This window comes from Malus sylvestris, chromosome 10 (assembly GCF_916048215.2).
Source record: "Malus sylvestris chromosome 10, drMalSylv7.2, whole genome shotgun sequence".
NCBI classification, from domain to species: domain Eukaryota; kingdom Viridiplantae; phylum Streptophyta; class Magnoliopsida; order Rosales; family Rosaceae; genus Malus; species Malus sylvestris.
Genome location: NC_062269.1, coordinates 18,528,986 through 18,600,820, shown reverse-complemented (window position 1 = coordinate 18,600,820; position 71,835 = coordinate 18,528,986). Strand labels below are relative to the sequence as shown.

At 38.7% G+C, this 71,835-nt stretch overlaps 4 protein-coding genes and 4 long non-coding RNA genes across 13 annotated transcripts in view; 6 read left to right on the top strand and 2 right to left on the bottom strand.

The window, feature by feature from the left end:
* Positions 1-125, top strand: part of LOC126584824 (uncharacterized) — a 2,447-nt gene extending 2,322 nt beyond the window's left edge. Inside the window, exon 4 of the long non-coding RNA XR_007610128.1 lies at positions 1-125. This exon is cut by the window's left edge and continues 241 nt beyond it. This is a non-coding gene — a long non-coding RNA (uncharacterized LOC126584824).
* Positions 126-3,730: 3,605 nt separating this feature from the next.
* LOC126584283 (glycine-rich cell wall structural protein 2-like) lies at positions 3,731-4,201 on the top strand. The gene is made up of 2 exons (XM_050248721.1): positions 3,731-3,970; positions 4,097-4,201. Exons 1-2 carry the CDS (start codon positions 3,731-3,733, stop codon positions 4,199-4,201), a joined length of 345 nt encoding a protein of 114 aa, XP_050104678.1.
* A 26,667-nt stretch (positions 4,202-30,868) lies between these two features.
* Positions 30,869-31,902, top strand: LOC126585002 (uncharacterized). The gene is made up of 5 exons (XR_007610220.1): positions 30,869-31,070; positions 31,178-31,267; positions 31,413-31,544; positions 31,618-31,762; positions 31,892-31,902. It is a non-coding gene; the product is annotated as an uncharacterized LOC126585002 (long non-coding RNA).
* Positions 31,903-31,911: 9 nt separating this feature from the next.
* Positions 31,912-33,121, top strand: LOC126585003 (uncharacterized). Its single transcript, XR_007610221.1, has 3 exons — positions 31,912-32,014; positions 32,260-32,308; positions 32,871-33,121. It is a non-coding gene; the product is annotated as an uncharacterized LOC126585003 (long non-coding RNA).
* Positions 33,122-33,575: 454 nt separating this feature from the next.
* LOC126587419 (uncharacterized) lies at positions 33,576-46,091 on the top strand. Its single transcript, XR_007611067.1, has 4 exons — positions 33,576-33,921; positions 36,996-37,037; positions 45,553-45,600; positions 45,824-46,091. It is a non-coding gene; the product is annotated as an uncharacterized LOC126587419 (long non-coding RNA).
* On the bottom strand, positions 37,916-42,284 carry LOC126587418 (uncharacterized). 6 transcript variants are annotated; one of them, XM_050252481.1, is made up of 11 exons: positions 41,855-42,284; positions 41,490-41,584; positions 41,054-41,213; positions 40,927-40,968; positions 40,720-40,827; positions 39,808-40,081; positions 39,340-39,578; positions 38,990-39,208; positions 38,777-38,875; positions 38,609-38,689; positions 37,916-38,507 (listed from the first exon to the last, which is right to left on the bottom strand). In XM_050252481.1, exons 6-11 carry the CDS (start codon positions 40,079-40,081, stop codon positions 38,031-38,033), a joined length of 1,389 nt encoding a protein of 462 aa, XP_050108438.1. In that variant the 5' UTR covers positions 40,720-40,827; positions 40,927-40,968; positions 41,054-41,213; positions 41,490-41,584; positions 41,855-42,284; the 3' UTR covers positions 37,916-38,030. The 6 variants fall into 6 exon arrangements, with proteins under 6 accessions (XP_050108438.1, XP_050108435.1, XP_050108434.1 ...); XM_050252478.1 differs by lacking the exon at positions 41,054-41,213 and having other exon boundaries at positions 39,808-40,086; XM_050252477.1 differs by lacking the exon at positions 41,054-41,213.
* A 4,098-nt stretch (positions 46,092-50,189) lies between the features above and the next one.
* On the top strand, positions 50,190-59,748 carry LOC126584758 (classical arabinogalactan protein 9-like). Its single transcript, XM_050249097.1, has 2 exons — positions 50,190-50,883; positions 59,410-59,748. The coding sequence occupies exons 1-2, from the start codon at positions 50,362-50,364 to the stop codon at positions 59,491-59,493; spliced, it is 606 nt and encodes a 201-aa protein (XP_050105054.1). The 5' UTR covers positions 50,190-50,361; the 3' UTR covers positions 59,494-59,748.
* A 3,337-nt stretch (positions 59,749-63,085) lies between these two features.
* LOC126587000 (uncharacterized) lies at positions 63,086-63,787 on the bottom strand. The gene is made up of 2 exons (XM_050251968.1): positions 63,506-63,787; positions 63,086-63,407 (listed from the first exon to the last, which is right to left on the bottom strand). The coding sequence occupies exons 1-2, from the start codon at positions 63,596-63,598 to the stop codon at positions 63,102-63,104; spliced, it is 399 nt and encodes a 132-aa protein (XP_050107925.1). The 5' UTR covers positions 63,599-63,787; the 3' UTR covers positions 63,086-63,101.
* Between the last annotated feature and the right edge of the window lie 8,048 nt (positions 63,788-71,835).

The window sequence follows — 71,835 nt, the reverse complement described above, 5'->3', positions numbered from 1 at the left end:
CTCCGTCTCCAACCGAGGGCCAGAGGGCCAAAGGGCTCGTTTTAGCCCTGTCACAAAAAACCGTCTCCAACCGAGGGCTAAAGGGCCATAGGGCCAAACATAATTTATTATTTAAAAGCTACAGCTTAATTTTATTTAAAAATCATGTTGGTTAGTGTTGTATAATTTTTATGTTGGTTAATGTTATTTAATGTTGTTTCATATTGTTTAATGTTGTTTCATGTTACTTAATTTAATTTAATGTTGTATAATGGCTTAGGAAGTTATAGGAAAAAAATAGAATTTAAAAAAAATATGAAACAAATTTTGTGAAATAGAAGTTATAGGAAAAAAATGGAATTTAAAAAAAATATGAAACAAATTTTGTAAAATAGAAGTTATATGAAAAAAATATGAACCAAATTTTGTAAAATATAAGTTATAGGAAAAAAATAGAATTAAAAAAAATTGAAACAAATTTTGTAAAATAGAAGTTATAGGAAGTTACAGAAAAAAAAAAGGAAAAAAAAAGGTTTAAATTCATAAAAAAAAAAAGGGTTTACAACGGCTAGTGGTGCTAGCCATTGGAAGTTTAAATTCAAATTGTTATTTCTGTCGGTTATAACCGACAGAAATAATGTATATTATATTATTTCTGTCGGTTATAACCGACAGAAATGAGAAACATTAAAAAAAAAAATAGCCAGCCCGGGGCTGGCTGGCTGGCCGAAAGCAGCCAGCCCTCCAGCCCTCTCCGATCCCGTGGGGCCCTCCCAGATTCCCGAGCCCTCTGGCCTAGCCCTCGGTTGGAGACGGTTTTAGGGCTATTTTCGGCCCTCTGGCCCTCTGGACCCTTCGGTTGGAGATGGCCTCATGTGCATGCGAGAGGTCTTTTTGTACATCACGTCGCGATACGAGCGGCGTGTAGTTATTTATTTATTTATTTTTAACATTTGTTCATACATAAAGACATTCTTATAATTACAGCGCGCTATGTGCAATGTATAATGTTTAATTTTAATTTGTACATTTATACCAGTCAAAAGACATTCATTCATTTTAACTTTTTTAGTTAACAAATTGTAGAAAATTTTGCATTGCTAAAATTAAAATAAGATACTGTAAGCCTCTCAACCTAAGAGAAACACTCATAAACGAAATGAAGCTAAATATGATGTTCCTGATTGATCTCCTATATCACAAATGCCACAAAAAAGTGGAACTTTATGCCCAAATGATAGCAGACAAATTCATATGTGAATACACCATTTAAATTGTCATCAAACTCAATAAATAAACTGCACAAAAAGACAACCTCGATATACATAGAGAAAACTAACCCTCTATAAGAAGAAAGATCACAATGAGATTACAAACTTGAAGTCCGAATTGGTCACCCAACATACATCAACATATCAAATCAAACTAAGAAAATAAAATAAAATTATTTCTTGCATTCCTAAAAAAGTAAAGGAAAATCGTATCAGCAGTAAACTAAAAATAACAAGATAGAAATGTTAGCTAAAAATGAGAACCTTATTGTATGCCAAGACAACTTTTTCTCTGGATGTCCAGGTGTTATGCTTAATTTTGCCAAAGGAACCCAACTTGTTGCACAGAGAATGAATGTCAAAGGAAAATTAAACTTCAACAATTAAACCGATTAAAAAACATAAAAATGAAGTCAACCTTATGATGGAGATATAAAATAGAGAGGAAAAACAATCTTAATGAAACCATGAATACGAATGAGAAACACGAACTTGCCAAAAAGAAAACCTGTAATAGCATGTCAAGATACTTATAGCATCTTTTTTACGGTATTATCCTTTTCAATTCATTAAAAAAAAATTATTCGGAAAAGCTTTGCTATGATTCCCATATTATAACATGAATTCATAGTTCAACAAATTTGATTAATAAAAAAATTAAAATAGAGCTAAAATTTAGCAAGAAACGTACTAATCCAAATGAAAGCAAAACTTTGATAAACAAAGTAAGACAAACATAAAGAGCATACCCGGTTGAATCCTCTAGCTAAATTAGTAAAAAACAAAGACATCGTTTACCCATAATTCATCCATTCAAGGGACGGTAGCTCTCAAAGGTGGGGTTTCGGCTTTTTGCCTGCGCTTTCCCTCATGTGAGAGGACTTTCTTTTATCACAGTATGCTAAGCGCGATTTACTTTTGTGACTACAAACAACATATATCATTTTATTTATTCTATGACTTTATATCAGAAGTAATAGTCAGAATTAATTGGCTCTACTTACCTCTCTGAAAGCTTTGTACGATAAGTAAAACACATCCACCAATTGTAGTTGTTCTTTGAATCCCAAACTCATTTGCTCCCTCACATCTATTTTTCAAACACTCTGCGACTATCGTAATTTGCCTCCTCGTACAGTTGTGAAGCCATGAACTATGATGTCCCTACTTCAATCAAAATGTAGATAAATCTAAACATATATTAACTTCTTTAAGTAAACCATCATATTTCTCACAAACTAAACACCAACATTTGACAAGGAGGTAAAGATTTTAAAGAGAATTCTAATTGTTGAAGCAATAACGTGCTGATAAACAATTAATAATGTCCATAGTGCAAACGGAGAGAATAAAACTATAATTATTTCTCTCTTGAAGGTATCCATAATTATAACCAACGAATGGTTTTATCGATTGAACTTCATAAGTGGGAAGAAACAGCACTAAGGGAAAGAAACAAATCCCGCTGATAATTTTTAAAATTTACCCAAATCATTCGAAGTAGCAGGGACGAAGCTTCTTCCCACCTCTGGATTTGTGGAATACTCAATGTACACTTGTGAGTTCTTGGGAGTTATTTTTTATCTTCTCCATTGCAACAGTTTATTTGGAGTCCTTCGCGATCATGTTTCCTTTACGCTCGTTTAATTTCTTTTCTTATTTTCCTTCTGTTTAATCTCTTTTAATTATTACTTTTTCTTACAAAACTACCCTTGGTAAAAAATTTCTATATATCTTTTCAGTTAATGCATTCTTTTTTGTTTCAAGGGCATTGTTGTCCAATTATTTTTGGTGAAGCCTTGAGACACCAAAATTGACTTATGGCTTTCTAATAGTAGAGATACACACACAAAATCAAGAAAAGTCTATAAAATTGATCTCATTCCTTTTGCCGCTAGAGAAAAAAAATTCCTAACTGCCGACTTCTGCCTTTGATGTTGATCCTTCTTGATCTCTTTCTTTTTTTCTCTTTATTTTTAGTTTTATTCACTCTTTTGCTCTGTTGAGAAGAACCTTCAGTTTGTGGTTTTGGTTGATCTCTCGCTTTAACGGGGAAAGTTTTTGTGGTTGTGGTCATGGTCACGGTTTCGGACTAAGGATTCTCCATGATTGAAGAATCGTATTATGTTTCTTATGTGTTTGTAATTGTACGGTTGTGATGTTCTTATAACATATGTAGTCACTTGAGTTGTTCTAAGAGCCATGTTTATGTTTTTTGTTTAATTATTATTTGTAATGAAATTTCTTTCACTAAAAAAAATTGATTTCATTCCATTTTAATTTTTTTTAAGGTCTTGTAGTGGAACAATCAATTGTAAAATAAAGCAGTTGAGCATTTAATAAATTGAAATTTTAAAAGTGTAGTGAGTAAAAAAAACTGTGTAAAAGGGTTTGGTAAATTTTAATGTAAAAGTGATATAATTGTATCTATTGACAAGAATGGACATTGTAGTAGAAGTATTGGTGATGATAGCAGCGACATGGGCAATGGTGGTGATGGCAGCATCAATGGTGGGGTATGTTACAGTGCCAACAATAGGGTGTGGTGGTTGGCGTGTAGAGGTAACAATGGTGACAGCGGCAACGGTGATGGTAGTGGCATTGTTGGCGGTGGCAGTTGTGATGATAATAATGGTGGTGTAAGATTAATGGTTCTAGTTGCAAATGGTGTCAACATTGATGGTGGGAGCAGTAGTGGTAATGGAAGCGGTAGTGGTGGGGTATTGTGGTAATAATGGGTTGTGGTGGTTGGAGTGCAGATGGAACGATGGTGGTAGGGGCGGTGGTAGTGGTTGTGGTAGTGGTTGTGGTAGTGGTTCTGGTGAGTGTGGTTGTGGTGAGTGAAGTGTGGTTGTGGTAGTGGTTGTGGTAGTGGTTATGGTGAGTGTGGTTATGGTGGTGCTGATGGTGATGATTTTAATGGTGATAATGGCGGTGGTGGTATAAGGTAGTGGTTTTAATGGTAGGTGGTGGTGGTCATTTTGTTCCCAAAGGAAAAAAGTATGTATAGAAGGACAAACATAAAAACTAATAAAGGTATTAAGGAATTAAAAATATTAAAAGCATAACTTTGCTTTTAATGAAAGCGACCTGCTAGTTGCTTAATTTTATAAGTTGCTCTCTAGAGGCCATTACTTTTAAAATAAGGAAAACTAATGAAAGGGCTTGAAAACTTTGAGTTTTAACAATAAAGACAAAATAAAAGGTAAAGTGAATAGTACTAGGATTGACTTTTTAGTGTAAAAATATGGTTTTTCGTTAAAGTGAACAGTACCGCGGGCTTTTCGTTAAAACCCCTTTTAAAATAAGCAGGATCATTTATATTTACCAAACACTTTTTAGTGCTTAACTTTAAATTCAAGTGGCAGTTAATAGAAAAGGAAAAAAAAACAATACCAAACGAAATCTAAGACACGTGAACAAGATAATGATATTTGTAATGCATAGCCTTTTATTTCCAAACGGAAAATTCTATTCTAATCCTTGAAAATATTACTTTTGGAACAAAATCTTATCTAAGATAAAAAGAAATTAACTATAGCCCTTGCCATTTAATTGTATTTTTCGAATATTAATTAGGTTGTAATAAGTATTGAGTTTTTTGTGTGTAGGTTTGTTGGTCCTAAAAACTACCAAGCCTACGTGGCGCGCAGGCCTAGTAATCTATAAGCTAACTACGTCCTTCGGTAAATGCGGGGCGTGCCAACTCGTCGACCGAGCTCGGCCGAGGAGTAAATTTTGTTGATGTTGCGTTGGGTGCGCGGCTGACTTCTGCGTCTTGCGATTGCAGCCGATAAATGAACATGTCTTGGTCTCTTGGGCTCTCGAACCTGAAGACAAGGTTACTATTCTTACGAAGTTCAATATCAAATTCGGCTCTCAATGTGCCGAATGTAATAACTGTAACACCTCACTTTGTCGAGAAGGCTGATGAGATGACCTCGACCAATAAGGATTCAAAAATCCTTCTCGACCGAGACTTGGATAGGTAATCAACCGTCCTCGCCGTAGTGCTGTTGATGCCAACGGAAGATGCTGCGAGACCGGCTGATTCTACGATGACAGAGTTATCTATGCCGACTTAAGATATCACCGGTTGCTTTCACAGTGCTGTTGATGCCAACGGAAGATGTGTCAGCGAAAAAGAAAGAAAAAATCTCAAGTTGTTGAGTTTTCGCAGGGCAGTTTTGTATTGATTTGCAGGGGTTTGAATGATGTGCAGCCTCTTCTATTTATAGCAACGGCTCCCCCCAAGGTCGAGTTAAAAACCTACTCGGACTAGGTCTTCTTCTCCTGATCAGCACCAACTCGACCAGTCCTACTTTCACTAGGACTGTGAACCTAGTCCTTAACCGAGCCGGATTCGTTTCCGGGTCCTGCCGAGATTCCTCATTGCACTAGGACTCGACTTCTTGCGTTATGACCTAGCCGACCTAGGTTTGGAGACCCACGTACTGAACGATCCATGGTATTCTTGTCGTAAGGCCTTCCGGGCCGAGAATGATTCTATACTCGGCCCAAACTATTATTTGGGCCCAAACATTGCCCCCTCGCTTCTGAGGTCCTCGGCCTGAATTCGTTGGCCGAGGTTCGGCCTTGAAGAAGCGAATGTAATCCTCAGAACCCTAGTGCTCTATTTCCAAGGCGCATTTATTGAGCACGATTGTACGATCTTGATCCTGCTAACCAACTCGCCACGTGGCGTCTTCTAACACGACCAATCCCAATAATGACGTCTAAGGCGTGCGGCCACCTGAACCGTCGTGCCATCATGACCTTATGGCTGAACCTAGCCACTCTACCTCAATCCGCGAGCCGCTTGTCATCGTGTAGACGCCGAAACGTCTTTCGCCATTAATCTCGCCATCACACGCAATCGTGCGCCCCCAAAACCTGAGACCCTCGGTCTTCTCAACTGCATTTCCTAAATGTTCATCATGATTAGCGATTCCTTCGGTCGATTTTGCCCTTTATTTTGAAATTCGAACGATTGCCCTTCCTTCCAAAATCCTATAAATACTGAGAATCCCTCATTCATACTTTACGCTTTCAAAATCTCTCTGAAATTTCTTGCCCTTGTTCTCCAGCGCAGTTCTTTTTCCAGGTCTTCGTCTCCAAATCCCCCAACTCAAAAAAAAAAACCTTTTCCACCGTACATTTTAAACTTCCTACAATGGCCTCCTTCATCTCTAAGCTTTCAAGGGAATGTGATCAATGTCAAAAGATTCTTGATCGAAGCTCCATCAAAACCATACAGTTTGAAAGTGACATGAGCACTTCTCACCAAATCTTGGGTCCTCTTTTCAAAGCGGCAGTACCGTCAGCCATTACTGGACTTCTCCAGGAGCACTGCCTATCACCCTTGCTCCAAGGGTTTGAATGGTCGAGATGGGATGCGGCGAAACCTCAAGGCTCCTGGCCTTCGACTACTACAACCTGGGCAGCTTGGGTTGTTCGAATGGAAAAGCTCTTCGGCGAGCAATGGAAGGCCCTCGGCATCTACGATGCCATCCTCCTTTCATCTATGGATGTCATTCTCGACAATGAGCTTCTCCTAGCCGCCATGTGCTTCTGGTGTTCGGCCACCAACACCATGGTTCTCCCCCTTGGTCCCATCGGCCCCACCATTCTTGATGTCACCGCCATCTTGGGCACCTCGGCAACTGGACTCTCCATCGATGCAGCCCTCTCCGGGTACCCGTCGAATCTTGACTTGAAGACGCTTTTTGATCGACGGGCTTTTGAGACGTTGAGCCGTGAGGGTCAAATCCCGTCGAAAGAAGATGTTCAGAAACTCCACAAGAACTTCTTCAATTACAACACCCTCTATCTCCATTTCACCGGCCGAGGAGAAAAGGCCCTGCGAGAAGGGGAACATGAAGCTTTCCTCTTCTATTGGTACAACAAGTACATTTGTTGTACCAAGTCGAACAAATGCTTGGTCGAGAACATGCCGGTAGCCGAGGCCCTGGCTAGTGGTCATGTCTTGTCACTTAGCTCCAACATTCTTGCCCATCTCCTCCGCTGCCTGGCCGAAACGACCCTTCACAAGATCGACCCACACCAGAATGGTCCCCTCTGGGTCTTCCAACTCTGGTTGCAAGTTTACTTCGCCTCCCTTCGACCGGCCATCGCTGATTTCTCGCCAACGGAAGCGCTCGGACCTCAGCTGGCCTCCCGACCGACACCCCCTCACCAAGCCGAAGAGGTATTTAAGTACCTTTTCGCCCTTGATGACCTTTCTAACGACGAATTCCTGATATGTCGTCGTCGAGACTATCCTTCCTCCATCAGGCTACCCACATCCATGTGGGGCGCGGACGAAGATGCCGACCTTCGTCAGTCCTGGGGGTCGTTCGTGCTCACTCGCGACCTTCCTCTCGGCTGCGATGGGAAACGAGCGGGTTGGGAAGTGTACCATCCTAACTTCCTTGCTCGACAACTCGGCTACCTCCAAGGCTGCCCGGTCCCCCTTCTCTCCTCCCGAACCGTCCTAAGCCGTGGACGTGAACCTGGTTCCTCGGAGAAGGAATGCATTATCGCCACGAGGGAGTTCCAGGAGCAATGCCAAAATTTCCTCCTTCGACCGGCCACCCCAGAAACCCTTTGCACTGACACCTTCGGTGATTGGTGGGAGGAGTATACCCAGGAATTCTTTGGTGCTCCGGTCGAAGGTGTGTTGAACAAATGCTTCGGTGATCAACCTAAAAAAACCTCGGCCCCCCAAGCTCAAGGTAACTGTTAATTTCTCCCCTTTTCTTTCAACTTTGCACATTGATTTGCCTTGCTAATTTGCTTTTACTCTCTCAGGTAGTCGGCCGTTGAGGAAGGTGGAGGTAGTCTCTGCGGCTGCGGCCGAGAAAAAATCGGTCATTGCTAAGAAGGCTAAGACTGCTGGTCGAGCCATACTGAACAAACGGCCTCGCCAAGAGGCCGAGCCGGCTATTGAACCTCCGCCGCCTACCAAGTGGGTCAAAAAGCTGGCAAAGAAAGAAGCACGGGAGATCCACGTCATCTCTAGTCAAACCACGGGGGCGACGACTCCCAGTGTTTCCCCTTCTCCCGCCGTCAGCCAACCCTTGGTCAAGAAACAGCCAACTCTGCCCGCAGAAACAGTCCAAGCCCGGCCTGTTTCTGGGGTCGGGGCACCCGTTGTAGCTCCATCGGTTGAGACTGCGCCTGTCCTAGAAAAGGCAGTCTCTGCGACCGAGAGGACTTCTCCCGTACATCCAAAACCTTCGATTTTCGTCCTGGAAGAGAGCGAGGGGAGCGATGAAATTCCATTGGCGAGTCACCCTCATCTCCACCGTCGACCCCTACTTGCGTCCAAGGCGGCTGTTCCAGTCGGTCCTTCCACGGCCGATCGTGGCAAACGACCGGTCGGAGAGCCAACAACGGCAGCGGAAACGCCTGCTCCTCCGCAGGACCAAGACCTCAATCCCGTACTCGAAGCGGCTGTCTTGGTCGGCCCTTCCACGGCCGACCGTGGCAAGCGACCTGCCGAGGAGCCAGAGGCGACGGCGGAGACGCCCGTTCATCCTCAGGACCAGGACCTCAATATTCCTTCCCAGGAAGCCACTTCGGCCTTCGTAAGTACCTTCCACTGTTTTTCCTTGATAACTTTTCTGCTTTAGAATTCTAAACCAGGAAAATACTAAATGTCAGGTGCCTATACACTTTTTTCATCGAAAATTCTATGCGCCGAAGGGCGTTATCTATATTTCTTGGCCGCCTCCGTGGCCATCGAACGTAGATAACCTCCATCGGTCGCGTGAACTGAGAAGCAGTTTAAGACACTGGGCTCAGCCATTGAGTTCTTTAAGTTCGAGCAACGATCCTGGAGACATGGCCGAGGTCTCCTCTCGGTAGGTTAAAAAACGAAACCTTCTTGCTATCCTTTTCATGACTTCTTTTGAGCTTAACCTAATTTGTGTGTGCATGCCTCGTGGGAGGTCGAATTCAAAGCCCTCATCTCCAGCACAACGGCAGGGTCTGGTCCTTCGGCCGCCGCGACTGAAGCTGGCGATTCAACCGCTCTAACTCAGTTGCGAGAAGTCTTGTCGCTTTCGGCGTCCCAAGTACTCGAGCGCAACGGTCTTGACTTGCTTGGCGCATGTTTGAACGACCTCAAAGCTGACGGTCGTCTGAGTGGAGATGCTATCGTTCGGGCATCGTCTGCATTGGAGCGGGTTCGGGAGACATTTAGTATCTTCCAGACCGCTCTAAAGGCCGAACAAGACCTGCAAGCTGCCACGGCCGTCCAAGACGCTTTCCGTCCGAAAATCGACGCTTTAAAAGCAAAAGGTGAAGCATTGGTCGAGCTCGAACGTCAAATGGCCGAACTAGCGAAACATAGGTCGGCCATTGCCTCCGAGCTTGCTAAGGACTTCGAGTCGGGCGGAAAAGATTGCCTAACCGAGTATGCGGCGAACACAAAATGGGTTGAGCGGTTGAAGCTAGATAAGAGGAACCGACAAGCCGAGGTTATTATGGGCGAGGTGCGGTGGTTGGAGTTGAAGGCCCTGCTCGGCACTCTTCTACCCTCTTCACCTTGAATGTACATGAATGTAAACCGATTGACTTACTCATTTTGTACATGCTTATCAATCTTAATGAATTGGTTTTCTATTCCCACATTTCCCATGTGACCGGATAGTATTACTTTAAAAACTTCCCATTGATTGGTAATCTGTGCACTACACCGGTCCGGTCTTTAAGATGATACGCCCATTTTCCGTATACTTTATGTACAACGAACGGCCCCTCCCAATTTGGCGACCACTTGCCGAACCTAGGGTCTTTTAGTCCTACGGGTAACACCGTTTGCCAAACCAATTCACCTTCGCCAAATGTTTTCTGACGCACCTTTTGATTATAGGCTCGCTCGGCAATCCCTTTTTGTGCCACCAGTAAGTTATAAGCGTCAAGTCGTGCTTCTTCCAAATCTTCTAATTCCTGTCTCATGGACTGATTATATTCGGCGCTAAACAAACTACTTTGTTCAATTAATCGCAACGAATTTATGCTTAACTCGACTGGTAACATTGCATCGTGTCCGTAGGTTAATGCATATGGGGTTGTCGCAGTCGCCGATCGGGGCGATGTTCGATATGCCCATAATGCCTCGCTCAACTTCAAGTGCCACATGCCGGGTCTTTCTTTTATTATTTTTTCGAGGATGCCGATCAACACTTTATTACTTGCCTCGGCCTGCCCATTCGCTTGTGGATAATACGGTGTAGACTGTTCGAGCCGAATTTTTAAATTTGCCATATACTCTTTAAACCTTTCGGCTGTGAAGATTGTTCCATTGTCAGTTATGATCGTTTCTGGTACGCCAAATCTGGTCACAATGTGTTCCTCCATGAAGTCGCAAACTTCTTTAGACGTTAGCTCGACATATGATTTTGCTTCGACCCACTTAGTAAAGTAATCGGTTGCGACTATTATCCATGCGTGCTTGGCAGCTCCGGAGGATGGCGTGATTTTGCCGATTACGTCCATAGCCCATCCTCTAAACGGCCATGGTTTAATGACTGAATACAACGATTCAGCCGGGACCCTTTGTATAGGCCCGTGGATTTGGCACTGTACGCATTCTCGTGCAAACTCGATACAATCCTTTAGTATTCTTGGCAAAAAATAACCGTGTCGTCGAAGTAGCCATCGCATTTTTCGTCCGGATTGATGAGCTCCACAAACCCCTTCATGGACTTCTGTGATCGCCCGAGCACCCTCTTGGGGGCCGAGGCATAGCAGTAGCAATCCATCCTCCCATTTTCGGTATAACTCGTTTTGGTACGTGACATAGTTCGTGGCGTGGACTCGTGTCTTGCGACTATGTTTTCCATTGGGATTGTCAAGGTACTGCATAATGGGCTTTCTCCAATCATCTGGTGTTGCCTCGACGGTGCAAACCTCTATAGTATCTTGTCGGTCTAGCAACGAAGGTAAAGACATGACTCGAGTGCGTATTACATCGTCGCGCCGGAGGATTTGCTAGTTGACCAAGGCCGGGTATAATTGTCGTAACACCGGTATTTCTCAGCTTAGCTTGCCCCCAGGAGTTGTGCACCAGAGGCAATTTGAGCCAACTCATCTGCGTCAGTATTATGGATCTGGGAAATATGTTCGAACGTAATACCGTCGAAAGACTCGACCAAATAGCTGGCAACCATGTGGTAGGGTGCTAGGGTACAACTCATGCAGCGGAAAGACCCATTAAGTTGGTTAATCACAAGCTCAGAGTCGCCGAGGACGAAGGCACGGGTGGCCCGCAAGTCATGAAGGAGGCCAAGGCCGATGATTAGGGCTTCATATTCGGCCTGATTATTGGTGCAGTCAAAATCCAACTTAAGCGAAAAATACCAACGATCGTGATTAAGAGATTGAATGACAACTCCAACGCCGGCCGAGGATGAAGTACTGGACCCGTCAAAATACATCGTCCAATAATTGTCGCATGTTTCAACCATGCCGATTTCGACATAAGTGTCCCCAAAACCATAAGGGGAAGGGTGGTGAGCAAGGAAATCGGCCAATGCTTGGCCTTTGACAGCTTTTGGGGCACGTATTGTAGGCTAAACTCGGACAACGCCATCGTCCACTTCCCAATTCTCCCTTTTACGATTGGCCGAGTAAGCATGTACCGGATAACGTCGGTCTGGGCAATGACTTGTGTGACCGACGGAAGCATGTAATGCCGGAGTTTGGAGGCGGCGAAGAACACGGCAAGACAGAGCTTCTCCACGGCGGAATAATTGATCTCCGGTGGATTAAGATTTCGACTGAGGTAAAAAATAGCCTGCTCTCGCCCGGCATCATTGTCTTGGGCAAGGAGGCGGCCGATGGACTCTTCAGCCGCCGAGATATACAGTTTGAGGGGTTTACCGCGCCGAGGTAGAACAAGGACAGTTGGTGTTGTGAGGGAGACTTTGATTTGTGTAAACGCCGCCTGATGCTCGTTCATCCACGCAAATGTATCCGAGTCCTTAAGTTTCAAAAGTGTTGAAAACGCTTTCATTTTCCCTGCTGAGTTAGCTATAAATCGGCGGAGAAAATTTATCTTGCCGAGTAAGGACTGCAGCTGTTTCTTCGTAGTCGGTGGTGGAGCACTGATGATTGCACGTGCTTTATTTTCGTCCACTTCAATCCCACGGTGATGTACCAGGAAACCGAGAAAATTACCGGCCGACACACCGAATGCACATTTGGCAGGATTCATTTTGAGATTGTGTTGGCGCATACGAAGGAAAGCCTGTCGGAGATCATCCACATGAGTCTGCCGTTGTTTGGATTTAATTACAACATCGTCAATATAGACTTCGACGATGGTTCCAATTAAGTCATGAAATATGGTGTTCATTGCCCGTTGGTATGTGGCGTCGGCATTTTTGAGGCCGAATGGCATAACAACCCATTCGTAAGTGCCGAGTGCCCCTGGGCAGCGGAAAGCAGTTTTGTGCACATCGGCTTCAGCAATGAAAATTTGGTTGTACTCGGCATGTCCATCCATAAAGGATAAGATCGCACGATTCGCCGCGGCATCGATTAATAGATCTGAAATCGGCATTGTATACTCATCTTTGGGAGTTGCCAGATTCAGATTTCTGAAATCGATGCAGATGCGCAGTGCACCATTCTTCTTTAAGACAGGAACGATATTCGCCAACCATTCCACATATCGAGCTGTCCGAATGAACCCGGCTTTCAAAAGTCAAACCAGTTCGTCCTTGATGCTGAGTTACACTTCGGTCGAGAAACGACGAGGTGGTTGCCGGAAAGGTTTGCATCCGGGCTTAATACGTAATTCATGCTCGACAAGAGTGCGATTTAAGCCGGGCATTTCATGGTAGCTCCAAGCAAAACAATCTTTGAACTCTATAAGCAAGGCACGAAGTTCGTCCTTCATTTGTTGGGGAAGTAATGCACTAATAAACAAAGGCCGTGAGTCATCGGCCGTCCCAACATTAATCTCTTCCAGAGGGTCCTTAACTTGGGGCTGATGATCTTCGAGCTCGGCCGGGGCGGCTCGAACTTTGTCAAGGGATAAGACAGGACCATTATTTCCTTCGGCAAGGAACTCGACGAGGTTAACGCCCGAATTTGGTTGTTGAGATATAGTATACCAATGGGCCAGCAGTCGTTCCATAGTAGATGACACCGCGGCGCTTCGTTCCTCTCGATCGGTGTCAAACATCGGCTTCGGGGAGAAAGTTGGCTAATCCCAGTCTCGCCGAATCCTAGTGGACAGTCTCGGCGCCAACCTAGATAGCTTTCTGAATAGAAATCCGAGTCGGCCATCCTTCATCATTGAAGCCTTGCAAAGTAATATAGCCGACGTGGTCATCATAGTACCGTGCTTGGATCATGTTGGTTTCGAAGGGTTGGCTATCGGCCGGGTGAAAAGTGACCGATTTACCGTCCCAAAAAACTAGCACTTGATACAATGAGGAAGGAATATAGCTGGTTTGGTGAATCCAATCTCGACCGAGTAGTGCATTATACTCGGTTTTAGAATCGACCATGAAAAAGGCGGTCATGTGAATGCGACCGGCAATATTCACTGTTAACGGAATGACACCTTTGGTTTGGGATTTGTCGCAGTCGAAACTACTCATTGTGATCCCTAACGGAATAATTTCGTCATTAGAACGACGTAAGGCCTTCATGATGTTCATAGGCATGATATTGACGGTAGCTCCACAGTCGACAAAAACTTTAGAAACTGGATATCCCTCGATATGGGTCGTCACATACAATGGCTTTAAATGATGGAGGTTGGCCGATGGTGAACGAGGAAATAATTCGGCCAAAGCTGCTTTGATATTGTCATCTTTTGTTGTAGAGTCAACTTCAGCAATGGATACGAAATCAACATGGCCGGCTTCCTCGGCGACTACATCACCATCGAGGAAATTTGGCTGAGCTGTGCTGGATTGAAAAGCAGCGGGTAACACATGGACCATACTGATTTCCATGTTATCCAAGACGGATGGGCCCATCGAGTTAGGATCCTCCTCGTTAACCTCATCTTTCGTCTGGTTAGCGACTACAGCTTCCGTTGTTGTCAGAGTTGGACAAAGAGACTCTTCTGCTCCTTCTTCAAGGGTTTGATCCTGTGTTGTTGCTTCGGCAGCTTGTTGGTTCTGAGTGATTGCCTCAAGTGAGGTTGAAATCGACAGTGTGCTTGGGGTCAAGATCCGAGCCTGCTCTTGGTAGTGTATCCGGGCATCCCTAGTGTCGAGATAAGCATCCAATCGCGCAACACGTGCTATTTCATCGGTCGTAAGGCCAAAGAGAGAAACAGCCGAAAATACTTCGAAGTGATATTGTAAATACTGAAGGTCCTCCATTGAGAAAGAAAGGTTGGCTGCATCGATATCAGTGTATGGGTCGACTTCAAATCCAAGGACACGAGCTTCTCGTATGTGCTGGAATCTTGCTTTCAATCCTGGGTCTGAGGTCTTCTGAATGATTCGCTCGGCATCAGGACAAATCAGGACTAAATCAATTGTATCCTGACATGCCTTCGGCAAGCCATACAGATCATTGGCTGAATGTTTCTTATGGAATTCTCGCATGTACTCCAAAGCCTCCCCGAGGAGCGGTGGGTGCAAATTCCGTCGAATTTTAATCAAAGGTTCTTGTATGGCCGGCGGGGCTAATTTGTTTTCGGCTTCTTGCCTGAAATGCTCGAGGCGTGCCTTCATCTCCCCCGGCCGAAGAAGAAGTTTGATCTGTTTATCAGCCTCTTCGAAGGTGGTTTCGATATCTCGGTTGACCATCCGTTTCCCTTGAACCAACTCTGTCATAATAGCTGGAGGTGGTCGTTCATCATCAATAACAATTGTGTCCTTCGGCCGCCATTAAGGAGCCGAAGTTTCTTGGGCCGCTTGTCGGCGGGCCATGCAATCTATCATTTGGTGCCGGCGTTTCTGGGATTTGGACAGTGCGGTGTAAACGCCTTTTGAAGAATGATATGTATACCAACGTTGATCGCTAGGTTTGGGAGGTTTGAAAGTTTTTTGGCTCCGCGATGACTCCGAACTGCTAGAATTACGTTTATAGTAGTCCTCGTCGTAAAATGAAACATTAAAATCAAGACGCCGCCTGACTGAGAGTGCCTCTTCCATCCTCACTTTGGGACCGAGCCTATAAAAAACCCCTTGATGTCGGCCTACGTCGGTAACCTTCTGCTGGGTTGCGGCCGTAGGTCGTTCCGTTATAAGCGAAGAGGGCTTCTCCTCTGGCTCACTGTCGACCTTTGCTCTACATTTATTGCATAAAACTGCTGTCCCATTGTCTTCATCGGTGGTATAATCTATCATAGGTTTGACAATAGCGGGTCCCGTTAAAGCTGTAGGCGGTTTGTTTGAACAAAAATCGGCCATGAAACGTGGCCGAGAATTCTGATTCCGAAAGCGTTGCGTCGCAACATCTTCGGCCTTTCCTTTCCCTTTGTCTTTAGGTAGGCACGCATCGACCATATTTACTATTGCCGTGGGGAACGGGTCAGTATCAACACTCATCTTCTTCTCTGGAAATTTCAGTTTGCCATTATCAATCCAGCTTTGGACGTTGTCTCGAAACACGACACAATTGTTTGTCGTGTGTTTGCTTGAATTGTGGTATTTGCAATATATCTTCCCTTTAAGCTCTTCGGCCTTGGGAATGTTGTGCCCAGGTCGAAGTTTGATGATCCTTACTGATAATAGTTGATAAAAAATTGCAACAGCTTTTGTAATATCACAAGTATAAACTTTCGATGGTTTCAGTGCTCCTTCAGTAGCCGAGCGGGTTTTGACTTCCTTAGAATCAACTTGAGTCAGTGCCTTGCAGACGTATGGCTTATCTATCACTATTTCAGCTGCATCCACACTAACGCATTCATCCTCGGTTGATGCATAACTGACAGTAGGATTCTTGTAAATTGTCCCCCGAGATGGAGCTTTCGAAATCTTTTCCTCGCGGAGCAAATAATCATACTGCTCGACATGCTGGGCTAATTCGTACATATCCCGAAAGTTTGCCCCCAAGAATTTCTTTTTGTATTCGACGTCAAGACCGTTCAGAGCAAGTCTGACGAATTCAACTTCGGGGAGAGGCACTCGGCACCAATTCCTAGCTGATTTGAATCTAGTAAGATAATCCATTGGTGACTCGTCAGACGCCTGAGCCATCCTTGCTAGTGAGGATACTGACATTTCCATTCCTGGCCGATAAAACTGCTCATGAAATTTCTCGACCAACTCCTCCCAACTCTGGACGGAGTTCGGTGGGAGGTTAATATACCAAGCGAACGCTGAGCCGGTCAACGAAAAATTGAAAAGTCGCAACTTGTGAAAGTCACTATTAACGTCTCCGTACTGTGCGGTGAAACGAGCTACATGTTCCAACGAGGATAAGGATGATTCTCTGGCAAAAAGGCTAAAATCCGGGATCTTGAAACCTCTAGGGTATTCAACCTGTTCCACGTAAGCTGGGTACGAGTGTATAAACTTAGGGAACTTCGACCCTTTCTTCATGGCCGAATCGATCATCCGTTGAACTTCGGTCATATCGACGGGCGTTACTTCCGCTCTCTGGTCGGATCCGTCTGACCTACTATTCGACCCTCCTCCTCTTTCCAATTGAAGCGGCTTGAGCCGAGCAGGAATTGGCTCGGCCGGTGCACTTGATAACAGATTATTCCTCGAAGGCAAATGCTGGGCAAGATCGAAAATTCTACCATCGCTAACCTTACTAACCAGTATTTCGAGTAATCTGGTTTGTGCTTCACTGGAATTGCGTATCACGTCATGAAGCTTATCGATTCCTCTACTCAATGTCTGTTCAACTGTCCGAGATTGCTCGTCAAGCCGTTTTCGAAGAAACGACCTTGTGGGTGGATCGGATCCTTCGCCACCATCTTCATCACGATCTTCTATTACTCCTTCATTGAGAACGCAAGTGTTCCTGTCGGGAATTTCAAGACTGCGAACCTGACCGCCGAGATTAACTTCCCTCTCTCGGCGAGTTGTGCTCGTGGACTCAGGTGTCACGGCGCTGATGGGATTCTGCGCTTGTGGCACATGGTGTCCTGCGTTCTAATTTGGTAGATCGGCTGTCGACTTTCCCATAGCTGTTTTCTTTTTTACCGATCGTGTTTCAATTGGCATGAACTTCGTAGTCTAGCACTGGGGCCCACTGGGCGTGCTAAAATGTTGGTCCTAAAAACTACCAAGCCTACGTGGCGCGCAGGCCGAGTAATCTATAAGCTAACTACGTCCTTCGGTAAATGCGGGGCGTGCCAACTCGTTGGCCGAGCTCGGCCGAGGAGTAAATTTTGTTGATGTTACGTTAGGTGCGCGGCTGACTTCTGTGTCTTGCGATTGCGGCCGAGAAAGGAACACGTCTCGGTCTCTTAGGCTCTCGAACCTGAAGACAAGGTTACTATTCTTACAAAGTTCAATATCAAATTCGGCTCTCAATGTGCCGAATGTAATAACTATAACACCTCACTTTGCCGAGAAGGCTGATGAGATGACCTCGACCAATAAGGATTCAAAAATCCTTCTCGACCGCGACTTTAATAGGTAATCAACCGTCCTCGCCGTAGTGCTGTTGATGCCAACGGAAGATGCTGCGAGACCGGCTGATTCTACGGTGACAGAGCTATCTATGCCGACTTAAGATATCACCGGTTGCTTTCACAGTGCTGTTGATGCCAACAGAAGATGTGTCAGCGAAAAAGAAAGAAAAAATCTCAAGTTGTTGAGTTTGCGCAGGGCAGTTTTGTATTGATTTGCAGGGGGCTTGAATGATGCGCAGCCTCTTCTATTTATAGCAACGGCTCCCCCCAAGGTCGAGTTAAAAACCTACTCGGACTAGGTCTTCTTCTCCTGATCAGCACCAACTCGACCAGTCCTACTTTCACTAGGACTATGAACCTAGTCCTTAACCGAGCCGGATTCGTTTCTGGGTCCTGCCGAGATTCCTCATTGCACTAGGACTCGACTTCTTGCGTTATGACCTAGCCGACCTAGGTTTGGAAACCCACGTACTGAACGATCCATGGTATTCTTGTCGCAAGGCCTTCCGGGCCGAGAATGATTCTATACTCGGCCCAAACTATTATTTTGGGCCCAAACAAGGTTATATATTAATTCCTATAAACAATAAAAATGTTATTTATCATTGATAATTATAACTAAGTTCCCATACTAATAAAAGTCATATATTCTCGTTTACTTTTCATTGTACTTGAATTTCTCTATATATATGTATATGCATTTTAAGCACCTATGTATGTTCAGATATTATAGTTACAAACCACTACATTCATATTGAAACTTATATATGTACGATACATTCGTTTCGAAACTTATGTACCAATGCATTCATAATGATACATTTGGACGGAAACTTACGTATTGATACTTCTGTACCTATGTTTTTTTTTCAAATATAAATTGTGTTGTTGTTAACTTTTTTTGACACACCCCGACCGAGATCAAGGCATGCTGGCCATCACGTGAGAGTGACGTAGCCATGTGCACAGTGCGGAAGCGATAATGATAGTAAATATACGAATAATAAAAAAACAAATTACGAGAGTGCACTACTAAACAGGAAGTAATATGAGTTAGTTATAAAAGTAAACACTCATAATTAGAGCATAAAAGTCTAGGTGCAGTCCAGTAGGACAAGTACTAGTTATACAATACCAAGAATGTCCTACTATTATTTAGATAAGTCAGAACTGCCGACATCCTCAAGCCACCAACAGCAAGCTTACTTAAAACCTGGAGGGGCGCATAACAGAAAACGTGAGTGGGCAAAAACAAATGCTTTACAAAACAATTTCATTTATCAATATACTAACCCCTCGCTGTAAAACATGTATGATTTTTCCCAGAATCAAGATATAAGCATATATAATATATATATATATATATGAAATCATATCAATTCAATTCATGCTACACATAATCATATTCAAATGTATGTCATGCCAAGATATAACAGAGTAAGCAATTCAGGTAAGAATAAATTCATAGAAATATGATATGTTAGCCGGAACCCCTAAGGTAGTCTGTACGGCTGATTTCATAGCTCAAAGTTACTCTAGCCGGAGTCACTATAATGACCTATACAACAACATACTGCACAAGAGTCAGAACCAAACAAAAAGGTCTATACGACAATAATGGGTGTAATATAATTATGCTCAATTTTACTCTCTCATAATAGCCGGGCGATAAATCGCTAGTCACCTACGAGTCGGAACCATAAATAAGGTATGTACGACAAGACTGTGCACTTAAGTTGGATCCAATATGAGCATATAGTGTGGGAGGTGACGTAAATAAGCAGGCATGTACTTCATATCTCTGGCTAAATCATAATCACCCTAGGTGCAGTTTTATGAGCTCAACATTATTCAATCACATATCACATCATCGATGATTCACCTAACCAAACATAACTTACCTGAACTTACATGTGCCTCCATAACACCACATTTACATATATATGCAACCATGAAATGCATATTCAGAATATAAAAGCATTTGGCATATTATTTCAAAGCATACCTTTCTAAAAAAAAATGCATTTCTGGGAAATATATCAAGTATATAAATATATACTGAAAACAAAAGCCCACTCACTGGTATGTCGAAGGGTCGTAGCCCCCTAGTCGCCCGTGGATACGCTCGTCCTCGGGATAAGCCTCACCTATATGCGAATTAACTATAAAAACATTATTTTAAAGCACATAGGCAAAACTAGCTAATAACTTTTCATACAAAGATCAATTTTGGTATTTGAATATACCAACACGACCTACACAATCTCACGAACATCATGATATTTTAAAAATAAATTTTCTGTGGCTCATGCGCCCTTATGCGTCGGGGAGGGCATGGCCCTACACGCATCATCTTCAACCTCTAGACGCCGGAACAGTGTTGCCGGCGCCGGATTCTGGGCAGACCTGTAACTGCCTTTTCTCGCTCGTTTTTGCACCATTTTTCACACAATTTTCACCAGAATGCCATAAATCACGAGAGGAAGAAGGTTATACCTCTTGGGAGCTTCAAATCCCTCGAAAACTCGCCGGGAAAATTCTACCTAAACCGGCCACCTTCGAACCTCGTGATCCCGACGTCAAAACGGAGCCAACGAAGCACTCCAAGCTTTGTAAGAACCTCCTAGAGCTCGCTGTGATCTTGGATTGACCTAAAACATAACCATTCAAAAGTGCATGAATAGTGCTCAACTCGGAGCTTGATTTTTAACGTGATATCGAACGAGTTCTTACTTGAAATAGGTACCTTTGAACTCGTATGGTCCTCACGAACACAATGGTACCATTTTCTTCCTCGATCTGTGAAGATTTGGCTTGGTTCAAGGTTGTCCGTATGGAGGAGAGGGAAGAGAGAGTGAGTCCGAGAGACAGAAGAGATAGTACGGGAGAGTGAGAGAGAGAAATGATGTGTGGTCCAGATTTTTGGGTCACCAATCAAAACAAACAATTTCCTTACTTCCAATTGGGTCCAAAGACTTAGGAAATTAATGAATGGGTCTAAAATTCAACTTAAATCACACAACATACTTTAACGTCCAAGGGTAAAATTGTCATTTCACATCATCGAGAATAATCTTCTGGGACGGGCTGTGACATTTTTTAAATATAAAAATTTGAATTTTGAATAAATTCGATATGGTAAGTTTACAAAGAATAAATGTGCTATAATTACTTAAATATGGAAAGTTTTAAGAATAGAGACTTAGATTAGATTTAAAAATTAAAAAAAAAATCATTCAGGTTAAAATTTAAAAATAATCTTATTTAAACCCTAAAAATTTAAAAGCCCCTTTTTCAAACCATCAAAACCATTAATACGAGGTTTCTCTTTGGATCTTACATCCTTACATATAGCAAAGCAAAAATTATATCTCTATATACTAAAACCCAACCACGTGGTACTGTGGATGACCAGTGGGCGGACGGTTTTGCCCCTCGGTTTTTCCTCCGTTTGCCTTGCTGTTTCCTCCTCTATACAATCAAATGGCTATTTTGCCCATTCGGTCCACGCGTCGATCATCGATCGACCCTCCATTTCAACCGTACCTTCTCGATTTTTCTCTTGGTTTCCGCTACTCTCTTTCTTCTGTTGTTCTCGAACCTGCCCTCTCTTCCACCGTTCTCGAACTCGCATTCTCTTGCTGTCACTTTTTGGTGTCTCACGGATTCCGGTTCGCTGCGCACCTGTCAGACCATAGAAACCATTGTCGATCAAGCCTCTATTTCGACTGCATCCTCTTAATTTTTGTCATGCTCTCGCTAATGGGCTCAATTTTTTCTGACTTCATTTTGCTCCTCGCGTTGGTGTTCAGAAGATCCAGTTCTCAAGGTTCAGAATGAAAAAAACCCCTTTACAAATGGATTTCCTTGCTTTCATTGATTATTTTTGTGTTTATGCATGTTGGTTTTTTTTTTTTTTATTGTTTTATTAATTTTGGTTATGTTATTTGTGATTTTTGTTCTTCGTTTTACCTGGATTTTGAGGTTTCCTTTCTGTTGTTTTTAGGTTTCTTTCCCTTTGCTGAAATTAGAATTGGCTAAATTTTGTTGATTTCTTTTTGTCTTTGTAGGAAATTTTAGCGTTGTTTTTCTGGCTGTTATATGATTGGGTGACAAATTGTGCTTTTCCAATTTTTTGGTTTTGCAACATTTAACAAATAGGTAACTAGCTTTGAGATATAAGGAGAGAAACTAAGGCATACGAAGCATCTAGAAACGGAGGTGTCGTGGCTTGAAACCCAGAAACAGAAGCAATTGTGGTCGCATCACCCTTGAGACTGTGGGTGCCATCTGTGCACGCATCAAAGGGTTTATAAACAACCAGAGGAATATTGAAAACGGGTATCCGTCTGAGGTAGTGGTCAATATTTCCCAATTACTCTTCTTTGCTGTTTTGGGTTGACATTATCAATATGATTTGCTTTTAAATGTTTTTTTTTTTTTCTATGAATTTAGTTTCGAATTTTGTGTTTGCATAGATATTTTGGAAAATATGTGCATTTGTAGATGTTGGGGAATCACAAGTGTTTTAGGTACTGAATTTTGTCAACTGTCTTTTAATTCGGATTCATGCTAGGATATTCATGCTTTGTAGAATTAATAAGTAGTAAAAGTGATTGATAAGCATTGAACCCAGCAAAAAACTTTGCTTTTGAACAAAATTGTGATAGCCCTTAAAAATACGTATTCGGAATAAATAGCTGTTTCATTAGGATATTTATACCTTCTTTGTTGTGTCATGCTATATTAAGTGTATTTCGTCAAAAATATGTTTTAATAAGCTTTGATTCCTAAAAACTTTTGTATTAAAATAACATGAGTATGTATGAGGGATCCTATGGTTAAGTTTGTGAATATTTACAGTGATGCTTTGTCATCCATCTTATCTGTATAAAAGTGTGATCTCTTCAGTCAGATCCAAACATATTAAAAAGGAAAGAACAAAGATGCATTCATACAACCATCTTATTCTACCGTTGTAGCATAAACTTGCACATATTATATAGTTTGAACAGTGATAATGATGGAATTATTAGTATTTTTTAATAGTATAGGAATTTGTACTCAGCATATCATTTTCTGCAAGACTGAAGATTAGTTTGTAATGGATATACAGATCTTTGAGAGGACACAAACGATTTGGCTGATTGCAAAGGATTCGTGCATGTAAAAACTGCGAAGGTATAATTTCTATTTATATTACCTTGAATTAACGAAAAATGGAACTTATGTTCGTTAATTCGAGAAGATATGAACTGTTTGTCGTTGATTCAAGAGGACATCAGTTTCTTCCCTACTAATGGTTGCCCTATTTCTTTTACTTTTATGTCTGTCTTTTTTGTTAACAAATCGTTTGACCTCCTTTTTTTTACCACACTTATACATTATAGTAAAATGAAGTTTATGTTGTGGTCTATTTTATCTGACAGAGGGACTAGGGCCGACGGCAGAGAGAGAGAGGAGAGAGATGTGTGTTTGTAGAATTGTAGGGGAATGTGTGTGTTGTTATCCCTCCTACATTGTGCCTTTATTTATAGTAGTAAAGGGAGAGAAGATATTTCTTCTCCTCCAAGTAATACAAGTTGTAATAGGAAAGGATAACTAGAATCAAATCTTATCTAGGATTTACACAATCATACTTAAACTAGGAATGTTTACAACACTCCCCCTTGAGTGGGTAAATACTCAAGGTAGATTCAGCATCATGCAGAAGTTGAGGAAGTCGACTCGTCAACACTGATTCCAAGGAACAACGCTTATTCTCAATAAGGTAGGAACTTGCATAAGTAGTAAGTCTCACTAAAAACCCTAAGGCTATGGCAAAAACCCAAGTAGGGACAAAATCCATAGTCTAAGGAAAAATGCGTGAGAAATGCAAAGTCAAAAGAAACGTCTACAGGACGTCATTAGGGATATGACCAGCCCAAGGTGGGTGCCTCGTTAAAACCTAGTTAGGTAGCAAAAACCCAGTGGGAAAAATGCTCCTAATCGTAGGGAAAAAGAGTACATTAAGATCAAGCAAGTATCTAGAAGATACTCCCCCCTGAGTTTGACATAATTCCACAGAGAAATAGCAAAGTTACAACTCAGAAAGTTTACGCATACCAATTCCATGAACAAGCTTCTGAAACGTCGCCTTCGGTAGTGATTTGGTGAAGAGGTCGGCCAGATTGTCTTGTGATCGGATTTGCGTGACTTCAATCTTCTGATGCTCTTGTTGTTGATGTGTAAAGAAGAACTTCGGTGCAATATGCTTGGTGTTGTCTCCTTTGATGTAACCCTTCTTGAGCTGTTCGATGCAAGCTGCGTTGTCTTCAAAAATCGTCGTCGGGGCATTAACGGCGGGATGAAGATCACAGGAGCTTCGAATATGGCCCACTACTGCTCTCAACCAAAAGCATTCCCGAGTTGCTTCATGTAAGGCGAGAATTTCAGCATGGTTAGACGAAGTGGCAACTAAGGTCTGTTTAGTTGACCTCCAAGATATTGCGGTGCCTCCAACGGTAAAGACATAACCTGTTTGAGAACGCGCCTTGTGCGGATCAGATAAGTATCCAGCGTCGGCATAACCAACAAGGTGAGAATCAACCCGATGAGCATAGGATGCGGCATCACTCGAGGATTCGTAGGGATAGAATAAGCCCAAATCCGTAGTACCCTTAAGGTAACGGAAGATGTCTTTCACGCCAGTCCAATGTCTGCGTGTTGGTGCATTGCTGTATCTTGCCAAAAGATTAACAGCGAAGGAGATGTCGGGTCTAGTGCATTGAGCTAAGTACAATAAAGCGCCTATCGCACTTAGATAAGGAACTTCAGGCTCCAAAATCTCTTCATCATCCTCCTTCGGACGGAAGGGATCTCGCTTTGCATCTAGCGTACGAACGACCATAGGAGTACTCGAAGGCTTCGCTTTATCCTCATTAAAACGGCGCAACACCTTCTGGGTGTAGTTCGATTGATGTACTAGGATTCCATCCGAACAATGCTCTATCTCGAGACCGAGACAGTATCGAGTTTTACCTAGATCTTTCATCTCAAATTCCGACTTCAGGTGCGAAGCAGTTCTCGCGAGCTCTTCAGGAGTTCCGATGAGATTCATGTCATCGACATATACTGCAACAATCGCAAATCCGGATTGTGACTTCTTAATGAACACACAAGGGCATAGTTCGTTATTCACATATCCCTGACTAGTCAAATACTCACTTAAACGGTTATACCACATTCTTCCGGATTGTTTCAAACCGTATAGTGAACGCCTCAGCCGAATTGAGAGCGTGTTCCGGGGTTTGGAAATATTTGAACCAGTCAATGTAAGTCCTTCGGGAACTTTCATATAAATTTCCGTATCAAGATCCCCATAGAGATACGCGGTTACTACGTCCATCAGCTGCATATCCAGTTTTTCGGAAACTACCAAACTGATAAGGTATCGAAAAGTAATCACATCCATAACGGGTGAGTAAGTTTCGTCATAGTCAATCCTGGGGCGTTGTGAGAAACCTTGTGCTACAAGACGAGCTTTGTAACGCACAATTTCGTTCTTCTCATTACGCTTCCGAACGAAAACCCACTTGTAGCCAACGGGCTTCACATGTGGAGGAGTAGGAACTACAGGTCCAAACACCTTACGTTTCGCAAGTGAATCAAGTTCGACTTGGATTGCTTGTTTCCAGTTTGACCAATCAGCTCTACGTCGACATTCATCAACGGAACGCGGTTCAATGTCATCGCTCAATATGATCTCAGTAGCTACTGCAAATGCTAATGCATCGTCGACAATCATCTCATTTCTACGCCACACATCATCTAAGCTAGCATAATAGACCGAAATCTCACGATTCTCGGGAGGAGGATTCGTCTCTTCAAGGACGCTTCCATAATCTAGAATTTCCTCATGAGTTGGGTAAAATGAGTAAGCGATAGTCGGATTCACGGTAGGCTCTTCAGGACCTTATGCCGTGGTTTTCCTCTTCCGGGGGTGTGAATCCTTTGAACCAAGGGGTCTGCCACGCTTTTGTGTAGGGGCAGATGATTGGCTAGCCGCTAATGTACGTGGATCACCAGAATTGGTGTCCCGGGCTTCCAGGAGGGTAGTCCGTCGTACATTTGGTACATCCATCTTTGCAGGCGTATTCGCAGCTGGAATATGTGATCTTGTCACGCGCGCTAGATCGGTGAAAGCATCTAGCATGCTCTGAGCTATGCTCTGGAGATCTAATATGCGCTGCACTTCAGCTTCAGACTGAGCGGTGCGGGGATCTAAATGAGACAAAGTGGGAGTCGTCCACGATAATTCGCGTCGTTCATTAGGAACGTTGACGTTCTTATCTCCCCCTAACGACGGGAAGACTGTCTCATAGAAGTGACAATCCGCGAAACGAGCGGTAAACAGATCGCCTGTCAAAGGTTCTAAGTAACGAATAATCAAAGGAGAATCATATCCGACATAGATTCCCATCCTTCGCTGAGGCCCCATTTTTGTACGTAAGGGCGGCGAGATCGGCACATAGACCGCACAACCAAAAACGCACAGATGCGATATGTCGGGTTCGCATCCGGTGACCAACTGAAGGGCACTAAATGGTTGTGTCGCAACAGGCCTCAGGCGGACCAACTTTGCTGCGTGCAATATTGCATGGCCCCAAGCAGCGATCGGGAGCTTGGTACGTATGACCAACGATCGAGCAATCATTTGTAAACGCTTAATGAAAGCCTCTGCCAGGCCGTTCTGGGTGTGAACATGGGGTACAGGATGTTCAACTTCAACCCCAACCGACATGCAATAGTCATCAAAAGTTTTAGATGTGAATTCTCCAGCATTATCCAATCGAATAGATTTGATCGGATAATCAGGGTGGTGAGCCCTGAGCTTGATAACCTGAGCCAACAGTTTGGAGAATGCAGCGTTCCTTGTGGACAACAAGCACACGTGTGACCAACGTGTAGAAGCGTCAACCAAAACCATAAAATATCTAAATGGTCCGCAGGGAGGTTGAATCGGTCCACAAATGTCCCCCTGAATCCGTTGTAGAAAAATGGGAGGATTCGAACGAATCTTGTCATAAGAAGGCTTAGTAATAAGCTTTCCCATAGAACATGTTTGACATGCAATTTCATGGATCGAACCTAAGCTTCGGGTTAGTGGATGCCCGTGTGAAGTTTTGAGGATACGGCGCATCGCTATTCGTCCAGGATGTCCCAAACGATCATGCCAAAGTGTAATTTTGTGCGCGGTCCCTGTGGTAGGGCCGGCCACATAGTGGCATTCTATGGGGCGTATGGTCGTAGTATACAGATCACTCGGGTTACGCTCCATCTTCTCTAGAATACGCTTCTGGCCATATTCGTAGGAAGTTACGCACAGAAATTCAACTCCGTTTTCTACGTGGGTTTCAGCGTGGTAATTGTTATCTCTAATGTCTTTGAAACTTAGTAACGTTCTTCCGGAACGTGGAGAATAGAGTGCCTCAGCAATGGTCAAGATTGTACCATTGGACAACATTATACGTGCCTTACCGTATCCTTTGATCAGGTTGGATGGGCCTGAGAGGGTTGTCAGAGGTGCATTCTTAGGTACGAAGTTAGTGAAATAGATGCGTTCACGCAAAACAGTATGCGTGGTTGCACTATCTGCCAGATAACTAACTTTCCCACTAGTCATACCTAGAATGAAAAATTAATTTGAATCGGTCACATGTATAAAAGTTTATAAAAACAAGTATCAATTCAAAATAATTTCATTTATTCAAGGATTAAAAACTTAATATCCAAAATAAATCGCCAACTAATAATCCAAAACATAAAGGAAAATTGTTCAAAATCAACCAAAAAACAAGGTGGGGTTCGGCCACAAGGTGGAATTCGGCCCCAATTGTCTTATTTTAACTGAAAAATAAGTCTATGTCTAAGATTCTAATCTTCCATAGAAGTGGTATCCTCCTGAAAGTCAGAAACTTCCATCTTTGTATTCTCCGGTTCGTCCACTTGCAGGAAGTTTGATTCAAACTTCATACGACGAGAATGATATGCATCCACAACCTTCTTGGGAGCACGGCAAATACGGGACCAATGGTCCTTGGAACCACAACGATAGCACATATCGTCATTCATTGTGGCAGGTGCTTTGCCCTTATTCTTGAAGTTCGGGGCCTTGGGAGCGAGGTTTGGGCGCTTCTGGGCTTTGTTTCCTCCCTTGGATGGGCCTTGGCTCTGTTGACCTTGGTGGGATGGCTTCTGGCCGCCCTTACCACGCCTCTTTTGGCGTTTTGGGTGCTGATTAGTGCTATAATGTGCTTCAGGCACAGCAGTAGCCCCAGTAGGTCGAGCTTGATGATTCTTCATCAACAGCTGGTTCTGCTTTTCAGCAAGAAGTAAAACAGAGATCAAATCCGAGAACTTAGTGAACTTCTGAGCTCTATATTGTTGCTGCAGGACAATATTAGAAGCAGAGAAGGTCGAGTAGGTCTTCTCCAGGAGATCCTCTTCAGTCAAAGTTTCATTGCAAAACTTGAGAAATGATCGGATTCGACAAACTTCATAATTATATTCATTCACAGACTTAAAGTCTTGGAAGCGCAAGTGCTGCCAGTCGTGTCTTGCTTCAGGCAAGAATATGTCCTTTTGGTGATCGAAACGATCAGCCAAAGCGACCCATAATGCACGTGGATCCTCCTCAGCAAGGTACTCAGTTTGTAGAGCGTCATGGATATGTCTTCGGATGAAGATCATAGCAGTGGCTTTTTCAGCCTCGCCAACAGGTTTATCTGTTGCTTCTTCAATAGCAGGACGCAAGTTCTTTGCAGTGAGGTGGAGCTTCACATCTTGAACCCACTTGAGGTAGTTCCTTCCAGAAACCTCCAAAGCGGTGAAGTCGAGTTTGTTCAAGTTCGACATGTTCCTATCACAAAATAGATGGACAAGATGTGGTTAGTGTAATGGAGAAAAATCAATCCATTCACATAGGAGTAGAACATACAGGTTCTAATAGACATGTATTGGTTGAATTTTGCATGAAAAACTTCGGGTTTTCATGGGTGATATGTTTAAGTGAAAACTTCGGGTTTTCTAACAAGGCATGTTTAGAAGAAACTTCGGGTTTCAAAGTAATTATGAACTTCAGGTTCATATATTCCTGCAGGCAAACACAAATATATATGCAAACAAATATGCAAAGAATATATGCAGAAATATTGTATAATGATAAGTGAATTAATTTATTTTTGGTCTTCGGGGCCAAATTAAAGTGTGGGTGAAAATATAAAAACCCATATTATTTAAAAAAAAATTAAATAATAAAATCTCGGGGCCTAAAAATATAGGCCAAGAACCCTCGGGTGGGATTACAGGCCCACGGGGTGAGAAGAGGGGAATGGGCTGCTGTGTGCAGCCCTAAATTTTTTTTTTATTTTTTTTTTATTTTTTATGCTGGCCGTTCCATGCGAGCCCAGAAACTTTTTTTTTTTTTTTTATGCGGGCCGCTCTAGGCGAGCCCAGAAACTGTTTTTTTTTTTTTTTTTTTTTTAGATGCATATATAATTCAATGAATCACATATTTACTTTGATGCATATGCAAATAATAGTTTCAATGCATGTACATATGTAGGATTCAATTCATGACAAATATCAAATTCACATAATTGTAGCAATTTTGATGATGAAGCATACACAATTTATGTAGAATCTAAAATACGTTAAACGTAAAGTTGGGTCATGCATCATGGTGAATGTTCATGCTATCAGGGCTTGCAAAATATCGAGTTAAAAACCGTTGTTTGGAAAGAACCTGATTGCGTGATGATATGGATGAACTGGTTTGATGCAGAAAAAATTTCCAACGTCAGATTCCTAAGCGCAGCGGTAGGAGCGTGCTGATAACGTGTTGTGGTCTATTTTATCTGACAGAGGGACTAGGGCCGACGGCAGAGAGATGTGTGTTTGTAGAATTGTAGGGGAATGTGTGTGTTGTTATCCCTCCTACATTGTGCCTTTATTTATAGTAGTAAAGGGAGAGAAGATATTTCTTCTCCTCCAAGTAATACAAGTTGTAATAGGAAAGGATAACTAGAATCAAATCTTATCTAGGATTTACACAATCATACTTAAACTAGGAATGTTTACAACAGTTTAAAAATTATAAGTTTTTTCAGGATGTGCAAAAACTATGAAAAATGTAAAATCATCAAAAAAGATTGTATTGAAATTCTTGGTGGAAGAAATTGTCTTTTGCTGTGTATATCACCAGTCTTTATGTTTTTAGCTATTTTGATAATGCTTCAGTTATGATTTTTAGCTTTAATAGGGTTTTTGTGCACTGAGTTGGATAAATGGTTGATGGGTTTGATTCCATATTTATTGGAAAATGAAAAACAGGGACAGAGGAGGAAAAGATTGCCTTTAGCAAAACTGGATGGGTGTTAGATTAGATTTGTTTGTCATTTTTGGAGGAAAACAAAGGAGTGAATAGAATTTAGGAAATTTTGTTGTTAGGTTAAAATTACTAATGGAAGAGAATCTTTTATTCAGCTAAATGATTGAAGAACTTAAAAGCAGAGTTATTTTTCTGCCTTTTGTAACGGTCAGAAGAGGTGGTGAAACATTGATTTTAATTGTAATTTTTCAGTTTTTGTGCTGTTAGTGGTTGAACCGTTGTGTTTTGTATGTGGATTGCTAGCATGCAAACATTTGTACACCCATGTAATTTTCTGAGTTATTTTCTGCTTTGTAGTGTATGTGTTCTGTTTGTGGTCAGTTTGGTGAAATTGGTTATGGTTTTTACACAGGTGGTTGGTCCTAAGAGAATTATTTTGGTCCTAAGAGAATTATTCATGTTAAGCAAAGATAATTAGTTGGGATATAAAATCTGTGTTCTATTTGTTTTCACCTGATGTTTTCGATAATACTAACATTTAAAAGATATTTATGTTGTACGAAGCTCATTTTAGACAAAATAGTTAGATTTGTTAAAGCTGATCCAAGTTTTGTGGGCATGAAGCCTTTCACACCTATTAATTCTTTAGTTTAATGACTGTTTGCGTCCTTAAAACTATTTTTTATGTGTGGTTGTCTTTTTCAGCAAATAATTAAATTCATATAAATTATGTTACCTTCCGCCTTATCAGTTTTGTTATGTTTGGTTCAGCTTCAATATAAAATGTGTTTGGCTGAGAGACTGTTGGCTAAACAGAAAAATTTTCATGGGTTTTATGAGGTGTTTAAATTTGAGATGACGGTGTGTTTCCTTTCAGGTCAGCTCATGGTTTTCAATTGTATATGCTTTCTGGAAAGATTTTAAACTTTTTTTGCAGTTTTTGGTGATAAATTTGATAAAGTGTGTTTCCTTGACTGAATGAAGTTTTGTTCTGGGCTGAGATTACAAGTGGAAAACAAATGGCTTTCGACCATTTAGGGTTTTATGAACTGACCTAAGGAGTAAAGCTAAATAGTTAAGTTCTCCTGCAATTTTTGTTTCTGGGTTCCTTCAAATTTATTAGTATTTTTGTATGAAATCTGCTCTTTTCGGTCCGCGGGCATTGTTGTTCCATGTTAAGCACCAAAGGAACGCAACTGAATTGTCTTCCATTTTAAAGGTATTATCAAAGATGTCCCATCCTTAAGCTTGGTTATCAAAGATGTCCCCTCCGGTTCATGAATCCCCATATGGAAGAGGACTTGGGCTGATGCCCCATCCAGCATTAGCGAGGACCTCCTCATAACCTCAGGTACATTCTATCTGCTTTAAATTTGTGATTTCAGTTTAAACCCTAACTGCTGCTTTTTCTGGCAAATTTACAGAGAATAGGCAAGCTCAATTTGGCCCAGATTCTGTCAAATTAGGCGGTAATTAGCGATTCGCTCCTAACCCTCCCTCCCGTATGTTATAGCAGTTTCAGATCGAAGCTCCATCCTCCTTGCTTCATTTGTAATACACACTGAGAAGGTATTGCAATCTCTTCTCTCTTTATCTATTTATATTGTTTATTCAAATGGTTTGGTGCTATGATTCCTCTGTTTGTGTATCATGGTATAGATTCTTGATTTATGGTAATTCATTTCCTTTGCTGTAAAGGGCAGCAAATGCTATTAAACTTCTGCCAGATTCTGTCTGATGGGTGATGAGTCCATCAGGATCGGTCGTAACTTTCCCCAATGGAATGGGCTTACCAGTTATATTCGACTCGAAGCCTCGCAGGTGAGAGCATTTGAAAATTCTATATACTTATTTCTATAATTATATGTATTTTTTTTCCCAAATCTAGATACAGCTTCTTTTGCTGTCACACGTGATGCAGCTCTTAGGTCTTCACTACTGTCATTCCATATAATTAAATAACGTTAAACACTCCTACCTGTTAATTTTCTTATTTTTTTCAATTATTCTAGAAAAAATTTCAGACCAAAATTGTTCGCTTTTTTATACAACCTCATTACTTGCAGAATCTGGTTTGGTCAACCTTTAATGCCTTATCGTCGGAATAAGTTAAAGGTAAGGGTCACCAAATCATACTATTTTCATTGCTATTTATTTCCTTGCTAAACATGATGAAACAAATTCTCTTCATTTGCAGTCTTGCATTTAAATTTGGATGTCAGTTTATGGTAAATAATATACAATTTTCATTGTCTTCGATTCTACTGAGTTGCAGTTTTATCATCTATTTATAAAACCCATTTAGACTCACAATTTTTTTGTATGGTAAACCTTAAACTGAAGCATTATGTATATCCAAAATTGAACAAGAAACCTTAAGTTAAATTAGATGGACACACAATACTAGGGGTGATGTTACTAGCATTGTAACCATATCAGTAGTTGGTTTTATAAATAAAGTGAAATACAAGACTAACCCAACAGGTATCATAACATAATGTGAAACTAATTTTTTCTTTCGCTCGGTACTCAGGATATCATTCCTCACTTGGCCAAAAACAATAGATGACCTCATGATGTGCTTTCCATGTTTGAATATTTTGTTCATTCAATTTCAAGTGTTTTCTTTTTGTGTATAAGAATATCTTAGTAACTCATTGTTTTTTCTTTCTTCTAGGTGGTACAATAGTTCTATCTAATGATGGTTGCTATTTTTTAAAGGATGCTATGGAATTTCAAGATTGAAAACCGCTGGCTTTCAATCTTTTTAAACAAGTTACCTTTGTAAGGTATCAAAACTATAATTTTTCTATAGCAAATAAAATTATTTCCTTCACTATGGTAATTTTGTTTAGATTAATTAATGTTACACTGATGCTAACTCAAGTTTATACACTGCTAGAAAATCAATTTGTAATCCCGCAGCAACACGCGGGCATTACTAGCTAGTATATACTAAAAGAGAAAATGAACTGCAACACTGTTCATAAGCACAGTGTTCCACCGAATTTGCCCTCACATGTTTACTCTAATCCCGGTTTTGCCCTTCTATACACGTGTTGGTCAAGATTTCTATTTGCCTTTTGTCGACGCGTCGCTCATCGCTCTGCATCGACTGCTACAGGACCTTTCTTCTCGACTTTTCCCTCCGTTTCACTTCTCTCACAATTACCTGCTTCTGACCTCGATTCATTTTGCTCTCCAAAGCTGCCTTCTCTCCCTCTCCGACCTTGCGATCTTTGTATGACACATTACCAACCGCACTTTCTTGCTGAAAAACCACCCAACCTGTAGAAATTTCTTCGATTCTTCAGTTGGATTCGGAGAATTTTTTTACCCAAAAAAGCTAGCGTTTCCTGGTGAGTTTTACGGCTTTCTCAATTTAGGTGTTTCAATTTCTTTTCTGTGATTTTGGATATGCAGATGGGTTTTCTGTTCAAATTTATTTTTTGCGATTTTGAGGGTTTTGTTAGTACCATTGGATCCTGCATGTGGGTGTTTAATTCAGCTGCATGTGTGTGTTTAATTCGGCTGCATATGGGTTTTTACTTCAGTTTTGTTTTCGGTTTCAATGTTTTATCCTAATCTTGCTATCTCTAGGCCAAGAAATTTAAGGTCTTTGTTTTTGTTTTTGCTGCGGATCTGCATGTTGGGACAATTTTTTTGTGAAATTGATGACTAATCGCATGCTGCTCAGATTATTGACAAAGAAATTATATTGAACTTGGGTATGTTTTAAAACAGCTACATGTAATTTCCAATTCTCAGTTTGTATTTGTTTGAAAGAAACCCTGAAAATTAGTTTTCTTTCTCTGTAATTTTTTACTTCCCAATTATATTTGTTTGAAAAAAACTGTGGCAATTTGGTTCTCTGTTGTGTTTATGCTGGCTGTAACAAATTGGTTTATGGTGTGTAATTTTTTGCTGCAAAATTGTATTTGTTTGAAAGAAACCCTGATAATTTGGTTGTGTCTTGAGTTAATGTGTTGTGCATGGAGTTGATGTCGTTTCTCACTATGCTTTTGATTGGTATGTGTTGTGGTTTCAGATTCTAATCGTTCTTTAACAAAAGAGACTCAATTTTTTTTCCAATTAGTTTTGAGAGTTGTTTTCGTTATTGGTTTAAATCAATGTCCAGACACCAAAAAGCTTTCAAAAGCAAAGTATTTAACATTACTTAAGGGTTTTACAGAGGTTTAAAAGCTTGAATGCTTAATTAAAGTTTTGTTTAGATCAATGTACAGAGACGAAAAAGGTTTGAAAAGGAAAGTATTTAAGATTGCTTGAAGCTTTCACAGAGGTTTAAAGGCTTGAGTGACTAATTAAAGCTTAATTATGAATTCAACCATATATTTATTTAAGTTAATCGATCATGTAACTACTGAATTAAGGTATGTGATTCAGTTACCATTCTGAAAATTTGTACTTTTTTTTTATTAAGGATCAAGAACATTCATGCTATCAATTTTTCTCAAAGATGAGGCATTTCATTTTCTTTCGTTGTCAAATAGTGTTCTCTGGTGGTTGCAATGTGATTAAGTTACCATTCTGAAAATTTGTACTTTTTTTTAATTAAGGATCAAGAATATTCATGCTATCAATTTTTCTCAAAGATGAGGCATTTCATTTTCTTTCGTTGTCAAATAGTGTTCTCTGGTGGTTGCAAAGTAATACATACATACATACATACATACATACATACATACAAAGATGAGGCATTTCATTTTCTTTCGTTGTCAAATAGTGTTCTCTGGTGGTTGCAATGTGATTAAGTTACCATTCTGAAAATTTGTACTTTTTTTTAATTAAGGATCAAGAACATTCATGCTATCAATTTTTCTCAAAGATGAGGCATTTCATTTTCTTTCGTTGTCAAATAGTGTTCTCTGGTGGTTGCAAAGTAATACATACATACATACATACATACATACATACATAGTCTATGATGCATGGACACAGACAAAGATACGCCGATACGACACGACACGGGGATACGTCAAATTTCTAAAAACGAAGATACGATACGGCAAGGATACGACAATTAAAAATAATATAAATAAATAAATCTAAATATTATAAAATAAGAATTCAAAAATACTATTCAAGTTCAAATTTATTTCGATAAACTTCAAACATTTAAAAAGATAATTCACTAAACAACTAAATTAGTCTTCATTAGTAACCTTGTTGCAAGAGACAATCCCATTTCCAGACTTTTTTAACAAATGAAAGTTGACCCTAGAGTAGGATCCTCTAAAAATCTTTTGACAATAGTTGTATTGAAACACAATAACTCCTCTTCTATTTTCCACTCTTTCGAGCTTTTTGACATACTTCCACATTGTAGCATGATCATTTTCAACATTCTCAACTAGGTTAACATTAGCATTTGCATGATTATCAGGATGATTCATTTTCCTAAATTATCAACATGTAAATCATAAGAATCAATCCAAAGTAATTGTATAAATCTCACAATTTATGCTAAGAGATCAACAAAACAAAATAAAAGCATATATAAATATATCATAATCTAAATTATTCTAGATCACTAACAATAATATTATTATAATATGCAAACATAAAAGCAAAAGTAGCTTTTCGTTTGGCTTCAGAAAAGCAAAAAGGGGCTTTAATAAGTAAAGTTGAGGCATCAGAGCAGAAAACCATCAACATTATTAACAAAAAGAAAAAGAAGGCTTCAGGAAAGCATAGAATTCGAAACCTAGTTACGAGTTCTCACCAGCAGATGTGTAAGATACAATGCAGCACTTGCAAACGGAGACGACAGAAGCAGTTGACGATGACGATTCTGAGGTTTGAGTGAGGAAAAATAGGTAGATCCGAATTTTATACACAAAATCATTTCGATTTTTGTCTAAGAATTGTTTTGGTTCAGCTAATCTCAATCAACTGTCAATTAACACGATTCTGTGCGGACTAAGTGTAATTATCTTGATTTTTTTTTGTGATTATCCTCTGATTATATTTTGAAACGTATTCGAAAAGTAGGATACTCGTATCCCAAAACAGTAAGATACGCGTATCCCATCAGTCAACAACGTATTTTTTTACTTGGATACGTATTGGTTGCGTATCCGTACCTATCCCCACACGTATCCGTATCCCCGCGTGTCAGATACGGGATACGTTGGTCTTCCCGCGTGTCCATGCATCATTGTATATAGTGGGTTAATAATAAACAATCTGTTTGGTTCTAATTTTCTGATAATTCGGTATTACTGGAAAGATAATGTTTGGTTAACGATACGAGTATTCCGAGTTTTGTTAATTCAGTAAAATGTATTGTAGTCATTAAATTTTGACATCCGTTTCACTAATACTACTTCTATTCTTAGCAAATATAACATGACCTTACATTTTTTCAATTTTCATCTGATAATGCTTTCTACAGAGAAGATAATCATTGCAGCAAACTCAATCTAACGACTCTTTTCCTGCTACTGAAAGCATTCTCTTAACCTTCAACTTAAGTAAGTGCTCAATTTTTATATATCTACATGGTTTACATAGTTTTTAACCATTACATCACCCATTGTCTATAACTGTGTGTTGTTTCTAATTGCTTACTTTACTGAAATAATTGCTCGGTGTGCCTATATATAGTTTTATTTGAACTCACCTTTTTTTTTTAATTTAAATTTTATTTCTCTGCATAGTCTAGAAAAATTTTGCTTTCCTAATCATTTCACACAATTTTGTTTAGTTTTAAAAGTTTTGCTGTAATTTTTTGTGATGAAAGGACATTTTGTGACCAAAACCAGGATCAATTTGTTTGCAGCTTGAAGATTTCTACTTTCACCAAGTTTATCTCCAATTCCAGGTATTTTCTCCCATTGACAACTTAAAATCAACTGCACCTCTATACATGCATAACTCTGTTTTTCTCTCTTCCTTAAATTCATATATGGAAATAGGAAGTTTAAGAATCTTTGTTCTTGCTAATAGGTTTAATAATAGTGACATTTGAATGATCTTTGTGTTAGAGCAATAATAGAAAATATGAGAAATAACAATATAACTCCAATTATAATAATCATAAAGAAATTCACAACATCAATTATATATGAGATTAATATAAACAATTAGAGATAAAGTTAGAAAAACTGACAAACTTGGAGATTGAGGCTTGCATAAATGCAATGTCCTAAAGATAGAATTTCGCCCCTACTCTTGTCACTAGTAAAAAAAACACTTTGCGTGACGTAGGTCCTTCGTCGCGCAAAGTCATAAAAACGTCACGCAAGTTTTTGCACGACGAACCTTCGTCACGCACCACACGTCGCGCCAAGCCTGTGAAAGCAGGGTTTGCGTGACGAAGAAGTTGCATGCGTCGCGCAAAGCCACTTTGCGTGACGCACTTACCTACGTCGCGCAAAGTAGCTTTGCGTAACGTACATCTACGTCACGCAAAGCTACTTTGCGTGACGACGAAGAAGTTGCCTGCGTCGCTCAAAGCTACTTTGCGCGACGTATATGCGTCACGCAAAGATATTTGCGCGACGTAGGAAACTTCTTCGTCGTCACGCAAACTTTTTTTTGGACAAAAAAATTGCATGACGTAGGATTTTGCGTCACGCAAAGGCACTTTGCGTGACCTATGCAACTTCTTCGTCACGCAAACTTTTTTTTTTTGGGGACAAAAAAAGTTTTGATATAATTTTTAATAAATACTGTAATTCAATTCTAAAAAATAAATAATAAACCAATAAAAAGTATTTAATTATAAACTACATAAAAATATACATACAACATGTCCGAACAAAAAAAGAAAAAACTACAATAAGTAGTCTTCTAGGTTTGATACATCAAACTACTAGGTATCAGTTGGATGAAATGGCTGGGAAGTCGAAGGTGGAACAAGATCAGGTGATGGCATCTGGATTTGAAGACCGGATATCGCTAAGGCCTGTAGAATCATATTCATCTTGTCGTCATGGGTCCTAACCTGAGCCTTCATCTGCTCGTTCTCGGCCCTCAACTGCTCGTTCTGAACCTTCATCTGCTCATTCTGGGCTACAAGCTGACCTTTTAAGGTTGTCACTTCCTCCTTCAGAGCATTGACCTCTCCTGTGGTCGATCTGGAAGAGGAGGCACCCGTTTCACGAACACGCGCCTTCCCCATGCCCCGAACAACTTTGCCATGACGACGACCGAACTTCTGATTCAGGACCTCAGTCATGATCTCAAAACCTGCATCATCGGATACAGTGACGTCCTCAATCGGGGTATCCGGGGGAAGTTGCGATGTTGCTTCTTGGAGAACAACATCACGCTTTTCCACCATAGAAGCCTGTAATAATAAAGAAAAAACATATAATGTTTAATAACAAAATATAAATATTATTTGAACGATTCATAAATATAAGAATAATAACAATTACATATACTTACATAAAGCTGCTCACTGGTCTCATCGCCAGGTTGAACGTAAACGTCATTGAACACGTCGATCTCTGGGAACTTAGAACCCTCCTGAAGAAAAAAAAAACATTAAGAAAATTTTATTAATCAATAATAAAAAATAAATTGTATAAAATTTCAAAAGTAATATACTTTTACCTCACGTCGTGCCTCAAGCCTATACGAAAAGGGTTTCGAACCGGAATGGTGGAGAAGTGTCTTTGACTCCCGAGCAATCTTGCCAGCAATAGATTTCTTCTGTGAAACACATAATATAGATGTTAGTGTGACGATTTAAAAGCAATTATTTTAAAATGCTTAAAAAAATAACTAAAACATTAATGAATTATTATTAAAATATTATGTACATACCACAAATTTTGGGTCCGTAAAATGGTTGCAAAGCCACTCCCAATCCTCTCGCCGGTCCGCCAACTCGGATGGGCAACCCTGTAGGCGAGCAGTCTCCACATCACCCCATATCTTAAAATGCGCATGAAGATCGCTCTTCCAATTTTTGTACCGGTTTGCAAAGGTCTCATCTAAGTAGGTGATGACCTCGGGGGATATGTCCTTAAAATCAAAATTGACCTACAAATATGAAAAACAACAAAATAATAGTAAGAAATTTAATAATATTAAGATAGTACACTTTGGCTTATAATATTTGTAAACATAATTGAAAAAAAAAATGACAAAAGGCTAAAAATTAATATACTAACCGACAACTTGTCTCGCACCAGTATCTTCGTCTCCTCGGGAATTTCTGCCCAAGATTTCCATTGCATAGGACAACAATTTTTAATAACATAACCACAGCTAGTAACGACGATACTATGTTGCTGTGAGGTAGCCGCTCCACGATGTCGCGAGTCATATGCAATCTTGATCAAGGAGGCGGACAGACGTACCATTTGTGCCGCCTTCAGCATTCGATTAGGCCCCCTGGTGTTTTTTTTAGCTGCCCAAAAAAACTATGGTGAAAACCCTAAGCTTAAATTTCTACAAAAAATTCTGCAAAACCTCCCCTAACAATATATCATTTCCCAAAACCTTAAAAAAGTAAAATAACAGTAATTCACAACCCGTAACAGATTTTCACAATCCAGCAGATTTTCACAATCATAAAAATAATAATTTTAAAATGAAAAAAAAATACAACATAATGAGAATTAGAAAAAAAAAACTACCTGGAGGGGAGCCCCCATCCTCGACTCTGGATGACGAGGAACTGTGAATAGAAGACTCTGAATCACGGCGGCGCCGGTGAGGCCGCCGTGCATTGAGAAACTGAACGGACACTGATGACGTCGATGATAATGGCACCTGGGATGTCGTAGCAGTAGCCTCAATGAAAGGTGTAGGCTCCCCAATCAATGGAGCACTCACGGCCGGAGCAGTAGATGGTGATAATGCGGGAGGCGCATTGGTCACACTCCTACGACGAGTGATCAACCGCGACATCTACACTTTTTGAACCATAAAAATATAACATTAGAAACTAATCCTTTCTTGCATTTGAAACTAGAAGAAAAAGGCAAGAAAACTGAACAAATAAACCATGTGTGAAAAAATTGCAAGACTGCTCACTACATGTGCTCTAGTCATCCCGGAGATGACAGCAGGAGACACAATGATTTTAACAAACATATAACGCAACCTTCCACCTGATTCCAGGCAGAAGAATAACAAAATTATGTTAACAACCAACTAGGCAGTAATCACCGAAAACATATCCAAATACACTAGTACTCTCTATTCATTCTTCCATTTAACAGCATGCCATTTCAGCAGTTTAAACAAAACTTGACATATGCCCGATCAGCAATTTAGCACTTGTCAAGCAACTTTCGTAATAAACTTAGCTGAGTTACGCTTATATACAAAATAACAAGCTAGTGAATATGCAAACAACAATGTAACACCTGTAATCCCACCCCACCCACCCCTGACCAAACCTCACTTAATTTAGAAGACCAAGAGACACATACAATTTAATTGCAATTTAGTAATTGTGGTAAGTTTAATCCCAACTAGTTTTCCTTGTAACTTCGCCGCAAAAATGAATTACGTTTTTATATAAGTGAAAAATAAAAACAAACCAGAAAGGTTTCCCTGATTAATGAATACTCCAAGCCATGCTCTCTTTCAACAGCGCATGATATTCTTCTTCTTAAGCCATCTACGCGGATGAGGTACAAATCTAGGTACTAAAGAAAAGAAGCTCAATGAACAAAGATATTAAAAAATATTGTCACATGTTTAGATACAAAGACAGAAAGACAAATCAATTATAAGAACATATGTACCTCATCAAGGGTTAAAGTGCATAGCAGAGACTTCTCAAAGACCTGAGGACGAGCAACAATTTAAAAGGTACTCTACACATTTTTCAAGAAATCATAATGGAATTGTATTTCTATTGGTTCATTTTACGTTTATTCATTTTTGGTTTGGTAAAGGCATCCACTGGAGTTGTATTGAAAATTGAGTCTTCACTGGAGAATATTCTGGCTGAGACTGGAGACCAAGTCTAATGAGAAGCAAAGCCCAATAGTAAGTTACCTATTGGCTCTACAGTTTGATGTACTAGTTCCTTAACACACGAAACATATCAAGAGTTAAATTTTTGGCATTTCTGTAAATTCAAAGCTGAATAGTGCCCATTCATCCCTCACTGTAAACCAAAACCCTCGCCCTCCTTTTCTTACATATATCATATTAAGGGAAATTTTGAAAAGAAAAGGCAATTACATAACAGCAACGTCAGGAATACCATATTAAAACCATTCAAAGAAGGAAACCCCACAAGTAGGTGAGGCTGCTGAGAAACTGCTGTTTACAATTAGGTGAGGGACAGTGATAGGCTCACCCTCAAGCTAATTTATACGGAGCAGCAAAGAACGTCAAGCCGGAACCGTCTGCAGGAACCGTCAAGCCTTGGAGATTTTGACAAGCAGGAACCGTCTGCACACAGAGGGAGAAAAACACCACACAAGAACGTCAAGCCTTCGAATGTTGGAGACTCAATTGCTATTTCAACCAAACCAACATTTGCATAAATTAATCAGTAAAACCCATCTCATAAAATCAGAGATATTGAGAGTTATTGGAGACTAAACAAAACCTATCTCATAATCATAAATTAATCAGTCAAGCCTTCGAATGTTGAAGCCTTCGAGATTTGCATCAGCTAAATTCAGTAACCAGACCAACATTTGCATCAGAAACCCTTACCTTGAATTTGAGACTTGATTCACGTCGGCTTCGAGATTCGTGTGGCTGCGGTACTGGGTTCAAGATTTGGGGATCAAGGCGAAAATGAGAGATAGAGGAGATGAGGACTACGGGAAGAGTAGATGAGGATTATGGAAAGGGGAGATAGAGTGACGGGGAAGATAGAGCGAGAGGGCGAGAGGGAAAGATAGAGCGAGAGGGAGATACGGGAAAGGGGAAAGGGGAAAGATGAAGCATTTGCGGATCCACAATTAAGAAATTTTCTTTTGCTGCAACTAATTGGGATGAAGGATTATGCGGGGAAAGATGAAGATAATGCGAAAGGGGAAGAGTAGATGAGGGAAAGATATAGCGAGAGGGAGATACGGGAAAGGGGAAAGATGAAGGATTATGCGAAAGGGTAGGGGAGATACGGGAAAGAAAGAGCGAAAGGGAAGAAATAGGTCAACGGGTTCAGCGCCAAAAATTTTCATTATTCACCTATTTTTCATTATTCACCGCCAAAATTATCAAGTTTGCGTGACGTAGGTATACAATTTGACGTCGCGCAAAGTTGTTTTGCGCGACGATTACATTAAAGCGTCACGCAAGTTATTTTTATTTTTAAAAAATTATTAAAAATTTTACTGAAAATGTGATTTTACTCCATTCAAGTTCAATTCTTTTTTTTACTTAAACCCCACAATAATATATTTTTCTAACAAAAATCCATAATAATTTTTTAACATATATATCATTCAATCTCTTAAGTGTTATAACTACAAAATAAATAAATTAAAATCTACATAGTAAATATATATACCACTGAACTTGAAAGGAAACGCACTGTACGAAAATATTTTGAACGATCCAACCGTCAAACTTGTTTGAATATGATTCGAGATCGCGTATGCCAAAAATGGCAACAAACGAACATGCAAATATCAAGTAACGGGGACAAAATATTTCGACGGTTATAAACGAAAAATCACGATTTAACGGTACATTTAACTCCGATTTTGATGATTTTTTACAGATACATTCCTTGACCCTTTATGAATACAATGAACATATTCGATCGTCAATTTAAAGTATTTACACAAGTGGATACCACAAAATATTAAGTTATACTTAATGAAAATATAATTAAACTTTAAGTGTTAGTAAACCAATTGTTTTGATAGGAAACGCATTGTACGAAATTAATTTCAACGATCCAACCGTCAAACATGTTTTTATATGCTTCAAGATCTCATACGCCAAGAATGGCAAAAAACGAACATGCAGAGATCAAGCAACAAGACAAAATATTTCGACGGTTATAAACGAAAAATCACGATTTAGCGGTACATTTAACTCCGATTTTGATGAATTTTTACAGATACACTCCTTGACCCTTTATGAATACAATGAACATATTCGATCGTCAATTTAAAGTATTTACACAAGCGGATACCACAAAATATGAAGTTATACTTAATGAAAATATAATTAAACTCTAAGTGTAGTAAATCAATTGTTTTGATGGGAAACGCATTGTACGAAATTAATTTCAACGATCCAACCGTCAAACATGTTTTTATATGCTTCAAGATCTCATACGCCAAGAATGGCAAAAAACGAACATGCAGAGATCAAGTAACATGACAAAATATTTCGACGGTTATAAACGAAAAATCACGATTTAGCGGTACATTTAACTCCGATTTTGATGAATTTTTACAGATACACTCCTTGACCCTTTATGAATACAATGAACATATTCGATCGTCAATTTAAAGTATTTACACAAGCGGATACCACAAAATATGAAGTTATACTTAATGAAAATATAATTAAACTCTATGTGTTAGTAAATCAATTGTTTTGATGGGAAACGCATTGTACGAAATTAATTTCAACGATCCAACCGTCAAACATGTTTTTATATGCTTCAAGATCTCATACGCCAAGAATGGCAAAAAACGAACATGCAGAGATCAAGCAACAAGACAAAATATTTCGACGGTTATAAACGAAAAATCACGATTTAGCGGTACATTTAACTCCGATTTTGATGAATTTTTACAGATACACTCCTTGACCCTTTATGAATACAATGAACATATTTGATCGTCAATTTAAAGTATTTACACAAGCGGATACCACAAAATATGAAGTTATACTTAATGAAAATATAATTAAACTCTAAGTGTTAGTAAATCAATTGTTTTGATGGGAAACGCATTGTACGAAATTAATTTCAACGATCAAACTGTCAAACATGTTTTTATATGCTTCAAGATCTCATACGCCAAGAATGGAGAATGTTTTGAAGAGAGATGGGGGAGGGAGGTAACTGATTAAATGAAGTAAGAAAAGGTCGTTGACTTTGCGCGACGCCACCTACGTCACGCAAAACAGCTTTGCGTGACGTAGGTCAACCTCCGTCACGCTAAGCTAAATCTTGCGGGACGCACAAAACGTCGCACAAACGGCCTTTGCGTGACGGCAAGTTGCGCAACGTCGGTCTTGGTCGCGCAAAACAAGTTTGCGCGACGTAGGTTCAGTTAAGTCGCGCAAAACACCTTTGTGTGACGTCGGTCTTCGTCGCGCAAACTTCCGTCGCGCAAAGTCCGTTTGCGCGACGCTTTGTGTTTGACGTCACGCAAACATACTTTGCGCGACGAATTTGGCTGCGTCGCGCAAAGTGTTTTTTCTACTAGTGTGTGCTTGTAGTTCGATAGGCGTCTATCTCACAGGATTCAACAATTTATAATCCGAAGTCAAAGCACTTTAATCTTCGGACTCTGGCGAACTTTATATATTCCGTACTCTCAAGACACGACTCGAAATTTGACACACAAATCATTTGAGAAACAAAGTGGGGAAACCCTATTTCTCAAGAGTAAAAATTAACTTTAATTTTCTATATCTAATACCAATGGTTTCATGGGTTTATATAGAATCCAACTTTTACTTATTAAAGAGATGTAACTTTTCACTATAAGTATACATCACTTATCAAGGGAATATCACTTAAACAACATAACCGTTCTAAGATGTTGGTTAACACTATTTTTCATTCAATTATTAAAATTATATATTACAATATTTCATATTATAATATATAATTTCTAACACTTTGTTTCCAGGAAACTGATTTTAAAGAATGGTAATTGGTGATTCAGAAAATAGTTAGATTTTTTTAAGTTGACACAGGTTTTTATGAATATCAGGCTTTGAGATACAATGTTGTTCTAGGCTGTCATCCAGATTCCCAAGCACATGTTTCCACGGCGGTTTCAAAGAGGTCATTGAGACGATCAGATGCTATACTAAGCAGCCACCATTATAATAAGGTTAAGTGTTGAGGTTTTTCCTCAACTTATTTTTCTCTTGGAATATGAAACCATATGTTTTTCTTGCATGTTGGTGCATGTAAATAACACAATGTTTCATAATATTTTATTTAGAGTTTAATAAATATGATAAAAGTGGATCATAATTTTTACAGTAACCTAACATGGCTATTTTTTAAGGTAAGAGCGAGTGTTTTCTCTTGGTCACTAGATGCCTCGAGAATTTATAGTTACTCACCCAACTTGGGATTTGAGTAATCATGAATAACTTGATTTCGTTTTACTATGTGATGTGTTGGTGAGAGGACTTTGGGATGGGAGGGAGGACTAGAGAGAGATGTTTAGATTTGAGAAAGGCAATTGGTATTGAAAATTGAGATGCCTGTATACCATGGCAGGGTCGGTTCCAGCTTTTTCTCTTCCTTGGTATGCATTATTTCTCCCTCTCTCTTAATTTGTTCATTTAATCTATTTCTGAAATTTGTGTATGAAAATTCTTGAATTTGCCTAACGGATTGATAATTAACAATAGTAATAGTTGATTTCACTTTGGAAAACTGTTGCTGACCAAAGAGAGGTCACATTCTGCCATTTTGTTTGAACTCTATGTGTGTAGTGATAGATTGTAAGATGATTGAGATTTGTGCAGGTAATTACTATAAATACAAATGGATGGTGCATACAAATTACTAAAACTTCAAGAAAAAAAACAAAACAGACCCAGATACCAATTCACTTTAATCCCCAAACACCTTGATCCGTTCCAGCTTTTCTCTTCCTTGGTATGCATTATTCCTCCCTCTCTCTCTTAATTTTTTTTTCGTTTAATTATTTATGGGATGTTGGAACCTAAATTTCCAGAATTGTTGTGATGTTGGAACCCTAATTTGGGATGCATGTAAACTGAAAGTCTTATATATTTTGATGATTTTCTCCCTTTTTTTTTCTTTGATATGCATGATTGGGGCAAAGCCGGAAAGACCTATTGACATAGATAATGTCATCACTGTCCTCAAGTTAAAAGCTTGGTCTCTTTTCCATAAATTAATCTCATTTCTTTGCCTTTTGAAGCGTTTTATCATGTTTATAAAAGATCCCTTGCATTTTTCTTAGAAAATTGGCTTCACTAAAGATGAAGAAATATTATAGAACCAATTTCAGGAATCACATCATGCAATTTGTTTTCAAATCACTACAGTTGTTGGGCATGTTTTATTATTTTGGAGATAGTTTTGAGAGATAATTGTTTAGTTATAACATAAAATCTCAATATTTACATTTACAATATTAGATTGCATTGATCTAAATAAGTGACTATTAAATCACTAAAAAAAAAGACCTCTCGAACTGGTATAAAACCAGATTCTTTTCCACCAATAAAAAACACTAGGTAACCATACTTTATCCTTATTTTTTTTATAATATAAACATGTTGATGTATAAATTAATTGTATGTATTTTAATATTTCATATTTTTTCCTTGCCTAGGTTGCTTTCTTGACAATCAAGAGTAATGGTGGGAAACTTTAGGTGCTTCCGTGAATGACTTATTTTTTTTCTATGCAGAGACGAGAGTTCTACAATTGTTTGTGTGTGGACTATATCGATTAATGTAAGTAATATTAATCGTCTATGACATAATTTTTCTTACAATTTCTAATCCCGCAGCAACGCGCGGGGTACCAATTTCTAGTTACTACTATATACAAATTTGTGTGTAGAGTGTAGACATGTTTTAGATTTGCACATTCATCGCAGCCATATTTACTTATCGATATATATTATTTCATAATTTTTCACTTTCAAATAATTACTCTCTTAATAATAATGTTTTTTTTTGTGTGGCTAAAACGGCATCTGAGATTGTCATAATTCTTCACTTTAGTTTCTGACAATGAAATAGATAGAAGTGGTCCCTAGGTTTATCCATCGTTTATCATTTTGGCATTTTCATGAAAAATCTGTTAAATATCGTCGTTAAATTGTCATGTGAACGATCACGTGGACAAACTCAAAGAACCCACTTTCATTGATTTCATTGTCATCAAGAATCATATTGAAGAGATATGCTAATCTCAATACCATTTTAACTAAAAAGCCTAATAATAATCAGCTAGTTGTAGACTGTAGTAGCAAGATTGAAGTTGAAGGCCCTGATCACGGCGTGACAGATCGTAGCCCTAAGGATCCGCACTTTGATAATTTGGACGTTGAGCTCGTATGCAATTGCCAAATACCTAGCCTACAAATCACAAGTGTTCGTGCTCACCACTCTCAAGTGTGATAGTGTTTCACTATCTTATTTATTATGGTAACTTTCATGAAAAGGGTTTGGACAAAGTTTATTTTAACAAAAAAAAAAAATCATGCTATAACTTTATTTAATGAAAAATAATTAAATTTTAATGAAAAATCCTTAAATTTTAATAAAAATGACAAAAAAGAAAAACTTAAATTTTAATGAAATGACACAATTTAAAATTAAAAAAAAATGACGCTCGGGATCTTTACACTATTTATAAAACTAAACACTATTTATGAAACTGAACAGTACTATACTATTTGTTCGTCCAATTCCATAAATAGAGCCTAGTTTTTTGTCCACTTTCATAAATAGTTTCTAGTTCTTGGTCATGTTTCATAAATAGTGCCTAGTTATTGGATCCAGTTTCATAAATAATGTATAGTAATTGGTACAGTTTTATAAATAGTGTCTCTTTCTTGGTCCAGTTTCATAAATAGTGTCTAGTTATTAATTCACTTTCATAAATGGTGCCTAATTCTTGGTCATGTTTCAAAAATATTGTCTAGTTCTTACTCTAGTTTCATAAATAGTGTATAGTCCAGTTTCATAAATAGTTTCCACCAATTGGTTTAGTATTAGAAATAATGCCTAATTCTTGTTTTTGTTTCATAAATAGTGTCTACTTATTGATCCAGTTTCATGAATAGTGTCTACTTATTTGTGAGGTTTTATAAATAGTGTTTAATTCTTGGTCTAGTTTCATAAGGTTTGAAACTTAGATCCTTTTTGGTCTTGTAAAAACACCCATTGCACCGAGAACGAGGATCACATAAGTGACTATTTAGATCAAAATCTTAAGAAGATTATGTTCTCAGTAATTATATTTAAAAAGTTGTCTTCAATTATCAAATTAAAATTTCGTCACATTTTTTACATACCTACAATAATAAATGTAGCTCTCCATCTATTTTTTTGAGCTTGGATGTCATCTTGGAGAAATTTTTCCTTGTGCCTGTAATACAAATGATATACCACGTGTTATTATGTAAGTGGTGGAAAATTTTATTGGGAAATAACACCACAAAAATAAAACTGGATAATGTAATTCAATTTGAAGTATTTTTCTTATTCTAAGCAAAAAAAAAAATCTATTTATGTAGCTGACAATGGAAGAAAAAGGTGGGAGAAAAAGTGGAGTGTGGAAGGGAGGGGGGGGTACGCGCCCCAGCGCAAGTTGGATTTTTTTTTAAAATTTTAAATATTCTTTTGTCTTTATCATTAAATAAAGTTAGTAGGTAGTTTTTGATTAAAATGTAAAGATTTGAAGCCATTTTCATTATTTTTCTTATTTATTATTCTTAGATGGATTTAAATTTTGATATTTATGTCTATTCACTACACAGATCTTAAAATTAAACTTATCTAACTGTAATAAATAGGATGGTAAACATTACCGTTACTTAAAAATGATGAACAAAAATATTTCCATTTTGTGTGGATCACACCGCATATAAAAAATAAGTCCAGGCCCAGTCGTCATAATGTTCATTGACACTCCTCAACGGTAATCATGCATAAGGTTAAGTGGCTAAATACCTTATTAGAGTCCATCCACCATGCACTACAACAATGATTCAATCACATGGAGATCAACTCTATTATTCAAGTGATAGCATGCTATGGTGGGAACATACCAAATAACTCACTTTTATCAGTTGCCAATGAAAATGTGGGTAGAATTTAAGACTTTTGTAAATAATGAGATAATAGTGTATATGATGATCGTATATGTAAATCAAAAGTGTCTACAGTAGAGTTACGAGTAGAATTTGAGCGAGTTAGAAGATTATTCTAAACCCAACCAGAGTCACGATGAACAAAAAAATATTATCAAAATTCAACAAAGCTATTGTACTTATTTGAAAAAAAAAGTAATGCTAGAGGGATCAAAGTTTTAAATCATATTACCCAATGATATGTTATCAATAAAAAATAAGCACGTTAATAATATTAAAGTAATAATCACATAATTTGGTTTGCAAAGTTGGTTTAAAAAATTTGATCTCTCTAGTATTCTTCTTTAAAAAAATAGAAATAAAATTTAAAAAGAAGATGATGATATAGTAGTTGTGATATCCTATCACACTTGTTGATACATAAGATACATCACAACCACCATATCTTCTTCAATCTATTTCCATAAAACTAGGTCCATGGAGAGAAACTCTCATTACCCATACTTCATTTCTTTATCTTTCTCGTTACACGATTAGTCATGGCGAGAGAGAGATAGAACAAAAATAGTGTATACACAACTAGTGAAGAGAGGTGGTGGAGGTTGGAGTTAGGGATGCTACCAAAGTTTTAAATACCAATTTTACAAAAATATCAATATCGATGGTCCTCTAATGAAATGATGGAAATTTGGTTGAAAGCTTAAAGAGGGAAATTTTGAGAAATGTTGAATCACCCAATAATGCATTTATAAAAGAAATGTATAAGTTGTCATATGATATGCCACATGTGGTATTGCAATTGCAAATGAACAAAACGAATATTAGTATTTAAGCAAACATGTATGGCCCCTACTACACCACGAGACATGAGTGCCTCTGTTTTTCACCTCTACCAACCGAAACCGGAAGGGCTGAAAAATGTAAAAAACGTAAAACGCACCCAAAACACCCACATCTAATGGTCCAGATGCGTTTGGCAGCACCGCGTGGATATAAAATTATAAATCCCCCCGCCCCTTCTTATTAAAGTTACAATAAACCCAACGGAGGCTCGAACCAGCTAACAGTTGCTCACGTTAATAACGAGAAGGGCCTATTTAACCAGTTCCAATTGCTCTCTGTCTCTCTCACTCTAAACCCAAAACTGCATAACTCGACCGAGTCGACTCACGCTCTCTCTCTGTTAATCACAGAGAGAGGTCAGATATGGATCGCAAGACTCTGTTCTTCCTAGGTTTTATCTGCATTGTCTTCGCCGGTGTCGGAGGCCAATCTCCCCCCGCCAGCACTCCACCTCCCGCCGCCACCCCTCCTCCCACGTCAGCTCCACCTCCCGTTGCCACATCACCGCCCCCAGTTACCACGTCTCCACCTCCATCAACTCCTCCCCCTGTCTCTGCACCCCCGCCGGCCACCCCGCCTCCAGTCAGCTCTCCTCCAACCGCAACTCCACCTCCAGCGACCCCCCCACCCGCCACTCCTCCACCTGCAACTCCACCACCAGCCACTCCGCCACCAGCCACTCCACCACCAGCAACACCACCACCGGCCCCTCTTGCGTCTCCGCCAGCTCAGGTACCAGCTCCAGCTCCAGCTTCCACCGTGACATCTCCAGCCTTGGCGCCTTCTCCGCTCGCACTGGCCCCAGGACCACCGGCGCCACCAGTCGGTGCTCCTACGCCGACCCTGGAGGCCGGTGCTCCGGGACCATCATCTTCAGATGATCAGGTACTTTTCGCGCTTCTATTTACTTTCCATTTTAGAGACAATGGTCATTCTCTAACGTACGCTGCCGTACGGATGTGAGCGTTCAGTCCCATTCCAGTTTGTTTACATTTTTCAAAGCATCTCAAAAAGCAAAAAATTCAACGTGCGGAGAAATTTTAAAAAGGAGTACTATATTTTCATGGTTATGGGTCTGCTGTCTCCTATTTTCATATCTCCCTTGTGTCTCCTTGTGTAATTTTTTGACACGTGACATTCACCTTAACTCTACATAAAAGCTGTTAACTTTTATTAATAGAATTAATAAAAATAAAAAAAATTAAAGAAATACAAATAAACCCACAAGAACTCAATCACCCCACCACCCACCAAACAAATCACCCCGACAGCCACCCCTCGCCCTAATCGCAGACCGTTTCACTCTTGATTGCCGGTCTCTTTATTCACCAACCCATCATCGTCATCTTCTTCTTTTGGGTCAAATCAATGAAACCCAGTTTAGGCTCCTACAACCCACTGGTTCTGGGTCGTTGTCTTCGTCGTCAACCTCATCCTCCTCACCATACTGCTTCTGGGTTTGTTTGCGTTGAATTGGCAGTAGAGACGATTGTGGGTTCTGGGTTTGTTTGGGTTGAAGTAGCAGCATAGACGATTTGAGGGGACATCTTGGGATTGTGGGTTCTTCTACGGGTTGGGAGATTGAGGAATGTGATTGGATTCATGGGGTTGATAAGGATGATAAGGAAGATGAGTTTCCAGTGGGTTTAAGGGATTCTTTTGAAGGATTGCAGGAGATTGGGGAAGGATTGCAGGGAGATTGGAGATGATGAATTTCAACAGTGTCCTTTCGGGTTTATTTAATTTTATTTTAAAATTTTTGAGTTTTTTTTTTAATTTTAATTAAATTTTATGGAAAGTAACAATGTTACATTTTAATGTTAAGTGGAGGACACGTGTCATAGAATTAAAGAAGAGACATTGAGGAGACACATTATTTGGGACAACAAACCCAAGGCCCATTTTCATATTATCTTAGAAGGTATTTGATGTGGACAGTTATATCATTTGAATTAATTAGATTTTAAATTTAGTTCATTATTTAATAAACTAATAATTAAGAAAAACTAATTAATTAAATAATGATTGTGATATACCAGGAGTCTTACTTCTTCATTTTCTTGGGTTTTGCAAATTTTTCAAATAATGTGGCTGTCCACATCAGATGCAACCTAAGGGGGTATAGAAACGTGGTATGAATAACATTACTCAAAATGCAAAAGCACACAAGGTGGTATGTGTTTTTATGTAAATGGTAGAAATTTTATTTTTTAGTTATTAACTTTTTAAGACACATATCTCATCATTTATATAGTAACACATGATGTACTATCTCGTATACCAGTCGCATTAAAAAATCTCTCCTACATGCGCACTATTTTGACAAAAAAGTGGTTTTCTGATTTTTTTATATTTTTTTTTAGAGTCAAATTTTATATAAATTGACATTCTGCCCAAGCTTCCTCTGCCCCGCCTCGTATCTGGTTTTATTCAATTAACAGTGGTTAACTTTGTTAAATCTTCTACTTTTTTGTAAAATAATAATAAACCATAAAAAGCCTTTTTTTCTAGTTATGGATATGCTGTCCCAATTTTGGTGTCTCGTTTATGTCTTCTTATTTGATTGACATGCGTCCATTCTATTAACTCAAAACTAACGTTGTTAACTTTTACTATATTAAAATATAAAAAAAAACTAAACATAAAATAAAAGATGAAAAACCTAGAAATTCCATCTCAATATTATTTTCCCCTTTGGATTTGGATCCACTTCGGACCTTAGTGTCCGGAGCCTCATCATCCATTAATCTGGGCCCCACAAATTGAATCCAATGGTCTTTTCCAATTCATTTTCCTGGCCCACCACACACAACCAACGGTCCTGATTTGACTTGCACACCAATCGCCCATATTTGTGGATGAGGAGGCTCTAGACACTAAGGTCCTAGACATGGCATTTGTGTTGTGTTTTCCGTGTTCTTGTCGTTTTCGTGTCATACCCGATATCTTAACGGGTCGTGTCGTGTAACACCCGTTATAATAAACGGGTAAAACGACCCGACCTGTTACCCGTTAAGAAAAATATATTTTAAACCAATAAATTGTTGGAAATGTGCCCTAAAACCAATCATATGATGATACTTTACGGACATTTCACATGTTAAACTAATCTAGTTTAATATAAAGGGCAAAGATTATTGTTTGAGCCGTCTCATATAAATGTTATATGCTTAAACGATAAAGTCCAAGGAATATGTGATTGGGAGAATGTAATCTAATGAAGTTAGAATCATGAGACCATTCTTTCGTAGACACATCCTAAATGTTCCTGATCATAGGATTGCCAATTGGGCATTGACAGTCCGTCAAGATCGGTACGTGCTATGTCTTCTCTCAGGAGAGTGACTAGTCTCGAGTCATTGGTGTGTGTGACATCAAGACAAGTACGTAGGTGCTCAGTAGAGAATGAGTTCACTGAACGCGATCAACGAAGAGTTCTCATACTCATGTCACATGAGAACTCATGGTTGGGATAATGCAAAGTAGTCCTTGATCTTTGATTATGTCAAACGTCATTCCATTGGAGTGTCCACGGCATCGTTGGGGTTAAGCCACTTAGTCATGGAGGCAAGTGAATGCGCAACAAGGGATCTCTAACCTTCAAACTGTTTGAGGGAGAATACTCTATGATATGATTTAGAATCTCTGGCCAGAGTATGAATGAGATTTAGGAATGCGTTCCAAATCACATTCAAGGAAATCATATAAGCACACGAATCACATTGGATAGTAGACATGAATAAATAAACTATCAAACCAAACAATGTGGTCAAGAGTATTGTATTAGAGAAAGACCGTATTGCATTTGTAATCCCAAACTGAATAGGTTTTCTCTTCCTCTTCTGATTAGCTTGGGTAACCATGATATGCTGCAAGGTGTCACTCATGGTTTGTGGAAGCCCTAAACGTGTGTAATCACTAAAGGGAGAATTGAAAGTAAGTTTCAATTCACAATCGATATAAAATGGTTTTAATCGCCCACTGCCTCGCTAAAAGGAACCTAATGGATCGCACACCATAAGAGGTGGAGATTGGAGATTAAACGGAGATGAGTAAGAATGATTAAATGGTTTAATCATTTATTTATGGCAAGGATTAATTAATATGTTAATTAATCAAACGAATAAGTTCGTTAAAGACCTCGGGATAGGTTTTGGACCTTAAGGCCCAATGGGCTTCGAACGTCAAGCCCATTGACTTAAGTTGTATGACAACTTAATGAATAATGATTCACTAAGACCCAAAAGCCCAAACAACACCCCATGGCCGGCCATTTAGAGGAAGGGTAGTGAACTTGCTTTAATTACAAGTTTGCCACTCAAATGAATAAAGGTATAAATATGACTTTATAGCCTTTTATTCATTAGGGTTTCTTTTAGAGAAAATTGGTGAGAACTTGTCTCTCCATTTTCTCTCTAGGAGGCCGGCCCCTTGGGGGGTGCATCTTGCAATCCCACTACTCCAAGGTCACTCATTTCTTCTCCAATCTCTCCTTGGTGAAGAGACTTAGAGGTTCCCTACTTTGGGAACTTGGAGAAACCTATTCTTCCATCCAAAAATATAGATTTAAGATGCAAGGAATGAAGGCCCTCTCTTTGGGTGATTAGCCTTTGCTTATGCAAAGAGGAATCTACAAAGGTATAAATCTCAACTCACTTTGTTTTGAGTTGATTAATGGTTCACCAATCTACTAGGCTTTGAATTTCTTGGTTAATGTTTTGTTTTTAAGTGCATGCTAGCATGATTCCGCCTTTAATTGTTAATTGCATGCTATATGATGTTGCTTAAATGAACTTGTTTTCACAAAATAATCCTTCATAAATAATCAAATAAAAAACATAATACTAAATAAGTATATACATATCATATTGTCACATCCAAAACATAAAAACGTATTGTTCTTTTAAGTATATTTTCACTTACCTAAAGTCTTTAATAGATTTTTAATTAATGTAGAAGTGTAAAAAAATATATAAAAAATTTATAAACGCTCGTAATAACAAGTTTTACAACTTTTATGAAGAGTTTAACTTCGAAATTCGCCACTATAATTATATAAATCATATATCAAAATTTAACCGTTGATTGTTGTTTACATTTACGCTTATTTGTTCTTATCAAATTTTGTTTTTTAAGATATTCTTTTTTGAGAACTTGATATATTAGAGGATGCAAGAAGATGAACGGTTTGGATCGTTAATATTATATTCAGAGTTTTACGGTTAGTGAAAATATTGCTTGATGTTTATAAAGTTTCTACAAACTATATGACATCGACTCATATTTCAGTTAACCGTAAATATTGAAAAGTGATATCAAAGTTTGAACCATTCATCTTCTTACATCCGCCAGATGGTCATGTTTTCAAAAAAGAAAATTTTAAAAAAATTTAGGGAGAAGAATAAAGTGTAAATGTCAATTGACGGTTAAATATAAATTTAAGGTTTATGAATTATAGTGTTGAATTTCGAAGCTGACCCATTCATAAAAGTTGTAAAGTTTGTCACTATGAGTGATTGTATATTTTTTTTTTACATTTTTTACACTTCTGCAATAATTATTATTAATTTTTCCCTCAAATAAAAACATTATTCATGAAGGTTTGGAGGATTTTAAAATTCTAAACGATAATGTAAGTGTAACAATTATCTACTCGTGGAGGCATAATGATGAATCACAAGTATTTATATATTCTTTCACATTTTTCATACTTGTATGTATGTCTTCTTAGTTCTTGCCTATACAAATACCATATTAGCTTATTTTAATTTTGGACAACATGTTAGGTAAAATTTATCCTAGTAATGATAATAAGGAACTCTCATAATAAAAATAAATAATGACTAAAACTTTTTTTTTAAAAACTTATATAGAATAATAATACAAAACTACATATTTAATATAGAATATATTATATATATTAATATGGTTATTGTATTTTATAATAAATTTTTTAGTAATTAAACTTTAAAATTATCAAAATAAAATTTTTCTTAACGGGTTACTCACGTGTTACCCGCGTGTATACCCGTTAATGAGTCACCCGATAAGTTATCGTATTGACCCGAAACCCGTTATTTTCGTATTGTGTCAGAAACTACGGGTCTATAAGGTCCCGAGTGGATCCAAATCCTTCCCCTTCTACTCTCTCGTCACCGCTAGAGCGGTGATGGGGTTTTGATCTTTTCGCTTTCTAGGACCGGCGTTGGCCATGGACAAGATTTCGGGTCTAGTGTTCGTCAGCGAACTTGGCATCGTAGATCGAGTCATCTTCAGTGCCTCCCTAGCACATGAGCCTGGGGATAGCAGAGTGGAAGGTAGATCCTTTGTAGTGTATGGTCTTGCCGGGGCAGCCGACGCCTTTCTCTCCAGTGCAGAGAGCCCCAAAGTTCTTGGCGGTGCAGGGGGTGGTGTAGGTGGAAAGCTCCATCACGATGCGGCCGACCAGCTGGCCTTCGGTAGTCATTTCAAAGAAAACATTAGGGTTTACCATTGCTAGATTTGATTGGTTCGTTCTAGATGAGAGAATTGGGGAAGATAGTGCTAAAACCCAGAAAGCGAAAGCCCCAAAACCAGAAAGAGAAAAGATCGTCATCACGGTTCCAGTGGTGAAGAGGGAGTAGGAGGGAAAGAAGATGGTGACTTAGGAATATTTGGGTTTCTTTATCTTTTCTTTTATGTTTAGTTTTTTATTTTAATATAATAAAAGTTAACAATGTTAGTTTTGAGTTACTAGAATGGACACATGTCAATCAAATAAGAATGAGACGTAGGGATGGGCAACGGTTATGACGGGCGGGTAACCGCGATTATTTATCCATAAACGTTTATTCTCATACCTGCATAACCGTTTACCCGTTGGGTAATTGCTTAAATGGTTATACCCATACCCATAACCGTTTATAAACGATTAACCATACTCATAACCGTGTACCCATTTAACCGTAACCGTTTAGTACTCGTTTACCAATTTATCATTTTTAACCCGTTTATCCTTTCTTTTTTTACCATTTACTCATTTTTCACCGGTCTACGTGTTTTTTTTAACAACTTGAAAATTAAAAAAGAAAAATTTGTCATAATTTTATTTTTCTAACAATTAAACACCGTTATAGGTACATTCATCACACATTTCCGCATTTTAATTTTTTAAATCCTTATACCATTCCAATAATTGAAATAATAGTTTACGGATAATATTTTTAACTTTTAATAATAAAGGTAATATAAAATTTGCTAAGTATTCTTCGATTATAAAAATTGTTAAAAGACAATATTCTTAGGTTATTTAACTCGGAATGTAAAGTATTAACATAATATATATATATATATATATATATATATAATTGACCATAAAATTTAAAGTGGTTAAGGATATTATATTAGTTACATAAGTCATGCATTATAGTTAATAGCGTTGATCTAAGTTTTGTCCGATAGGGAACATGATTTGTGTTAATTTTACATATATAAAATAAATAGGTAAATGGTTATCCGTTTATAATCGCGGTTACCCATAATCAATGAGTATTTGCCCATCCTTAATGAGACAAGACACCATAATTGGGATAGCAAACCTGCAGCCCTGTTTCCCCTCACGTTTCACCTTCTCCATCGATATCCTTCATGAACATGCACCCCTTATCTGCTCTCTCAATCTCATAAACCAGCATTCACTAAGCATACACCGGTTCAACCCCGCGAGCCTCCGCACCCGGTCGTTGACAAGTAAAAGTGCCTTCTGCCTTTTCCTCTCACCTTTCTTCTCCACCCAAACTAAGTCATTCTTCGGTAAGGGTGGGCACTTTTCATAGGTCACCCGCCCAAACTGACCAACCCAAATCGTGATAAGTTGGACCGGGTCAATTTTACACTCTTAAAAACTGAAACATGGGGCATTACCTGCCCACCCATTGGAGGTAGCAGTTGAAGTTGGTTTTCAACATTAACAACACATCACAACTCAACCCGGCCGCATATGTCAATTATCTACCACTTGAGGTTCTATTTTGGTCAAACCTATTTTCCTGGCAATGATTTGGATAATTGTCAATCCAACACCCTTTGATCGACCAATGGATTGAGGTCAAATCTGAGCTGATCCGTCTGCTGCTGACTCCTAATTCTTCTCATCTCCTCCCCAACAAAGGCGAACCCAACACTAACCCACAACATCTCCATGCCCAAGGCTATAATAAAGAACAAGACCAGATTGATTAGAATGCCACATTTAATTTTCCTTCTCTTCGATTTTTTTCCGTTCATCCGCCCAAATCCGGAATTCAAAATCCCATCTATAATCTCTAAATTGAGGTGTGATGGTTATGAGTGGGTTCGAAAAAAAAAAAAGGACCCAATACCGAATTAAAGTTGAACAAATTGAATTTAAAAAAAATCAAACCAAATCAAAATTTTTTGGTTCAATTTCCATTTCAATGATTCAAAATCGAAGTGAAACGAACCAAATTGAACCGAATTGAATATATATTGATTTGATTTATTCTTCTGTGTTGGATATTTATTTTTTTAGCTCAATTTCAAGATCATTAACAATATTAGGCCCAAAGCCAAACTTCAAGCCCAATTCCTTCCCCTAGCCCGCATCTTCCTTATCTTCCCTTCTTTCTTCCTTTATTTCTCCCTCTTCTTTCTTCCTTATCTCCCCAGCCGCATTTACAAGCTCTCCTAGACTCCATCACCAACCTCTCCCTCCGCGGCTCCATCTCCCCCTTCCTCGCCGCCAACTGCACCGCCCAAGAGGAACGCCACCCGAAATCGTCCTTTCAACTCTCTCCTTGTCCCTCACCCTCTCCCCGCAGTGGTTGTGGTTGAGCGGCACATCCCCTTCTCGACTCTCTCGACATTCGAATTCCCAACCAACAACCACCCAATCATCACCAATCAAAGTTTTTCGACATGGAAAAAATAAGAGAACTTTAACGAAAAGATCCGGTACTGTTTATATTAACGAAAAATCATATTTTTGTACTAAAAATCAATCTTGATACTATTGGCTTTAATCTTTATTTTGTTCTTATCGTTAAAACTTAAAAGTTTTCAAGTTTTTTTCATTTCCCAGAAAATAATGCATACCAAACAATATTGATCTTTGCATTTTGAATTGGTTGATTGTCAGTATTTTTTATGTTTGTTAAATTTATTGTATATCTAACTAGCACGAACGACAAACAATGATTCACCACACATGAGTGATGATTAATAAAACGTTCAATTTAACTAACTATATCTTCGACAGTTGTCCCACGTTAAAAAGAAAAGCAAGCTTTGCTTTAGTTGCCAAGTAATTTTGTGTCTTTCCCTCCTATTGTCGATTGGTATTAAGTTGGATGTTCGCATTCTAGATATTTTATCTGAGGAATTTTGACAAAATTAATTTTATTTAATATGCAGAGTGGAGTTGAGAAGATGTGGTCGATGCAGAAGATGGTAGGGAACTTCGTGTTTGGGTGGGCACTCCTCAGCGTGATGGTTTAGATGAGGAGATGATCACTCTCTCTGCCTGGAGGCCTTCAAGTTTTATTCTTTTTGTATTTGATCTCTTCTACCATATCTGTGGTTATTTCTTCTTCTTTTGATATATTAATATTGTTAGCCCATGTTTGAATGGGGACTTGATCACCACTTGTATTTGAACCATACACATTACAATTCTGTTGAATTCTTTGGGAGATTTTTGAGGGGAGCTTTGTATTGATGTCACTATTGAGAGGGGTTTTTGTTTTGTATTGAGATCATTAGTAGTTTTAACCTTACACACACACACACACACACATATTTTCTTCAATGCTTTATCTTTTACTTTTGCTAGTTATTTCTAGTCGAACATTCTATTGTGCTTTGGGATATGTTATTTAGATTGCAGAGCTTTTAGTCGTTGGATTATAATGATTCGGTTCGTCTCGTTTCATATCTAGAATTAAAATGAATTGAATAACTATCTAGTACAATGTATCTTGAATAGAGAAGTGGATGTCAACTTTTAAATTTTGTTCAAGTTGAAGGTAGAAGAGAGATTAATCATGAAGAAAACTTCACTCTTCCAAACCTACTATTGTTGTGGAGATTTGGAGGGGATAAGTTTTCCTCATAACTAATCTCTCTTAACTTGGGAGTCTTGGACACAATTTGGAAGTTGGCATCTATTGCTTTATTCAAGTTGCATTGTACTGGAGAGTTATCTAATCATTTCCAATATTAGACACCAATCAAAAGCCTAAGAGATTAATGCCTTGACTGGAAGTCCTTTTGTAGGAAGTAATTATGTTCATAAACAATAGAAGTGCAGGAAATAGAAGTAACAAAAATGGAAAGTACTTTTGAAATCCGAAAACACTGATTGGATTCGATTATGATATAGGATTAGAGGAGGGAAACATTAATCCAATGTTGTATTTGGTGCTACACAACCGAGTCTAGGACAACGAGGCTCTCAAGTAGGATCATGGGCGCCACGATTTCAGGCTAGATCTCGAGTCCGAGAATCATGGATCTACGTCCCATGTATTAGGTTTGGGGTGACGTGATCAGAGTAGTGTAATTAGGTATTCAAACTTTCTTGTAGAAGACAATAATGTACATGAATATTTGTTATCCAACCCATGCCTAATTTTGAGTAGAAAACATGGAATTGGATTAAACTAAGAGCAACTCCACCTTTGGAGCCCTCATCCCACGCAATCTATTATTCAATCCACCCTGTGAACAATAACTGCCATAATGAACAATAACTGTCTTTTGCATCTCCACCCTTACACTTGAATAGCCCTGGCAATAGGAAATAAAATATTTATTAATTTTTTTATTACAAAATAATACTAAATAAATTTTTTTTGTAATTTCGGATAAGAGATTTTAAATCGTTCTCGTTGCGCCACGTGTCATTTACCCAAAACAACTATTATTGGTCATAGATTTCGATAAGATTTTTATCCAATATCATTGTGCCACGTGTCGTTATCTTTTTAGAATCTTTGAGGATAGATTTAGATCAAATTTTAAATCGTTCTCGTTGCGCCACGTGTCATTATTCGAAAAGATAATTATTGATGATGGATTTCGATAAGATTTTTATCCATTGCCATCATGTCACGTGTCATTATCTTTTCAAAATCTTTTAGGATAGATTTCGATAAGCTTTTTAACGAATGACGGCATGCCACGTGACACTATCTACAACCTAATCATTTTAGAATCCTCCATATAATCCATCATCCATCCTTTTAAATCTCACACTAATTTTCTCAATATCTCTGTCATTATTCATAGTTTCTGCTTTCTTCTTCACCAAATCAAAATCTGTATCATTATTCATAGTTTCTACTTACAATGTCTTCTTCTTCAAGCATGATGTGGGAAATCGATCAAGAAGAGGAAGAATTGTTTAACCAATCTGAAGGAATGTTCAATCTCCATACAGCCCAAAATGAGAAGGAAAATGATGAGGAGCGGAGAAGGAGAGATGACGAAGCAAGAATGGCCAAAGACTCACATTCTCGTCGAGTCATCCAAGCTGTGGCTCAAATATGCAGGCCCACCCATTCCGGAAACCTTGATAGAACCAGGCAACAATGAGGTGATGAGCTGTTGGACGATTATTTTGTCCATAATAGTGCATTTCCTGATACGTACTTCAGACATCGTTTTAGAATGGAACAACATTTGTTCAACAAAATCATGATTGCTGTTTGCAACCATGATTCTTACTTTGTGCAAAAGAAGGATGCTTGTGGTGCTATGGGTCTCCTTCCCGAGCAAAAAATTACTGCTGCGCTGCGAATGCTTACGTATGGAGCATCTGCAGACCAAGTGGATGAGATAGCGAGGATGGGGAAATCAACCATTCTTAAGTCCCTGATGAGGTTTTGCGGAGCAATCGAATCTATCTACACCGCAGAGTACCTCCGGAAACCTACTCACATGGACTTGGAAAGGCTTCTGAAGAAGGCCAAGATGCGAGGTTTTCCTGGGATGATTGGGAGCATTGATTGTATGCATTGGACGTGGAAAAACTGTTCAAGTGCATGGCAAGGTGCTTATGGAGACAGAAAATGAGCAAAAGGTATCATTTTGGAGGCAGTGGCATCTTTTGATACATGGATTTGGCACGCATTTTTCGGGTTTCCGGGAGCTCAAAATGACCTCAACGTCCTTGCCCAATTCCCAGTGTTCAACGATGTCCTGCAAGGCAAGGCACCAAAAGTCATGTATGAGGTCAACGGACATATGTACGACAGGCCATACTACCTAGCCGACGGCATTTACCCAAGGTGGTCAACATTTGTCAAAACAGTGCCATGTCCGTGAAGTACAAAGGAAAAACACTTTGTAAGATGTCAAGAAGGGTGCAGGAAGGATGTGGAACGTTGTTTCGGTATCCTCCAAGCTCGCTGGGCGATCGTCAGGGGTGCTGCCAGATTGTTTGATGTAGAGTCGCTTCGATCTATCATGATGACGTGCATCATTCTTCACAACATGATTGTGGAAGATGAGTACGATTATGAAGCCGTTGATGAATATGAGCCAGACACGATGAACAATTCAAGAACACGTATATATTGTGCTCATGACGCCACCGATGAGCCCGTGCAACATGAGCCATTAGAAAGGGATGAACGTTACAATGAAAGGGTCATTCAACGATATACTGCATTTCAAAGGCCAAACATGCACAATGCCAGGCAAAATGACTTGATAGAGCACCAGTGGGCATTGAAACAAGCTGAAGATAATTAAGTTCATTTGGTGTGTTTTTATTATTTGGTATGTTTATGTAACTTTATTTGGTGTGTTTTATTTTAGTTCATTTAGTGAGGTTTTTATTATTTGGTGTGTTTATGTAATTTTATTTGGTACGTTTTATTTGGTGTTCATTTCGTGAGTTTTTTATTTGGTGTGTTTATTTCATTTGAATAAAGATTCTCTTATAGTATAAATATATTACCATATTAAATAAATTTACTCTTACTTTAAATAAAGTACTAAATTCAATAAATTGGAAACAACATAAAATACTCAATTAAATAAATAATAAATTACAACCCAAGGTGATTGGAAAACTATGGGCTCCAATTACAAAAAGTACTCTATTCATCATCACTTAACCAATTTGTGCTGCTAGGACCATTTCCTCTTGCTCTCGCTTCTCTTGCACGCCTCCTACACACCGCATCCTCTTTCTCCGACTTCCAAAAATATTTAGAATTTGGAGACTTCCCTTCTAAAGGCGTGTTCATAATCTCACGATCTCGTTGAGCCATTCTTTCTTCTCTAACCAGTTCCCTTTCTTGCCTAAGTAGCTCTCTTTCTCTCTGATTAGCTTGAAATTCTTTCTCCACAGTTGCAGCTTTTGCCTCCTCTCTAACCTTATTAGCCTCAAATTTCGCCATTTCCTGCACCAAAGTCAATTCACTATGGCAAGTAAGTTCTTCCACGTACTTTGCATAATCATGCTTGGAAGCACTTCATTTTCTCTTTGAAGCCTTCTTACCTTGAGGCCTAATTGGATAACGGGTCGAACCCGACACTTGTTCAGGGATGGGCGTTTCGGGCACCTCTTCTGCATCATCTTCATGTGAGCCATTATCAGGTGTAGAGTATAGCGGGGTGTTGTTTATGACAACTTCTGGACCGACAGGCACAACTCTGAATTTAGGACAATCTTTGACAATATTCCAATATTCCCACCGGTTGAATGATTTATTTTTGCTTTTGGTTTTGGCACCATACCGAGCTTGTGCTTGAATTAGCTACACAATGGGGGAGAAGAAATAATTATAATCAAAGTAGGTAACAAATAAATAATACAAACAAATAAATATAATTAAAGTAGGTAACAAATAAATAATACAAACAAAAAATTATAATCAAAGTATGTAACAAATAAATAATACAAACAAATAATTATAATTAAAGTAGGTAACAAATAAATAATACAAACAAAAAATTATAATCAAAGTATGTAACAAATAATTATAATTAAAGTATGTAACAAATAAATAATACAAACAAATAATTATAATTAAAGTAGGAAACAAATAAATAATACAAACAAATAATTATAATTAAAGTATGTAACAAATAAATAATACAAACAAATAATTACAATGTAAATTTGGGTATATTACAAACAAATAAATAATATAGTGTTACCTGATCTGTGTAATTTTCCCTACTTCTAAGATTACTACTTGCTTGTGCCAAGGCGTCTCTTCAAATACTAAACGATTGGCTAAGTAATTTCCAACGACTAGACATCGATTTTTTGGTTCTACTCCCACCCATTTTTTCAAGATAATTGGTATGAATAAGACTCCACATTTCTCGTAACTACATCTCATTACCCGTACGCGAACTATGGGTAACTTCAACCCAGCTAGTACACAATGCATCATCTTCAAGAAGCGTCCAATTCATACTTGCATCAGTAATTATTTTGTTGAAAAAAAATTGGATTGAAACATTGAGAGAAAGATAGGAATGTGATTGAAAGTACTTGAGAAAATATGAAATTGTGGTGCAAAGTAGATGATAATGGGAAGGTATTTATAGAAAAGTAGAAACATTTTTTTTAAAAAAAAATTTCAGATATTTTTTTGGATTTTTTACAATTTTTAAATTTTTTTAATTCAAATAATTAATCTCTGCTGTTGGATTTAAAAAAAAAGTTGAATTCCAACACTCCAGATTATGCCACGTGTTACAACGGTAACTTTTCCTAATTTTAAAACTATTTTTCTTTTATTTATAAAGCATATTAATATCGACCGTTGATCTTAGATCGAATGGTTGATATTAAATAAGATTTTTTTTATTTTTTTTACCGTTGAAATCCAACGGTCCAAATTAAAGAGCCGTTGAGATCGAACGGACCGTGGAAAGCCACGTGGCTTCCCAACGGTAACTTTTCTATCTGAAAAGTCGGCTGACTTTTATGAAAACTGGTCGGGTGACGCGCCCCCACGCACTAGTGGGGTGCACGCGCCTGACAGAAAAAAATAAAAAAAGGGTCAGACGCCAGGGTTGGAGTCAGCCTGGCGTCACACCCACTTGGGGGCTCGGGCTGTCAGCTCTTCATAGGCCCTCCGCTCGGGCTTCTTCAACGCTGGAGCAAGTTCACAGGGCCTCGGGCCCTTTCCTCTCCCCTGTCCCCTAGCAATGTCCATGGATGGACTTGCTCTAAGGTACATGAATATTTCTACTACTTATTCTACCCTAAAACATCAAACAAACAAAAAATCAGGAAGCCCATGGCCAAGTGGCTCTCTTTAGTTGTAATTTCCAAATATTTGAGCACTGCAACTTTGAAATTACAATTTGCAAGCTCCTAAAAAGTCTCAATTTGCCATGCAAATATGTAATATGAAACTTGGACTTCTTTTCCAAGAAATGAGAAAGGCCTTCAACTGAGCTCGTATCCTTGTGCTGGGCCAGAAGGCTTTATGCCTTTCTGGATTACCGGACAAAAACATGGATTTGCTGTTAAGAGTTAAGGTCCAAAAGTGCTGTAACCTTCGACTCAAGTAGTGCTTTTTTGTAGTCTCCAACATGATTCAAATCCAAATCAATAACAAACCCTGCCATTAGCACTATAATTTAGTGATTTTTTAAGGGAGTTTTAATAAAATACTTTCGGTATTGTTCACTTTTAACGAAAAAGCACATTTATACTTTTCTCTGGTACTATTCACTATACTTTTAAAAATGACTTTTAATTAAAAGGAAAGCTTTTTTGAATTTTTCGTTAGTTTTTTTTTTTTTTTAATTGTTAGTAGAAAGTTTGAGTTAATTACACTAATACCTCATGAATTTATCGAGTTTTTCACAAAATTATCTCACGTTTGAGACATTACATGAACCCTCATTCAGGTTTTAATTCACTTTCATTTAACCTCTTAAGTCAAAATTCTGCTAATAAATTGACAACTTTACCCCTTGATGCGAATATTATAAGCACACACAAATTAAACCCTCTTTTTGACAATTGTAGTATAGATGTAAGTAGGGATCGTTCTAAACCGGGGATTAGGAGAGATTGCTAAATCACTTGAAAACTAATTTAAAAACATAAAAACAAAGTTAAAAATGTAAACAAAAGATTTTAAAACAAGAAAGTAAAAGGGGGATTTGAGTTTGTTGAAGTTGAAAGTAAAAACGAATAAACTAAAAACTTAAATAGATTTTAAACAAATTTGGGTTGAATGGATAATGGAAGGCTAGCTAAGGGGTTCTTCTCCACACATGTCTTGCTTGCATACAAAATGATTTCCAATTGCATTTCAATAACTTATTAATTCTCAACGCCCCAAATTAACCGTGAATTGCACTAATTAACCCTCAGTTTTTCCACAAGTTATTGGGTTGGATGATTGCATACGACAACCCAAAACATTCCCTACAAGTTCCCTACATGAATTGCATAATAGAGATACAAGCAAGAATCATTAAGTTCTATGAAAAACATAAGCATTGACGAGGCACTCGTTACTATGATTTGCATGAAACTTATGCCAAGGATTTACTTAACACAATCGTGACAAGCGACTTTTACTACTCATGAATATAAGTTCATAACGATTAGGTGAAATTCCCTTATACTCTAGCATCATATTTATGCATGCAAACTAAGTATGCATCCCTAATCAACATACATAAACATGTTATCAATCAAATAGATAAGTAAATCGAATTCATAACTTATGAAACGCAATTAAAAGTAATCAAATCATATTGCAAGCATTAACATGGTTTTGAATCCCCCCCTAGCCAAGGGGGGTTTAGTTCCTCATTATTACAAAACAAAGATAAACAAATTTAAACATTGAAAAACAAAGGAAAGAAAGCACCTAAACGTTCCAACGATCCATGTTGGATAGCAAGTGCGTCTAAGGACTTTTCTCCTTCTCTTTGCCGCAACAACAAGGTTGGAATGATGTTGAAGGGTTGGTTATTTGGAGGAATGGATGGGAAGGGGTTTAGATATGTAGGAGAGGCAAGGAAAGGCTTGGAGAATGGTTAATTTCTGGATGATTTGAATGAGGTTGATGCCATGGTATTTATAGGAAGAGGATGGACTTGTTTAACACAAAATGTTGGTGGAATTGAGTAGGTGAGCATGGCAAAGAGTGGGAATTGTTGGTGGGTTAGGTATTGAGTCATCCACTCACATGTCATGGTTAGCTAAGCATTGCATCATCCACTCACATGTCATGGTGAGCTAAGCATTGCATCATCCACTCACATGTCATGGTGAGTTAAGCATTGCATCATTACTCAAATTTCTGGTGGAGGTGGAAGTAAAAGCCACGGCATTGATGTGTTTTGAGTGAAGTTTTGGCGAATCCTTCTAGAAATTTATCCCTTTTTGCAACTTGTATTTGTTTCACCAGATTTTTAGCATGTTCTTAGCCTCTTTTGTCTTCAAATTCGTCCATCCATCTTGCTCATATCATATGTAATCCATTCCAAGCTCAAAACTGCTCCAAAATGCACCAAAATGCACTTTCTTGCTACCTTAGCCCTTTGGACCTACAAACACACGAAAATGGCTTAAAGTACTAAAATAACTAAGAACTAATAACGTAAATGCAAGAAAACTAGTTAACTAAGTCGCATAAATATGCGTCTATCAAATTCCCCCACACTTAGCTATTGCTAGTCCTCGAGCAAAATAAAACAAATAAAACATAAGAACAAAACAAAACCTAAACCTTCCAACAATTACCTTAGGGATTTTCAATGCAACATGACATGCAAAAGATCATCATAACCACAGATTTTTTTTTTCCTACCCTTGAGCACATACTTAATCAAAGTCACCACATACTAGTTCACATATAACCAATTAAAACGATGTTTTGAATGTAGTAACATGCCTTAGAGAATTTGCTCAATTCCTTACAAGATACACTCTTATTTTCACTCTGATTTTCTGACTACTTACCCTACACTAGATGTATGTGAGAAGATTGATGTAAACATGAAAACGAACAATCACATATGTTTATAGCAAAGAAAGCAATTTCTGGAGTTATTAAGCATGTATAGATATGATCTCATGACTGGAATGCTACTACTTAGATGCGAGAACCAGGGACACCATATGCTCGTACCAATCCCAAACTCCACATATGGAAACACATAACACTCAAGATTGAAGTTAAGGGTTGTAACGGGGTGTTGACCCTCGAAACTACAGAGCCTACGTGGCGCGCAGGCCGAGTATTTTCTAAGCTAACTACGTCCTTCGGTGATTGCGGGGCGTGCCAACTCGTCGGCCGAGCTCGGCCGAGGAGTAAATTTGTTGATGTTGCGTTGAGTGCGCTGATGACTTCTGTGTCTTGCGATTGCGGCCGAGGAAGGAACAATTCTCGGCCTCTTGGGTTCTAGAGCCTGAAGACAAGGCTGCTAAAATGCGAAGTTCACGAACCGAATTCGGCTTTCAACGTGCCGAATACAATAACCTGGTAACACCTCACTTCGCCGAGAAGGCTAATGAGATGACCTCGACCAATAAGGATTCGGAAATCCTTCTCGACCGAGACTTGGATAGGTAACCAGTCGTCCTCGCCGTAGTGCTGTTGATGCCAACGGAAGATGCTGCGAGATCGGCTGATTCTACGGTGACAGAGCTATCTATGCCGACTTAAGATATCACCGGTTGCTTTCACAGTGCTGTTGATGCCAACGAAAGATGTGTCAGCGAAAAAGAAAAAGAAAAATCACAAGTTGTGAGAGTTTGCGCAGGGCAATTTTGTATTGATTTTATAGGGGCTTCCTCTCGTTGTACCTCGTCTTGTATTTATAGGACTGGATATGCATGTGCTCTTCGTGAAGTATTCTTTGCTGACCATAATTGAATTCCCTTGAAGATAATCACCTCATTTGAAAATCCATGATAATCATCCTTAAATTGGCCATTGGATTTGATGATAATCCTGATCCTTGTCTGCCACTCATGATAGCTATATGTCAGACCAATTTGTACGCTACTGAAACTCTCCCCGTAACATCCCGAGACAACCATGCAATGTTTACACCCTTCTTCACGTCCAAATACATGCATTGCCAAAGCTAAAACACTTTAAGTCATGTCACGCTTGTCCATGAAGTATATGCTGATTATTAGCATATAGTTATGTGCTAATAATAATCCCAACTCAAAATATGCCGCACCATTATCTTTTTGTGATCATCAAATATCACCATTAACCTAAAGATAACCTTCATGCATGGTTAACCGACTCCAAGCATACGTACGTCTAAATGCCGAGAATCCAAAATCAAATTGAACTGTATTGCTCGCTTCCAAGTTGGAGATATAATTTGCATAAGAAAATGTCGAGATAAACCATTATTAAAAAATAAATATTATGATAAAAAACCATAACATTATCCTTTAATAACAAAATTATCCTCACTTCTCCATCCAACGGTCGGGAACCATGCTCACTTAACGGCCTCGATCGTTTGGGCCGATGGTGTAAAATTGGGTTCAAACACGGGGTTAGGGGTGATTGGCTAACAATGAAAGGTAAGGAAACAAACGTTTTTAAAGCATAATAAGCAAAGTAATGAAATTGATGCTTAGAATTCCCTTTGAATGCAGCAACTAACTTTAAACACAATGGGGTTATTCATTCAACTTTTTAGGGCCGATTTCAACTACAAACAACACTTGTGAGCCTTTCCTCACTTATTTCAAACTCTTTTTTTTTTTTTTTTTTCTTTTTCTTTTCTAACCCGTGCCTTATTACTTTCTTTTGGCACACAAAACACAAAAATCTCATTCCCCCACACTTGTTTTCTGCATAAGGACAATCAAAAGGAATTCATTTTAAGTCATGCTTCATTATGCTTTAAAAACAAGGGTATGGAGAGTCCTAATCTAGGCTAGGTAAGGGAAATGTGGTTTAACAAAGAAAACAGGCTAAACAAGGCTCAACGGGGTTAAACTTAAACAAATATGCACGGGATAAGCTTTTTGGCTCTAGTTCACTACACAACTTCATCTTGAATATGTGTTATGCAAATCAATGTCATGCTTTGAATGGAACGGGCATAAGTTCTAGTATTTGGAACTAAATGATGAAACGCCTTCTAAGTAGCAACCAAGCAAAGAATGATGAGATCATGCAACGACTTTAGAAAACAAAAATGCACAGATTAATAACTCTCCAAAGAACGTATTAGGCTCAAGTCTCTCAAGGTTGTAGTGTTAGTTTGAGTTCCTTCCTTCAAGCATGTTACAAAAACTGATTTTTTTCTTTGTGATTACATGTGAATTCGTAAACTATAACTATAACCAAGCATAAATCAAGAGCATATCAAACTTCCATCCATGTTTATAACTTTCTTTAACAGTCATGCAATTAAAAACCAAATCCTCATTATTTGTGTTGGAAGGTACCCTAAGACACAAACAAACACACAAAAACAACTCTTTTTGGCTTTTTCAAAACAATTTTTTTCAAATTTTTGTCAAATTTTCGGATTTTTATGTCAAAACATACTAACATGCTTAAAAACACACTAAAAACACTTAAAACAGCAAGAAACAACATTGTAAGTGATAGGTGAATAAAATCCCACGAAAATCATGCAACAGCAACTTGTTTACCCCCCCACACTTAAATCTAACATTGTCCTCAATGTTTCAAACATAAACTCACACAAAAGCAAACAAACAAACAACGAGGAAACATGATAAACATGGCAAAGTAAAAGCAACAGAGAGAAGGGTTAAAGAACGCAAACACCTGGTTTTGGAGTCGGAAATTCCTAGGTCTTCTTTATTTCCATGGGTTGCCTCCATCACTAATGAGAACTCTAGGCATGCCAAACCTAGCAAAGATATTAGTTTTCACAAAATCTGCAACAACCTTTGAATCGTTAGTCCGGGTGGCTTTGGCTTCCACCCATTTGGAAACATAATCAACAGCTAGCAAGATATAAGTGAAACCAAAAGATGGAGGGAAAGGACCCATGAAATCTATACCCCAATGTCAGAAAACACTATAATGCAAATAAAAATAAAATAAATAAATAATAAGAAACAAAATAAAGCAATTGGACTGAAAACTTCCCTAGTTTGCAGTAAAACCAAGCGATGACCCCCCAAGCTAAAATTCTGCAATCAACTTCAAGGGTGGAAATAACCAAAAGTTCCTGCAAAGAAAAGAAATAATTCAGTTTAGTAACACAAGAAAATATAAAAAAAATTGCAAACGAAAAATTGAAAATCACGATAAAAGACAATGAAAAGAACTAATAAGTGATCATTGGTCGTGCTTGTTGACTTTCCACAGCTTTCCTCTTGAACAGGGTGACACTTAGCTTTTTACTTGCAAGTGATGATTTGATGATATTGTACGGCGAAGCTTTGCTCTTTGGTGATGTTGCAGTTCCTTATTTGTTCTCCAAGCAGATGTGGCAGCTTCTCTAGTTCTTCAGCTCGGACTCCTTCCGCTGGGATGATTGTGCAAGCTGCATTCTTCTCTGCTTGTTTCTTCTGTACGTTGTCTCCACATGCGGTTGGTATCATTTTCGCTTGCCTTATCTGTTCTTCAGGTAGATGTGGCAGCTTCTTTGGAAGTACATCAGCAGTGGAAGACGAGTACTCGAGAGCAATTTCTCCATGTCCTGCAGGTTAGAACAAAGACAAGGAAAAGGACATGGAGAATGCATGATATGAGATACTCTTGCTTTCAACCTTTATGATATGAAATACTTTTGCTCTGGATGGGTTGTTTGCAGGGGTATCCCAGGGAATGAGGAATACAGTGTGACTCGAGAGGGTTCTTTGGGAATGCATTCTCGGAG

Bases quoted from the DNA above. Each gene is read 5' to 3' on its own strand.
- LOC126584283 (XM_050248721.1), top strand. From the start codon at position 3,731: ATGGGCAATGGTGGTGATGGCAGCATCAATGGTGGGGTATGTTACAGT. The intron at 3,971-4,096 runs GTATTGTGGTAA...TGGTGAGTGAAG, and splicing joins ATGGAAGCGGTAGTGGTGGG to TGTGGTTGTGGTAGTGGTTG.
- LOC126587418 (XM_050252476.1), bottom strand. The intron at 40,828-40,926 runs GTACATATGTTC...TCTTTTCTTTAG, and splicing joins GCACTTTAACCCTTGATGAG to TACCTAGATTTGTACCTCAT. The intron at 38,876-38,989 runs GTATGTACATAA...TGTGTTTCACAG, and splicing joins TTACGGACCCAAAATTTGTG to AAGAAATCTATTGCTGGCAA.
- LOC126584758 (XM_050249097.1), top strand. From the start codon at position 50,362: ATGGATCGCAAGACTCTGTTCTTCCTAGGTTTTATCTGCATTGTCTTC. The intron at 50,884-59,409 runs GTACTTTTCGCG...TTTAATATGCAG, and splicing joins CATCATCTTCAGATGATCAG to AGTGGAGTTGAGAAGATGTG.
- LOC126587000 (XM_050251968.1), bottom strand. From the start codon at position 63,598: ATGGCTCACATGAAGATGATGCAGAAGAGGTGCCCGAAACGCCCATCC. The intron at 63,408-63,505 runs GTAAGAAGGCTT...ACTTTGGTGCAG, and splicing joins TTATCCAATTAGGCCTCAAG to GAAATGGCGAAATTTGAGGC.